The following is a 63,204-nucleotide window of genomic DNA, read 5'->3' as shown; positions in this document are numbered from 1 at the left end:
TACTGAACTTTCTTGGACTAAGCGGTTATTGAGTCTCTCCGCAGAAAGCTCAAATAGCCTAACAGAAGGTGACTTATCTAGGATATGAAATCACAGCTGGTGAATGGACCATGGGAAAAGCAAGGAAAGAAGCCATCTGCCAGACTCACAAGCCACAAACGGTTAAGGAACTTAGAACCTTCTTGGGAATGACAGGTTGGTGTCATTTGTGGATCTACAGCTGTTGCAGATTATTTTAAGATTTTACTGAATCTTTCTATATTTTGTGTTTATGCAACAGTTAGTTATAAGAGCCTTTTGATTTTAAGGAGTTAACCTCCATGTTAGACTTATGTTAGCACTTATTAACCAATGACGTATGAATCACTGTGCTGCTTGTTATTCGAGACTGTTACTTGAAGTCCCTATGCTATAGATCATCATACCCTTATAAGGTCCTTATTCTCTAGACCATAACCAGAGCACCCTGGTTCTATTGTGTATAGGATGAGTTATTGGACAGCTTGGCAAGGCCGATATCCAGCCGTCCAACTTGGCAACAAAACTTACTTTTAAGGTGTCCTGAAGTGAACTACCTTCATTATAATACTAAAAATCACGCCCACAGGTCAAGAAGACCCTTGCCCAGGTGAAGACCCTTCCCCTGCACAAGCGTAGTAACAGAAAAGGATGACACAGCAAATATTACAATTATATGCAAATTGCTAACCAATTATTTTAACTGGGAGTGTACGACCTTGTAATTTTGTGTATAAATGTAACAGTAAAATCTACACAGGTGTGCTTGATTTGTGGAGATGTCACCGAGCACCCAGCGCTGCAATAAAGGAGTGCCTGCTGCTTAACACTGCATTGGTGTTAAGAGGTTTGATTCCCGATTTCGGTGACACAACTACAGACTCTTGATAAGACCGCTTTATGAACTTATTAAAACAAACTCAAGGGATCTCACTTGGAATGGAGAAGCCGAGCAGGCTTTCCACAATTTAAAACGAGAACTCATGCAGGCACCTGCCTTAGGGTTACCAGACCCTACAAAACCCTTTTGGCTGTTCTCCCATGAAAAGCAGGGCATTGCATTGGGAATTTTAACCCAGAACCTCGGGCCAGATCGAAGAGCAGTGGCATAATTCTCTAAACAATTGGATGAAGTAAGCAAAGGCTGGCCTAGCTGCCTAAGAGCAGTAGCTGTAGTAGTGACCAACATCCAAGAGGCCCATAAATTCACCATGGGCCAGAAGATGACTGTACTAGTGTCACATACTGTTTCTGCCGTATTAGAGGCAAAAGGGGACATTGGCTATCCCCACAAAGATTCCTCAAATACCAAGCCATTATGGTGGAACAAGATGACATTCAAATAATGGTTGCTAATATCGTTAATCCAGCATTTTTCCTCAGTGGAGCAATAGGGGAGTCTGTGACCCATGATTGCCTGGAGACCATCGAAGCAGTGTATTCCAGTTGGCCAGATCTAAAAGAGCAAGCGTTGGAGGATGCCGAAGATACGTAGTATACAGATGGCAGTAGCTTTGTCCACCAAGGTCAACGTAAGGCCAGGTATGCTGTAACCACTACTGACCAGGTAATAGAAGCCAAGGCTCTCCCTCCTAACACTTCAGCTCAAAAGGCAGAAGTCATAGCTCTAACTTGAGCTTTGCAGTTAGCAAAAGGGAAGATCAACATTTGGACTGATTCTAAGTATGCATTTGGGGTGGTCCATGTTCATGGAGCGGTATGGAAGGAAAGAGGACTTTCATCCACCCAAGGAAAACATATAAAACATGCTGAAGAGATCCTTAAATTGTTAGATGCAATCCAACTACTGGAAAAGGTAGTAATTTCACACTGCAGGGCTCATCAGAAGGGGACTACAGATCAGGAAGTAGGTAATTCCATGGCAGACCGCGAAGCCAGAAAAGTGGCTGAAGAAGGCCTAGTGGAATTGCAGTCTTTAATCCCAGATGGTAAAATTCAAACTGATCAAACCCCTAAATATTCAAAAGAAGATCAAAAACTGATTAGAGACTTAAGGGGAATAGCAGAGAAAAATGGTTGGGTTAAAACACCACAAGGGAAAGTAATAGTGCCTAGCACATTACTCTGGGCTATAATAATGGCTGAGCATAGAAAGACTCACTGGGGAGCTGAAGCCTTGTATAAACACCTGAGAAAATACATTGTTGCCCATAATGTGTATACAACAATCAGACAAGTGACACAACAGTGTGACATTTGTTTGCAAAATAACCCTCAAATAACCCAAAAGGTTGAAGTAGGGCAAATAGGGAAAGGTAATCTCCCTGGGCAGTGGTGGCAGATTGATTTTTTGGAACTCCCAAGGAAAAGGGGATTTTGATATCTGTTGGTATGAACTGATACCTTTTCAGGACAGCCAGAAGCATTCCTTGCTGAACAAACAAAGCCAGGGAAGTGACTAAGACCTTATTACATGAAATTATACCAAGATTTGGGATTCCAGCAATAATATCCTCAGACAGAGGCCCTCATTTTGTAGCCAAAGTCACACAAGTTAGTAGACTTCTGGGAATAGATTGGCAATTACACACTCCTTTTAGGCCACAGGCGAGCAGTCAAGTGGAAAAAATGAACCACCTTCTTAAATTACAAATTTTAAAATTGGGTCAGGAAGCTGGATTAACCTGGCCTCAGTCACTATCCCTAGCCTTGTGGCGAGTCAGGACAAAACTAAGAACTAAAGAGGAATTGAGCCCCTTTGAAATGCTATGTGGAAGACCTTATATTAGGTGTCCTCAAACTATGGCCCGCGGGCCGGATACGGCCCCCCAGGGTCCTCAATCCGGCCCCCCATATTTACAGAACCCCCCCGCCCCCCCCCCCCACCGGGGGTTGGGGGGGGAAACCAAGCAGCCGCAGATGACTGCCTTCCACTTAATCCACGCACCGGCCCCCTGTTTAAAAATTTGAGGACCCCTGCCTTATATGGTCCAAGCAGGAATATCAACACAAGTAGGTACTGAAGTATTAACTGATTATGTGCTAAGTTTACAGAAACAACCTAGGAAAATAGAGAAACTGGTCTTGGGAACTTGTGCTCGGGGTCTGGATAGACCAATACATTACATAAAGCCACGTGATTATGTATATGTTAGATCTCTTTCAGACTCACCTTTGGAACCAAAATGGAATGGACCATTCCAGGTCTTACTGACAACACACACAGCTGTTAAAATACAGGAACAGCCGTCATGGATACATTGTTCCAGGGTGAAGAAAGCCTCTAAACAACTGGGAGCTAATGGAAACTGGACCTTTAAAACTCCGACTGAGACAAAGACATTCTTGATCAAGACAGGTTTTACATAACAAGAACCGACAACCGATGGGGTGTGGGGGGGCGGGGATGGGGTCAGGATGACAGGACATCTAGATTCTTAGAATGTTCAATAACAGGTTTGGACCGTTAGTGCTTTTTTGTATCCTCCCTCTTGCCTACAACCAAGAGCCTGATAACTGGCCTTGGAATCATGCTCAAAAAACCCACACTGGAATAATGGGAAGTATAGATCCAAAGACAAAACTAGCTATGGTAATTTTTTCTGGAAATGAGGTGTACCAAAGGAATCAGTGGGACCGGAATGATGAGGACAGAGTTGCCCGATTGTGGGGAAAATTAGGTGATAAAAGTAGGGTGTCAAATATATAATAAAAGGGATAACACCAAAATTTCAGGAGACACTCTGATTAATATCAGAAAGGTAGATAAAGAATTTACCCTTCTAAATACGGCCACATGCTTTAATTCACGGGAATGTTGGCATACTTTTACCTTCATGCTTTAATTCACGGGAATGTTGGCATACTTTTACCTTAACCGAGCCCGTCTTTATAGTATGCCTAGGACAGGAATCACCAAGAACGGCTCTGACTTATAAGATTAAAATAACAATCATGCCAACCACCGTTTCTCCCACCACCACAATTCCATCGACCCCATTAATGCTTAATCCTAAAAATTTTTGAAATTGGACCCTATGTGATCAGAAAAACAGGACAACAGATGTTCAACCCAGAATGGTCTCTCAGACATGTTGAATTGTTAATACAAACCAATGTCTCTGAAATTCAACCAGCTTGTTCTCCTTTCCTGAAAACATCCTTCGAGGGATGGACAACCTGGCTGAGAAAACAGGTGCCCTTTAAAAGGTGAACACAAAGAGACCCAACTGGTGTGTTAGGAACAGGATTAGGTATTTTAAATGGAATTGACTCAGAAATATTAATAAGATGGTTGCTGCAACTAATGATTTGGAAAAACTACAACAACCTTTACAGCCTTCTCTACTAGCTTTAGGAACCAGTCAATAGTTATCAGAAGTGTTACCCAAGTGGAAGAAGGTGAATGAACAGGATCATGAATTGATAATAGATGCACTTGGTAAAGTCCAAGATAACATTTCTTTAGCCCTTAGGTGCATATAGGCCCAATTATGGATGCAATCAGTGGCTGCCTCAATTATAAGAGAAGGTGAAGAAGGCACTTTTCCTACCAAAATTTGGAAAATTGTTTGGGATAGTGCCACTGACTTTGAAAAAGAACTCCAGTATTGGTGGACTCTAACGAATTTTACATATGGCCCCATCACTGATAGACACGACTTTTGTGCTGAGCATTCGTAACACTTCAATACAGGAAGTCCACCCCATCACTGCATTAGGATTGAACCTCAATGGAACTGTACTCTATCCTTTTGAACACAGAACACTGGCACGGATAGTAGATGAGAAATGGCAAACTGTAAATTTAGAATCCTGCATTATGAAAGAACAAAAGGGATTTATTTGTGAAAGTAGTACAATTGACACTCAAGACATTTGTCTCGATACTGAACAAAATATCTGTCATCTTGAAATCAATTCAGACGCTGATCAGAAAACAACACATATATACTGGCCAAGGTTATGTGTGTTTGAGAACTGCTTGTAGCTCTAACAATAGACAAGACAGTTGTGAATAATCACAACCATTCTTATTTCTGCATTTGTAATTTTGTTAAGATAGTTGGGTGTGACTTTTCTTATTTAGCACCAATCATATCTCACCAGTTGATACAGTCCAAATATACAATGTTTCACAGATTGACACCTGCACCTATTGGAATGAATCTTATATTGGTAAAACAATTAGTGAAACATCAAGACTTCAAAATTTTGAAGGAAGTCCAAGAAAATGGACAAAACCCCCTGATAACTGTCCACCATGACATAAAGGAAATTCACAGGATCCTGAAAAGTATAAAGAAAGATGCAGAACATAACTGGTGGGATGCACTTTTTGGATAGTCACCTACTACTACTGGTATCCCAAATAAGTTATGTCACCCCATTGTTGTTCTTTCGATATTAGTTCTAGTCGGTTTTGTTTTATCTACAATATTGTATGTTTGGAATTGGAAAATGTTAAAACGATTGACATATTTGACATCTATACTTGGTGCACGTGAGAACGCATTAAGAGGTAATCAGAGCGAGGGAGACTGCTAAGCCTTCATCCCCAACGACCCCCACAACCACCAGCAAGGAGATAGTGTGCAAGTGCAAATGGGAGGAAACTTATGTTAATGACTTCTCGGTAGACTAATTATCCTAACCCAACCTATTCTCGGGCATCTATTCAATATGTATGAATGTATACTTTAAATCACACATGCACAAAGAAGTCAGGGCAGCAGGTGCTTTTTGAATTATCCACCCTGATGCCCGCCAGTGAATTAAACATACCTGCTTTATAATTTATCCTGAGTTACAAAGTTTAATTCTGCACGTCACAACGACCATCTAGTCCAACTGCCTGACCATTTTAGGGCTGACCAAAAGTTAAAACATTAAGGGTACTGTCCAAATGCCTCTTAGATGCTGACAGGCTTGGTGCACCAAGAAAGCCTGTTCTAGTGTTTGAACGCCCTCTCAGCAAAGAAATGCTTCCTAACGCCCAGCCTAAACCTCCCCTGTCACAGCTTTGAACTATTCCCATGTAATGTAATGCTACATTTTACTTTTCTACTTCAGCACTTATTTCTTTGAGTGCATTACTGTCTGTGGATAAATGCAGTGGCTTCTTATTCCAATTCTCCTAGCTGTTCAAATGAAGACACACATGGATCTTGATCCTTAACAGTATCCAACAGCTTGTGCATCTTCTCCCGAATGTGTTTAGAACATCGCAAAGGGGTTACAATTTTCAGGTCTTTAGCACTGGAGTCATGTGCCTTATGGTGCATCTTCACCCTTAGTATATAAAAAAAATATATATATAAAAAAAATAATCACTAAACATAGGCACACCATCATACAAGTTACCTCTGTAGCATCTAGCAGAAACAGTAAGTCGTGATTCCCGTTCAACTCTCCCCCATCCTCATAGCCAAAGGAAACTGAAAACAGGTCCTTTCATACAGTTAAAACTAGATATACATTTCTTCTTGGACAAAATACTTCAATTTGAAGAATGTATTAAAAAGAGGAAGATTTCCCCCCATTCCACCTGGGGAGTGTTCTTCCTGCTATGAGGCATAGCAGACAGCTGCCAAGAGTCCAGCTTCATCAGATGCCAAAGCTAAGCACAACTTTAAATCTGCTATCTTAAAAGACACTTCGTGGCAAAAAAAGAATTTAAGTGTTATCTGTTTTGTCCCGAGATTACTAACCAGAATTTTGCCTCAGGAAACAATTAAGATAATCTTTACAGGACAGTTACATCTTGTTTGCTTCTGTGTTGTAGGACATACAACCACATCTACATTTGAAAAGGGGATGGCTGGAGACACCTACTTTGTCTAGCTCAGTGTAGCACTGCTACTGCCACATGGGCTGTGGGAAGGGATCCTAAATCTGGAATCTATGTCTCTGCCTCAAAGAGATTAGATTACTCTGGAGTAAGGCATTCAAAAAGCAAAACAGTTTGAGTAAATAGAGGACTTTATTTAAAAAGACTTCCTTCTGAAGGAACAGGAAGCAATACTAAAAAGTTAAGTTCTTGAGAGCTTTTAACAAGGTTTTCACAAATGCAGTGCCTCCTTGTTTCAACAGGACACAAACATTAGTGTTGCCCCTGACACTGCAAACTTTCCAGTTACCTGAAGTGATCTTACCTTCCCAAGCATGGTGTGGTAGATTGATTGTACCTCATGAAATAAGATGTGCCATTCTCTTTCTCAGGAGAATTAACTGATGGGGTAAAAGATGTAGCCCAATCTTCATTCTGCTCTTCTGTTCCACATTTTCCTTTCTTTTTTGTACTTTCTTTAGTCATCTGCTTTTTATTCTTTTTTGGCAAAATGTCTCCTCTTGGTTTCAAGTCTGAATCCATTTCTTTGTTTTTGATCACTTCACTGCTAGCCTCTGCCTTAGTGTCATCACTCTCTGCTTTTTGGTCATCAGAGCAGAGGATCCTTAGAGGCCTCCTGAACCTGCTCTGATGCTCCTGATGATATGGAGAAATAGTGTGAAATGGGGACAATGGACACCGACTGTGATTGTATATGTCTACTCAGGAATGTGGGTATGGTGACTAGTCATGGGTGCGGTGTCTGGTCACATAGGCACACAGCTCTGAGGAGACAACTACAGTTTTGAGGAGATGCCTGCCCCTCTTCCTCTAACAAAGGGGAGACGCCTGCCCTTCTTCCTCTAACAAAGGGGCTATTTAAAAGAGAATGAGAAAAGGATGAGAGACATTCAAATGCTATCTAGAGGGAGGGAGTGCTAAGTCTCCTTGCTGGAGAAGATTGGATGGTCACAAGGACATGAATCACCCACAAACCTGCAAGACCACCACATTCCAGGAAACGGACTGATAAGCTAATTAACATACGAAGCGGGGTTTAGGTAACGAATATGTATAGGCGTTAATTGAATATTCATTTGTTTTATTGTATAAATGTGAGATGGATCGTCACTTCGGGCATGCACACTTGTGGAGGAGCGATCCCCCGTGCATCTGCGTGCAATAAACATACCTACTTTATAACTTTTGAGTTATAGAGTCTAATTCCGCACGTCACTGAACCTAAACTTCCACTGACTTCCACTACCTCACGTAAACCAGATTCTACCACAGCTCCCCCTAAAATTGAAATATTAAAAAAAGTACAGCTGTGATTAGTTACAGCAAAATATAAATTAATGTTTGAGAGATCTGAAATCTTAAAACTTTACATGAGAAAGTTAAGCATGTACTGAGTCTGAGCCACAGCAATTTAAGTTACTAATAATTTTAGTGGCCTTCAAGAACCTGAAACCTGAGAACTCAGGGTAAGTACATCCCAAGAAGTCATTCTCTTCATTCCCATGCACAGCAGCTCTGAGCAAGTATTTCATTCAGTTGGGATTAAATACTTGGCAGATTATGTTATATTGAACAGGAGTGTATATGGCTACTTTGCTTCCAAAATTGGAAGATTTACCACCTTTAATTGACACTATGCCATAACACAACCATGCATCTTCTGGTAAAGGAGTTTATGTGTCAAAGAGGCAACTGATTTTTAGCTAGCAAGAATGCTTATTTACTCTTTGACTGTCAGGCTAAAATAGCTGGACAACATTGCTTTGATAGAGCTGAAGTAGAAAGTCCGAACACGCAAGCATCTCCAGTACTCATTTTAACATGCCCACAGTTGAAATAGATTGAAGACAACCTTGTAAACCAAAGACAACCGAGTAAAAAATGATCACAGAGAAGTTTCCATGAAACAGAATTTTACAGGCATAAATGGTTTAAACAGTCAGCTTGCATTGCCTGTCAAATCAGATATTTAGCTAGAATAGAGTATGCTTGGACTTACCATCCTCAGGCTCAAAGAGGCTTCCAGTAATTTTTATAATATTTATTAGTGTGTGTCGTAGTTCATCTTTAGGCTGGAAAAAAGGTTGCATTGTTTTAGAAAAACAATTCCAAAATTAATCATCATTTCAGCTTATTTGGTATAACATTTACAGGGAAAGTGGTACAGAACACATGATGCTTATTTAATGCTGTTCAGACACAAGTCAGGACACAAGTGAATCCTGTATTTGATGCGCTAAGGCTGTATTTATTTGATGTCCTGAAACCTTGCTGATATCAAAGTACAGGAATTAATTTTACATTTATTGATGAACTTAAGTTCTGTTTTGGGTTTCTAGTGACACTAGAATTCTCAGTCCTTAATTTCCTCTAGGCAGAGCATCATATGCTATTTTGATGATCCTAAATCTTTCTTCTTGAAAGTAGTTTCTACAGTGGTTACAGAGCAAACCAAATCCAACTTTTTAATGTTCACATAGGTTACATGGCTCTCCTACTATAAAAGTATTTATTAAAATCAGATATACCATACTTTCATGCCTTTATATTTATTAATCTTAAACTTCAAGACAAGCTGCTTACCACTGCCCCTGCCAAAATGGCCTCCTCATAGACAGCAATGACCTTTTCAAGAGGGCCCATCTGTTCAAGACGTATACAGCAGATCCAATATTTCACAAGCTTTTTAGCCCCAGGAGTGCTCTGTGCCATATCTTCCAACATGGCATGTACTTCATCACTTTGACATCCCTAAAGTCAACACAAGTGCAGAGATTTAAATGCAGTGAACAGTGAGGTGCTATATTTTAGCTGGTTTTGAACTAAAAAGCAAGTATTTTTTCTTTCTTTAGTAGAATTGTCATTCACCTATTCTTCCAAATGGAAATTATTTCTACAGTCTTGTAAGTAGAAGGGATAGTAGAATGCATAGACATCTTCAAAACTACTTAAACCAGACTTTGTCAGAACTCTAGGCAAGTTTCCGCAAATGCAAACTTATTTTAGATTAATTATTTCATACTACCCTCATTACATTAGAACTTTTCTACTTTATTATGTTACCATTATTGCCTAATCTTATTGGGTAGTTCAGTAAATTGGCGACTCTTCAGTGAGAACTAATTCCTTCAGGTGTCAGCAAAAAGCTACAATATTGCCTAACTTGGGGAGCAATTAGTGCCCTGCATCTGGTTCACAAGTCCAGCATGCCTATAGGACTTGCATGTTGTAGGGATCTATATCATTAGAACTTGCTAGGCAAGGGACTGAATACTTGTTCAGTTAATTTCAGACATTCTGCAAGAGTCCTGTTGACCTTTTCATTATGGAATACGTTCTCTAAAGATTCACCAGAAGAGAACCCTTGTTCTTTACTTTTAGACTTGGGTCCCAGCTGCATATGTATAGGAGGTCTCTTCAACACTTTTCCTCTAGATGCCCTCCATTCATCCAGACAAGCTCTGCATTTAAAAATATTAGCTGACATGACAGATATTTTTTACATTGACTGACACTAACTAGGGTAAGTCATACAAATACTTTCCAGATTGTCCTTGAGTCCTATCCCTTTAATTCTAAAAAGGATACAGCTGCCATTTAGACCTGCATGGATATTTCAGAACCATGCATATCACTTATGCTGTAGGTATCTATCAGGTCAGAATGCTTTCATAGAAACATAGAATCATTTAGGTTGGAAAAGACCTTTGAGATCATGCAGTCCAACCATTAACCCAGGACTGCCAAGTTCACCACTAAACCACGTCACCAAGCACCGCATCTATGTGGGTTTTTTTAAACACTTCTAGGGTTGGTGATTCTACCACCTCCCTGGGCAGCCTGTTCCAATGCTTGACCACCCTTTCACTTTAATCTCTCCCTTTTCAGCAGCACCAAGAGACTTCAGCTACAGACTTTTTTTTTTCCAAGAAGGGGTAGAAAATGCTTCTGATTTATTCATATGTACCACCTCTTCCCTAATCCCACTTCAAACCAGAAAACTAAAAGCTATCTCTAAAGACACAAAGCATGGAGAGCAGGCCAGAACCACCATATAATGTCATTGACAAGTGCTCTCCTTCAGTCCATAAACACGGTCAATTCTATATACATTCTGTATCAGTTTTGTTTTGTGGTGGGGTTTTTTTTGGTTTTTTTTTTTTTTTTTTTAGCAGTGGCATGCATGTGCAATTCACTTCAAGAATTATCTGTCATGCTTAAGGCTGTCACAACACTTAGCCTAATAATCAGAAAATATATATTGCTTGTGGTCCCTATTTATAACTGCACAGGACAAGCCGTAAACCTGAGGAGCTGCTGTAATTAATACTGAGAAATCATGATTCAGACTAAGTCTACAGTTTCAGTCTACTGCCCTTGGGCATCAAGTTAAAACACTCAGATGTCATTTTTCAGCACATCTACAGCAAGAAATAGATCAAAATAGACATTATTGGAAAAAAGGTCTAAATACCTCCCAAGATCAAGCTACAATAGTCAGTAATTCAGTTACCTTCTCTCTTCTCCTGAGATTTTTGGTAGAAGAGATATTCTATTGCCATTAGTTTTCAAATTCTGTCCTGACTTTGTACCAAGAACAACAGAAACTGGTTTTGCTGGAGCTTCTGGTCTTGCATCTTCACAAGAACTTGTGCATTTCTTCACTCTTAGTATCCTGTGGTCAGAATTGTTAGAAGCAGCCTTCAGTGGCTGTGCAACCCTTCCACGAATCATATTTTCTGTTACTTTCTTGGGTGCTACAACAGATGTCAGTTGCCATTCCTTCAGAGTGGACTGGGAGTTAATAGCAGCTTTGTTAGATGGTTTGCTCTGAAATGGGAGGACATAACCTGCTTTTACAGAATTAGGGTTGTTTGTGACTTCGATGGTCTTCAAGACTACGTTACGGCTGCTGATCAGCAAAGATGTTGCTGCTGGTTTGGTGGCAGGAGGAAGAAACTTCTTGTCTGGCAAAGAGCTCTTTTCCCCCTCACTTTTTGGTGTTTTTTGGAAGGAGTTTACCTTGGATTGGATAACTTTGCCATGATACACACCAAGCACTGGTTTCTTTGGTAGGCCGATACCTGAATTTGGGTTTTCTTCAACTGACTGCTTCTCTTTTATGCTTTTCATTTGCAAGACAGGCTTGTTAAGTGACACGTGCTGAGATTTTATTTCAGTAACTTCATCCTTAGAAGCATGATCTTCATTATAGTTTGCTCCCGAGATGGAATTTGTCAGTGTGGTTGTGGAAGAGTTTAAAATAACACTTTTTTCACTCAGACCACTTGATTGGTCCCATGACAGTTTATTAGCATTCCCTTTGCTTTCCTGAAGTCAAAAGCATATCCACAAACATATTAGAAGGACATTCATGCTGCATGTTACTTTTTCCACAAAGAAGGTTTCACTTATTTACAGGACTGAAGTGATTAACAGTAAATGGCACTTAAAGGTAACTACAAAACACAAAAGGGGTGTGTGTGTGTGTGTATACACAGAGTATTTGTCAGCTCTCATTAAACAATCCTTACTTGATTTTTTTGATGTGAATTCTGTAAACTGTACCTTGGAAGTGAGGCAGCCTAACCCGAGGCCTACACTCTTCTTATAGAAAGAAAACTCTCAAAGTAATTGCTGACTTTTAACTGCCAAAATCAATTTCTAAGAAGAGTCATAAGGTAGAAACTTGCTTTAGGCTATATATAGACAAAAGCAGTATCTCAGTTTGTATACCCCATCACTTAATGGCAACACCATTCCTCTGCTTAGTTTGGATACCCTGCTAATGCAAGGTAGTGAGTAAATCCTTTAATTAGGGCATTAGGACATGGTACCAGAAGGAGAATTTTCTTACTAATGAGCTCTAGAATGCTGTAGTTAAGAATAGACACATGGGTTTTAGGTAGCCTTACTACTCCCTGAAAACTCTCAGCCATATGTTCTCAGCATAACCCTAGCCTAGAGGCTACAAGGAGCGAGCCCTAGTCTTTTCCTCCAAAGAAGATACTCTACAGCAACTAAGGCAGCATTTTCCAAGCAGCAGCTCATGGAATAGTGAAAGATCCAAACGCAGGAAAAAGACATGCAAATGACACATGAAAGTCTGCAGAAATTGACACTTCTCCTTCAAGAAAGATACCCTTGAACAGTAAGAAAATTATACCACATCTCATTTCCTGGTTTGTCATTCAGGCTTAGAAGTTAAGATTTGACCAAGCCAATAACTAGAGCTTGAGTACAAGGGCTGTTATTTCAGGAAGCTATGTAGTTTAACTTTAAAAATCACATGAGATATTAACACAGACCAAAATATCTCCTTTCAGGAAATTTCTAAATAAAGTTTGTTCTCCCTTTTGGAATTTTCCCCCTCCACTACTGTTTTCCAAGTAACAGAGCACAATACAAGAATTCTCTACTCTGACAGAAGACCTTGCTCAGATTATAAATAAATTCCCCAAAGACTGAAAATATATCCAAAAAGTTCTGAGAGTCTCAAGAAAAGTTGTTAAAAATTAATCATTGTTTCAGCAATAACGGTATCCTCTTTAATGCCCTCTCCAGTCAGGTACAAACTTAATATCAATATGGTCCATTACACATAGTAATGTGACAGCTCTCCAAAAAGCATATAATAAGCAGTCACTGAACAGTTTGTTAAAACTGCACCTCTGCACTTGCAAACTTCTCATGCTTTGGAAGTTGTAGAACTTAAATACGCTTTAAGTGAGTGGAATGTTGTAGCCACAGAAACAGAGTGCCATCAGTATGTGATTATCAGTCAAAAACTTACCATTTCCGGCTTTGGAGAACTTTAGAGCTGTATTTTGTCTTGCAGTTTATTGCTAGTTGCGCTCCTAGTTCTGCTACTGCTAAAAAAAAAACAACAAACAAACCACAACATCTTAAGTCATCCTACAATGTAACAAATGAATTATTTTTAGAATAAGTTCACATGGTCCAGGTGGTAGTCTGCAGGCTAAACTCATGCTGAAGCACTTCATCTCAGTTTGTACTCTTCCTCCAGAAAAAATAAATGGCTAAGCAACCACTGAGCAGGGCTCAGGCTGCAAAACATCCCTTCTTACACCATAATGAGCTGTCTAACAGAGGGAGAAAAGAGAATAGACCTTATATACTGCAGGTACCATTCTCATGTTTAAGGATGAGCACCAGCCTGTCTGGCCTGATGCATCTGCCACAAGGTCAAGTTTCTAAATGCTGCAGTTGAGGGAGAAGGGGGAGCAGCACAACAAGCTGAAGCTCGGCTACTGCAATCATCAGGGGCCAGGCTGTTTGAGGCAAGTCTGAACAAGGATACGTAGCTCCTAGCACACTGACAGGTTCCAAAACCTGCAGTCAGGCACCACAGCTGGCATCAGACTACCCAACGAGTAACAAAACCACCAAGACCAGTATTGTCTCCTAGAAGCTAGGAAAATATGTTGACAGCTAAGAAGAAAAATATCCTCAGCTTGAAGTTACAAATCCAAATCCTTCCTCAGGCGCTTTACAATGCATAATATGAAACATGTGGCACTACTGCATGTGACTGAAAATTAACGTTTCAGTTAGCAACTGATAACTTTCCATCAGATGACATTCTGGAAGCCAGCCAAGCTGAAAATGAGGGTACATGAATGAAAATAAAGAAAAAGATAATTAGTGACTTTGAAGTGCTGCAGAACGCATGCATCTTGCTGTCACTTCTGCGCCACCCGATAGAGAACACACGTTAAGGGAACTGATCAGAAGTTATAGAATCACAGAATAATTTTGGTTGTAACAGACCTTTAATACAGAGTTCAACTATAAACCCAACACTAAACCATGTTCCTAAGCATCATATCTACATGTCTTTTAAATACCTCCAGGGATGGTCACTCAACTACTTCCCCATGCAGCCTGTTCCAATGCTTGACCACTCTTTCAGTGAAGAAAATTTTTCTAATACACAATCTAAACCTCCCCTGGCGGAACTTGAGGCTGTTTCCTATCATCTTATCGCTTGTTACTTAGGAAAAGAGACTGACACCCAGCTTGCTACAGCCCCCTTTCAGGTAGTCAGTGTGGAACAGTAATGGCTTCATAAAAGTAAAAGCTTCACAAAAAGCTATTACAACAGTAACAGCTTCACAATATCTGCAAAATAAAAGTATTAGTCATACCCACATACATGATGTCTCTAAATAATGAGTTAACTGAAGACTATGAAAAGTCCTGGAATATAATTGCCAGAGAAGAAACTGAAAGCAAGGAAAATAAAGTAAAACAAATGCTAAATTAAGAGTATTGCTGTAATGAAAATAGTTGGCATTGATTTTTCTAACACAAGATAGCTTTCTAAAACATGAAAGCACTTGCCTTTTCCTACTACAGAGTAAGTCTTTTGGCAGATTATATTCATCCTTTTAATTTATGTGTATTTTATATTCAAAGGTCATTGTTCAGTTAGATTTGTGCTACCAAGTAGTTTTGTGCTACTGAACATGGGACCATGCCACCTCAAGTATACAGAATAGCAAACAAGACTTCCTATTTAGATTGGAATAAATTTCAGACTGAAATTTACAATTTGCAAAGACATTGCTACACCATGAACTAACGGTAGAGCTAGAACCTTCTGTGCTCCTTTACACCACTGTCTTCTCTAGAGATATTTCTGCTGCTTATTAGAAGGTCTTACAGTATATGTCCAGACTTTAGACAACAGCAGGAAGATTTAAATACAATAAAAAGAAGCACCAGCCGATGATAGGTGCCCACCTTCTGTTTACAGAACATCATGCCGACGTGCTGGCCACCACACAGGTTGTGTTTTATTAGTTTGCTTTTAGCACAAAATAGTGAATTACTAACTATGAAAGCACAATGAAGCTAGATCAAGTGGATTGTGAACAAACACATGCAGCATAGCCCGAGTAGAAAGAGGGGGAAAACATATTTGTGGAAAGAAGGTCATAGAGGCAAACAGCAGAGTGTCATCTCAAACAAGAGCTCTGTCATGAAGGTATTATGTTCCGTCTCAGTCTCTAGAGGAGCAGATAATATACTTCATTAATTGCATCTATTATGCATGTGGTTAACAAAAGCTTTTAGTATTTGTTGACAATAAAAGGGCTTCAGGAAATCTGTGTGGTCACTAGCCTCACTGTGTGGTATCACCTTTTGGATGGTGTTTTCGACCAGAACTGCTATTGTCTTTCCCACCAGCCACCCAACCACAGACAAAGCTTTCTAAAGAATGTAAGCCATAGCAGAAATACTACCTGATTGATGCCTGCTTTTTTCGAATGGGCACACCAGAAAAGGTCTTTTTTTCTTGATAAAAAGTTGAAGAATACCTATAGTCTTTGTTCTGGTGGGTTTAATAAAAAAAAAATAATATTACATTTTCAGCTAAAATAATCATGCCAAACTTTGTTTCTTAGAAAAAAGTAAATGACATTAGAAAAGCATCAGGACATCATGAAACATAGACATTGTGGGTTAAAAAAATCTTTAATTTTCACATCTTATGTCGTCTTACACATTCTCTTATTTCTTGAGAAAGACTAGATTCAAGGGGCAGTTGAATGTAAACTCACAGCTGTACAAGATAGCCGTTTTGCTGCGTTAAGCTAGAAGAAACATGATTTTGCAACGGGAAGAAGTCAGGCTCACCCCTCTACCTTCTGAATGCCTGTCCACCATTTCACATACTTGCTGTTGGTTCAGCAAGCACAGTTTTCACTTATAACGGTAGCAAGGTAAGGTTAGCACACATGGAAAATGCCATGCACGCGAACCCAGCTGACCATCTGCTAAATCATTTGCTTCTCTTCTGCTGTCATCTGGGCATTTGCATAAACGCTGAATCAATGGGAGTGTTAATAACAGCACAAAGTGATCATGGAAAGGTCTTAAGCCAGCTGTCACTTCTTAATATAGAAAGTAATTGCAGAACAGGATACTAGTTTGCATGTTTTCGCTGACCGACTGCACACCAGAGGCTTATATCCTTCATAAGGCAGCATTGTTGATCTTTTCAGAGACCTTTCTTTATTCCTGTTGGGAGGCAGTGATCTTGGATTGCTGGAAGCAGCTGGGTAAGATGGTCCTGCCACCCAAAGCAAGTTCAAGCATCCACGCAGCCAGTCTAGACAGTTAAGACTCCAAGTCTTAAACTGTTTAACATGCAGTGGGGATATGGCAGCATAAAGTTAAAGCCTTATCTTCGACTCAGAACAACAATTCCTTTATCATATTCAGGAACTCATGGCATTGCACCATCCTCCATCACAGACAAGCTCATTCAGCTGTGGAAGCCTTCAATGAACTCGCATAAAACCTGACTTTGGCCTCCTCCTAAGCAGGCTTGAGTCCCCTTTTTAATTTCTTTGCATGTGCTCTTTATCTTTCATATTTTGTCTTGCCCCTTGTTCTTTATTCACACTTCAGAAATCCCCACAAGGCTCATCAACATGGTCCCTCAACACTGAGGTATTTCTATATTACTGAAGTTCACACTGTACAAATTGCTAAAACATGATTGCTTTTGAGGACCTGAACATTAATCCTGAAAGAATTAAGCACTTGATTGCACACTCTATGTGGTAAAAAGTTGTCAACCCACAAAACGGGGTAATTGTCCTCAGAACCTCCTCCTAGCATGGGAGAGCTGAAAAAGGCAAGTTCTTCCTCAACACTGACACGCCAAAGCCTGAAACAGCCAGCCAGCAGAATGGATCGAGACTTAGGCTTGCTGCAGCGCTGTTTCGTTCAGGATATAGTGCTTTTTTAGCACAGCTGTCCAAATCCCACGCCGAAGGAAGCTCAAGAGGCAGTGTGTGTCACCTGCTCTGCAGAGGCATGCACCAGCTGGCCCACCCGCGAGTGTACTTGCAAAGAGGTGCTGCGTCCTGGAGCCCCCCAAGCACCCTCTGCTCTAGAAACTCAGGTCTTGCCAGCTCCAAACGGCAAAGCCCCATCAAAGCAATTCAGTTCGTTTAGCTTGCACGAACCAAACCGGTCAGAAAGTAACAAACAGAAGAGTCCAGATCTAGATCAAAGCATTTCCTTGTTTCAATAGGATGCTCTTAAGCAACTCGTTATCACGAAGGGCGCCCTTCCCGCCAGAAGCCCTGCCCAGGGGCGGGGGGAGAGCCCCAGCCCTGCCAAGGGAAGGTGGAGTCTCATAGGCCCGCTCGCACCGGTCAAGCCCACGACAGCGGGCGCCGCTACCGAGACCTGCTCAGCCTCCCACCCCACCGGAGGCGCTTGCCCTCGCCTCCCGCTTCCCGACGGGCGCGGCCAGCTCACCTCGTCCACCGGCCCCTCCCTCACCCGCCGCGGCCTTGCTCGGGACTACGCGGGGCGGCTAACGACAGACAGCTCCGGCAGCCAGCGCCTCGCTTCCACGGCCCCTCGGGGCTCCGTGCGCCGGTGCCCGTCCCGCCGCCTTACCTCGGAAGGCCAGCTCAGACCTGCGACTGGCTGAGAGCTAGGGAGCGGAGCTCGCCGCCATAGGAGAGGCTGCGAGGGCCCCTTGAATCACCCGCCGCGCAGCGCCTCCCTGATTGGGCCGGGCGCGGGACTTGAACTGGCCAATGGCGGGCGGGAGGACGGGGCCGACCGCGCCCGGTGCGGCGGCGGGGCCGGAAGGGGGTGCATGCTGGGGCGTGCGCCCCCGGCCGTGGCGGGAAGATGGCGGCCGTTCCTCCGCCCGCCGCTAGAGGGTGATGCGCGGTGTGGGCGGGGATGGTGTCTGCTCGCCCGGCGGCTGCGGGCTGGGAGTGGCGGCCGCGGCCTGGTCTGCCGGCGGCAGCTAGGGAGGGAGGGAGGGAGGGGAGGGAGCTGCGCGCCCGCCACGGACAGGTTCGTGTGGACCAGCGGGTTGCTGGAGCTGGGGGAGACGCTGGTGGTCCAGCAGCGCGGCGTGCGCCTCTGCGACGGGGAGGAGAAGGTGGCGGGCGCGGCCTGCGCGGGGCCTGGCGGCGCAGTGGGGCCCGGTGGGCCGGTGCAGGGCAGGGGGGGAAGAGGCGCGGCCGTGGGCCTCAGCCGAGGGGGACGGCGGGGGACGGGTGGTACCGGGCGAGGTGGGGCGACGCGGGTTGTGAAGGGGCCTGGGCTGCAGGCGGAGCATCGGTCACGGCAGAGGGGGGCGGAGTACGCTTCGCCCCGGGGTCGGGCAGGGTTTGGCCCAGTGAGAAGCTTGTTGGGGAGGAGATCCGGGCCTTGCGGGACCGAGGAAAGTCTGGGACGGTGTGTGCCACATGGTGGAAGGTTGGGCTGCCCGTAGGGCGCGTGTAGCCGGTGTCACTGTGGTGAAACCTGATGTCCATGGCCTGGGCTGTCCCTGCCCGTCCCGGAGGCTCAGCGCACCCCTGTCGCTCGGTGCCGCAAGCAGTGCTTCTCGCCTTGGGTGTCACACACAGGCCGTGTCATACAACTCACACCTGAGTCTTTCTGGTAGTTGTAAAATACTCTGGCTCTGGTCGTGAAGGCTGCCCCCTTGCCCTCTGCTCGGATCTGAGCCTGCACACTTACCGCTTCGCCTTGCTGCTGGGCTGACTCTTGAGCTCTTCATTTTTCCATGCCGCAGTAGTTGCATACCCTCATAAAAAGCTGTGAAAAAAACGTGCCTCAAGTTTTGCAAGTAGGAAGCAATTTGCTAACACAGGTTTTCCACATGCTGATTGCTGTCTGATAAGTGAAGAAGTTTTCAACAGTAAAATGGATAGAAGCAATGCTTCCGTGTGATAGGCCAGAAGATTTCAGACTGTGCACAGTATATTCTTATCAGGGTGCTTTGCTTTTTTTGCATAACTTTTACTTTCCTTGTCAGCAAATAGTGTTCCAAAGCCAATAGCCATGTTTAAAATAGGATATTAAGAATGTTTGTGTATCTTGCACAGCATATGGAGGGAGGATCCTTCAGGATTTCCTGGGGGAAAGTTTATACAGTTGAAAAAGGAACTTTGTGTATATCCATCTAATCCTTTTATACTAATTTTCTCCATTGTTTCCTAAACTTCATTTATTGTGTTTTTAGGGGGAGTGGGAGAAGTTTTCTTAAAATACTGGCTTGTTGAATTTGATTGCTATGTTGTGGTAACATGTAATGTGTCCAAGATCAGTATTTATGCAACTTACTGGTCAAATTTGTTGTTGATCTCTTTTATTTTTCCTGTCTAGGTTAAATTTGATAGTGGAGTATTACTGCTTAGCACGCACAGACTAATCCGGAGGGATCAGAAGAATCATGTAAGTCCCACTTTTGTATCTTTTATGTTGTTCAATTGTAAATTCCATAACGGGTAGCTTGCAATGAAAAGACTGCACATGGAGAGGAGATGGGTGTTTTCCTTTGTGTGTTTTGTTTTACAAATATAGTCCATTTTTTGCCTCATAGTGGAGAGAAAATAACGGACAGAAATGTTCTTTTACCTGTTTCTGCTTTAATAAAATAATTATGCAGAGATAAGCAGGGATGGGCATTAATCATATAAATTTTCCTTTTCTACAGCACAAACACAAAGGAGAAAAGAGTCTGGTATCATGCACTAAAAAACACTGGGTTTGAGACTGAAGTTGAATGTGTCAGGCAGATCAAAATGTGAACTTCTCACCCATGCTCCTTGTCTAGAAAGGCCTTTTCTTCTTCATTATTTTCAAGTCCAAGTTCCCCTGTCTTCTGCTCCCACCATATAGTTCCAGACCATGATTTGATAACAGAATGTGTTTGGTGGCAGTGTTATTTTGTACTGGTCTTACCCTCCCAACTGCCTATTCCTGTGCTCAACAATCTCTTCAATAAGCCAGAACATTTGTCTGTACTGCTATGGAGAATTGACTCAGAGGTTAAGTGGCAATGTCAGAACTACACTGTAGTGAGACTGCTGCTGAATGCTTTGTACCATTAAGCCACAGCCAGAGACTGCAGGCTAGAAGTGAGCGAGAAAGACTACAAACACATACGAAGCTCTAGGTATAGAGTGTGACAGCATGCACCAATGTACAGCTGCAACTGAAGAAGTCCTCCTCAGAACCAATTTGGATTAATGCTTGTTTTGGACACAGTCTTTTAGAAACTTACCCCTGGAAACCAAAGTTTAGACAGAGCATGTTCAGGTGACAACTTCTCAAAGGTGAATTATATTCCACTGGACTAATTTTGTGCAAGGATAGCTGAAGCACCTCTCGTACCGAAAGGCTGTTCCCTACCAAATACCACATCCTTGCTCCAAAGCAGGGAGCTACTAAGAGCCTTCTGAAGAAGGTAAGGTCACCAAGGATGTTCTTAGTTTGGAAAAGCAATGTATTTTTTCTTCAGGGATTGTTTGCAGGAACAGCAGAACTATTTTTAATACACATTTTTAAAAATGTTTTGAGAGCTGGTCCCCAGGGTGGGGTTACTGTTAAACAAGTCAGGGGTTGATTGTCCAGACCATGAACTATTCTGTATAAATTAGCTTTTTATGCGCACAGGCAGTGTGAGATAATTTAACTGCTAAACTGACAGTGTTAATCCTTTTTTCTTCATCAGCATCTCTTTTTGAGAGATGGGCATGTACTGCAACAGGCATTGCTTCTGATCTGACTTGGCCTTTTTGCTTGCTTGGAGTGACATTAAGCATTATGACTTCAGCAAGTCTTACAACTGTCCACATCCGTATTCTCTCCTTCCCAACAAAAGGATGACACATGTCTCTTTTCCTTGACTTCCCCCTGTGCTCCTGGGCCACATGGCTTTTTGTACTCTTCCAAGATCATTTGATTTGCTAAATCAGCAGAGGAGAACCTTGGAGAATAATAAAAATAGTTTTAGTTTAGCAAATTAATTGAACTCGGCAAAGATTCTGACAAGTTCCAGGCTTGATTAACAGAAGGGACAGGTACATGTGGCTAGGAAATTGGCAAAAATTAGCCAGTTCTGATTAGGGGGGATGTAAATATAAGTAACTTTGTTCGTGTGGTAAATAAAGCTGATTATTTTTCAAGCTCTGAGGACTGAAACATGGGGAGCACAGTGCCCTTTTATTTTCATGGTGAGTTGTTGACTAAGCTCAGCTGTGATATAACATCAGCCTTAGAAACCTTAGCTAGTTTACTAGAATAAACTTGTAGAGAAAATCCCCTTTATTGTGTCAGCAAACTTTAATAATAAATTGGGCAGTTATCGTTAGGTTAACATAGCAAACCTTTTTACAAAACCAGACAGCTGTATTTTATAGCTGCTGTTGTTACGTACCATCTGTAGTTGAACAGTTTAGAAAATACAGTGATTATCAAAGGAAAAAATATTGATTCTTTTAAGTTGGTTAGATAGCTAGATTTGTACATTTTAAATCACAAAATCGTGCATAATGTGAGCATGAGATGTTAGGAAAAAAGTATCCAAATAAACTCACAGCATTTTTAACACATCTGTCTTTTTGTATCCCTTCCTCTTGCTTCTCTCACCAGGAAGGAGTGATTCTAACTCCTTGTGCTTACAATAAGTCCATAACTTTCTAGCTGTGAACTAAATCAGTTAATCATCTTGGAAGTGTACATATTATATATAGTTGGACTCTTGTAATTTTCAAAAACATTTTTTAACAGAAGTATCATTTTGCCTGTCTTTAAAGCGTTCAGAGCTATGTGGGTGTTTTACAGTATGTAATGGCTGTAGAATCTGGAGCCACAGAAGAATCTAGATAGCTTGTATAAAGAGTTTTTAGAACAGGAAATGCAGTCCATGCTTTTTCCCAGTGAGAGGTTTACTGATCAGTCAAGAGTTCCTGCATGTATACTTTCCTAATCTCCAATTTAATGAGTATTTAATTATTCCATGCAAAGAGGAACAATTTTGGTAGTAGGGATTGAGAGGGCCCCCTAACAGTGTTCACTGTAACCTGGTGCTAGGCACACCCTCATGGCAGATGGAAGAGAGAGGTTCCAAGAGGGAATGTAACCTGTGTTTCCTGTATTCTGGGTGACTATGTCAATCACCAAGCTATTGTGCAAAAGACTTCACCGAAGGATATTCACCAAAACAAGACCAGCACCTAATTAGATACGTTGAATCACTCACTCCCTTGAGCAATTTATGTCTCAAATACATAGACTAAGAGTTTATCTTGGGTAGGTTAGTCTCCCACAGATGGCTATAGTCTTGTTTCTTGCTCCACTTTGTTTTGTCTAAAGCACAGTCCAATAAATGTGTGTTGAGATGCAGCCATCAACTTCTGGATTAAGTCCGTGGGTATGGGATAGATGGAGAAATTAATATTCCACTCAGGGATATTCTAATTTTGTAGATGTTCAACACTTAAAAGACTGATGCCTTTGGATATTGTTTTAGCTCCCAAAGTAACATCAATTCAAAAATGTTAAGAATCTATGAGTATTGTGCACCTACAGGGATACGCTGCAGTAGTGTGGAAATTTTAGTGACACATTTGTGGTTTTTTTTTTTATTAACTAGAGCTCAGTTGCAACTTTCTATTAGTTTTCTACTTACATTTCTCTTTAATAGATTGTTTTGATTGTTACTGTTGTATTTCATATGGAGTGCCTCAGGCAGCACCTGTAGAGATCCATACTGTTTGTGAAATAAGGAAAGAGAACACTTGGTTTTAGAGAATGAATAGTCAGTATATGGCTTCAATTTCACTTGTGCTTGCATTGATTATTCCAGGAGTGCTGCATTGCTATACCTCTGTCTCAGATCGTCTTTACTGAAGAGCAGGCAGCTGGGATAGGAAAAAGGTAAGGTGATAGTCTTTTTTCAGATGGATAGTTTGCACATGCATGTTATATGAGGTACCCAAGTTTATATATTAATTCATGGTAGATTCCATTTGTAATCTAAGATTGACAGCCACAAGGACCTGCTTTCCTCACTTGAGGTCAAGTGTGTAAGAGAGTCATGACAAAGCAGCGTTTGATATGATTTGTTAAATCTTGTAATCACTAAACAAGTATGCATTGTAACTTGCCATTTTAATTTCATTAGTCATAAATGACAACAGTGATTTTGCTGAATCTAAATTTGAAAGCTACTTTTAGTCTTTTGTGCCACAGAACTGGTTAGGGATAGAAACTCTGCCAAATCCTTTATTATATATATTTTTTATGACCAAATATGATTGATTTTGAGCATGGAAATGCTAGCAGTGATTAGAAGGAACTCAAGTGTTTCCCTCACTTGAATAACTAATTCAGTATGGTTTGTGTATGAAGAAGTGTATAAGCGTATAAAGCCATCAGTGTGTCCAGGTGGCCAAGAAGGCCAATGGCATCCTGGCTTGTATCAGAAACCATGTGGCCAGCAGGGCAAGGGCAGCGATTGTCTCCCTGTACTCGGCACTAGTGAGACCACATCTACTCAGTTTTGGGCCCCTCGCTACAAGAAAGACACTGAGGTGCTGGAGCTGGTGAAGGGTCTGGAGCACAAGTCTGGTGAGGAGCAGCTGAGGGAACTGGGGCTGTTCAACCTGGGGAAAAGGAGGCTCAGGGGAGACCTTATCACTCTCTAGAACTGCCTGAGAGGAGGTTGTAAGCAGGTGGAGGTCGGTCTCTTCTCCCAAGTAAGAAGTGAAAGGATGAGAGGAAATGGCCTCAAGTTGCACCAGGGGAGGTTTAGGTTGGATATTAGGAAAAATTTCTTCATTGAAAAGGTTTGTCAGGTATTTGAACAGGCGGCTCAGGGACGTGGTGGAATCACCATCCCTGGAGTTATTTAAAAGACATGTAGATGTGGCACATATGGACATAGTTTAGTGGTGGACTTGGAAGACCTGATGATCTTAAAGGTCTTTTCCAACCTAAATGAGCCTATGATTCTGTGATTCAAAGTTTCATAATAAGAAGAGAAAAATATTAACTGGAGAAATATATATATATATAGTTGACATCTGCTTGCAGCCTGTAGTCAGATGGGTAAGGTAATGTGCTGAGGTGTCCAGAATAAATCAGGTAAGTCACTAATGCTTGAGAAGTCACCTATATAAAGACCCATGAAAAAAGTATCAGTAAAGTGAAATTATAATGGTGGACTTGCAGTTATAATGTGATTGCAGTTTGTTATGTTCCTAAAATAATGCTATCTCAGAGTTTGCTTTGGTGGTAGGTGTCATTTTAGATTTTAATTTCCATGTGTGCTAACTTTGAATGTTGGTTTTGGACAAATTCACATACAGTGTTCACAAGTGACATATACAAGTGGGACAGATTAAACATAATACTGAGACCTTTTGTTTTCCTGTTACAAAGATAGTGTATTTTGGCAGTAGTTATTGCAAGTCAAAAGCCAAATCAAATGACTATTTGATGATTAATCTTAACTAAAAGATTTTTTTAGAAATTATTGCTTGAAATGTTAAAATTTGTTATGTTTATTTCTTAAGAATTGGCAGTGGGTACATTTTAAATTTGTGAGATGTTGGTGTTTTAGCGTTTCTAGTACTTTTTATGCAAGATCTACTATAATACTGAGTCAAAATACTTAAATATTTATATACAAACATAAAACATTATTTGATGTATTTAAGCTCTTATGTGAGATAAATTTAATAGAGGTTTTGATTAGATGATAAACTTTGTAGAAACAATTTTTTTTAGCTATTACAGAAAGCTACCTCTTTTCTATAACTTTTTCTTAGTGCCAAAATAGTAGTTCATCTTCATCCTGCTTCTTCAAACAAAGAGCCTGGTCCATTCCAAAGCAGCAAATATTCCTACATCAAACTTTCTTTCAAAGAACATGGGCAGATTGAGGTGAGTTTTGTACCATGCAAGCCCAGTACATCAGATCTTTGGACATGCTTTTCCCCTCTTGCTGCATTAGTGATAATTTTCCATGATCTTTCCATGTTACTTTTGAGGTGGAGCTTTTTCAATACATCCTTTTTGAAGACAAACACTGTGAGCCTTCAGGGTTCTGTACTTTGGTTAAATAATACAAATGGAGTTTCAAAAATCCAAGAGGCATTATTAAGCTTTGTCCTTATTTTAGTAGTTTTAATATAATCTTATACTTCCTTTTTTAGTATTTTAAATTGAACATAGGGTTTTCTGAAATCATATGTCTGAAATCTGTTAAATGCTTAACAGAGTAAAATATGTTTCTTTGTAGCTAGCCTTCTACTGAACCTGAATCAAGCAACTTACTCCTTCCTAATCATCTCTTTTAGTTTTATTGCTGACTTTTTGACGCCTTGGAGCTTTGTTTCATTTTATTTTTTGTAAATCTTTTTTTTTTTTTACCTACACCAAATCTCAAAGGCTTTGAACATTCTAAAAAACCATAATATATTTTTAAAAGAAGGCTTATCCTAAAAACCAAAGAAATTGCACTCTGTAAAGAAATTTCACAGTATAAGATTCTCATTTGAAGAAACTGAGAACTTTAACTTTGAACAATGAAAAAAGCTGTATCTGTTCACTGCAGAAAATCTGGTTTTCAACTTGACTTATTTATAACTGGCTTATAAATGCATTGCTTGATCAGACTCACTTTCATTTCTTTGTGAGCTGTTTCCAGCTTAGAACGAGTGTAGATTTATGCCTAGTTATAATTGTATAGCTGTTTTGCCTAATTATAACATTATTTATTTTAATGTTAACGTTAGTGTCTGAAAATCAAACTTACTATATTTACTGTTTACCTAGCATATCAATTACACTCCAGATTTTTTTCTTTATGACTTCAGAATGCCTTCCTGCAAACTCTGCGCTCTAACAATGGAATAGGTTTTCTTTCTGGATTTTGGTCAGTGGGATACACTTAGTGTTAACTACTGTTAACTAATTAACTAATGCAAGCTTCTGGTATTAGCAATAAACAAATAAGTGTAATTGATCTGTGTGGTCATCTTTATATTGTTCAATTAACAGTTCAATAGTAATTGGATTGTTCAACTTTCCCTCCTTTAAAAGCAAACCTTGACATTTTTAACTTTAGCATGTTTTGGAACCTTTTGAATATCTGAAAAAAATATTTTACAATAAAAGTAATCATGCAGGTTTAATTAGTAACTACATGGCTCCTTCTCTAATGTATATATTTTTGAAAATTGGACATTAAGAAATTCAGGTAATGTTGTACTGTGGATGTGTAGGTGTTCCTGTGCTTTGTCCTTACATTGAAGCTTCTTTCGTCTACCACCAAGATGCTAAAAATACCCAGAGGTACTCTGCACGGTTTATGAAACCTCTCTTGTCACTCTTTAATGTTTGCAGTTCTATAGATGGCTATCAGAAGAAATCACACATAGGAGAGATGGGAGAACATGCCCACTGGTCAGACCATTCAGGTTAACAAGGATCCACAGGTACGTGCAGAGCTTCTGAGCGGAATCTGTATGTAATAATCTCTTGTTTCCATTTCTTGCTGTTCCAATCTACTGCATCTGGCATGCCTCTCTAACCAACACCATGGGCACATGTGGGAATTCAGCTTTACTTTGCCTATTTCTTCACTGGCATAAATTAGTTTCTCCTTTACAGTTTTCACCTGATACAGAACACTATGGCCTCTCTTTCTTGAGTGTGTTTAGACTGGAATAGTTGATAATTAGCTCCGTTTTTTTTATATAGTCAGACACACACACATGCGCACATACACAATTATGCAAATATTAATTCAGCATGAGAGATCTAATGAAGCTGAAAGATTTTTGGTCTGAATTGTGCTTTCTTTCCTGTTTTACTTTTGTGGCTGGAAGTCAAATATATAACATGTAATTTATATAACTCTTTGGAACCTTTATATGTTTGATTTAAATGTGTATGCTAAATGGACAGCTGTTATGGAGAATCTCTTTGTCATATGTTAGATTACCTTCTTTATCTGTCTGCATACTTCTGGGTTATAAACTGATAACACTGTCTCCCATAACATCCTTATAGTTAAGCTCAGGCAGTGTGGGTTAGGTGAGCGGACAGTGAGGTGGGCTGAGGTCTGGCTGAATGCAGAGCTCGGGGTTGTGATCGTCGGTGCAGAGTCCAGCAGGAGGCCTGTAGCCAGCGGTGCTCCCCAGGGGTCAGTGCTGGGTCCAGTCCTGTTTGACTTATCCACCAATGACCTGGATGAAGGGACAGAGTGTACCATCAGCAAGTTGCTGATGATACAAAACTGGATGGAGTGGCTGATGCACCAGAAGTCTGTGCTGCCATTCAGCAAGACCTGGACAGGCTGAAGAGCTGGGCAGAGAGGAACCTCATGAAGTTCAACAAAGGCAAGTGTAAGGTCCTGCACCTGGGGAGGAACAACCCCGTGCACCAGTACAGGCTGAGGCTGACCTGCTGGAAGGCAGCTCTGCGGAGAAGGACCTGGGAGTGCTCGTGGACAGCGAGTTGCCTGTGAGCCAGCAGCGTGCCCTGGTGGTCAGGAAGGCCAGTGGGACCCTGGGGTGCATTAGGAGAAGCGTGGCCAGCAGGTGGAGGGAGGTTCTCCTGCCCCTCTGCTTCTGCCCTGGTGAGGCCGCATCTGGAGTGCTGTGTCCAGTGCTGGGCTCCCCAGTTCAAGCAAGACAGGGAAATACTGGAGAGGGTCCAGCAAAGGGCTACAAAGGTGATTCGGGGGATGGAGCATCTCTCTGATGAGGAAAGTCTGAGAAAGCTGGACCTGTTTAGCCTAGAGAAGACTGAGAGGGGACCTTATCAATGTCTACAAACATCTTAAGGGCAGGTGTCAGGAGGATGGGGCCAGGCTCTTTTTAGTGGTGCCCAGCAACAGGACAAGGGGGCAACAGGCACAAACTGCAACATAAGAAGTTCCATCTGAATATGAGGAAAAAAATACTTTGAGGGTGACAGAGCACTGGAAGAGGTTGCCCAAGAGTGGTTGTGGAGTCTCCATCTCTGGAGACATTCAAAGCCCACCTGGATGTGATTCTGTGCAACTTGCACTAGTGAACCTGCTTTAGCAAGGAGTTGGACTAGATGATCTCCAGAGGTCTGTTCCAACCCAGACCATTCTGTGATAAATATGTAGATATTGTTTCTGCATATGAATGTGTTGAATATATGAATATATTGAACATATAGTACTATATGAATGAAATAGGATGATTTAAAGATTGTTCCGTGTCAGATCACATGTCTTCCTTTGTAAATGTAGTACCTATAAACATTGCTGCATTTGGATTAATGGCAAAGCCTGTACCCTGCATCAAGAATCAATGAAAATGTCTTACCTCCTGTTCTTAATTCTGAGTCATAGCAAATTGTTAACACCAGTGCTAAGCTTTGCAGTCAGAGATTTGAGGGCTGGCACCACTGCCGCTTAGGTACCAGTCTTTTGAAAACACATTTGGTATCAAATGAAAGGTTCACCATCACCTCCCTTCTGATACTTCTCAGCAAGGTAAATTAGACTGCACTTCGCATTGTGTTTCTGTGGCTATGTTTCTTCAGGGTAGATTTCTTGAGGTAATCCTGTTCAGATACACTCACGCATTTGCACAGCTCTAGTATAGATGTTCACATGGACTCAGAGGCTCTAATTGAGATGAGCTGGCATGCACAGTCTGGATCAGGCTATTAAGCATCTTCATAATTAATAGCTTCAATATAGTAATCTTATCTGTCTACTACAGCAAATTCATACGTGCTTCATGCTTACTTTTTATTTTATTACACTGGTTTAAAAAATACTTTCAAGAAATACATGAAATATTGTATGTGTGATTCCAGCTCTTTGGGGGAATGTTTCCTGTCATCTAATGTAAAGTTTTTCACAGTGAGGCGGATGAGAAAATTTAGCATTTCCTATTTTGATTCCTTTCATTATTTTCTTTTGCAGGCAGGAAGAATAAGGGCTGTAGGAATTGTAGGGATCGAAAGGAAATTAGAGGAAAAAAGAAAAGAGACTGACAAAAACATTTCCGAGGTAAATACTACTGATGTTTCAAGGTCAACCACCTGAGCCATTTACATTCATTCACACGTTCTTTTAGGGGCAGCTGAGACTATTTATTGTTTTTGTTGTGAAGTCTGAATTCATTTACGAGTGTATAATTTACGGTTATTTACTGTGTTTAACTGGCTTTTCAATATATGTAAAGGTACTTAATTTAAACAGTTCCTTTCAAGAAGACTGTTCTTTGAAACTAACGGTGTGTATTTATGAAATTAACTTTAGTAGAATTAGAAATTAGAGTTCAGTGACTTCTGATCAGGGGAAGCAGAACACAAAGGCATCTGTAGAAGTAGACTATTACAATTTTGGGCGTGGGGGGAGGTCCTTCATTTTTTTACAGCTAATTTTAATTTCAGTTGAAAATGTAATATATATTAAGGATAATATGCTGATCTAAGTGTCTGCATGTAACTGGTAAAGTTAGATTTTAATCTTACTCAGTTTTTAAATGTTAAGATTTAGGCTTATAATTACAGTAGAATGTTCTGCAGTCCAAGCATCAGCAAGATTTTACAAGTATCTTTGCAAAATACCTGGGCTAGATGGAGACCATCCTTTTCCCCAGAAACAGCACAATAGTTGAATTTCAGATCTCAATACTGATGGACAACAGAGGCAATTAATTTCTTCATATATACCTGGGAACAGTAGCCTCAAAAATAGTTTGGTTCTGTCTTGGTAGTAGAGATTAATACAGAAGTACTTATAAACTACATGCAACAGATTTCATTTTTGTGACAAAGCTCTGTGGAATTCAGTGTGGCACAATAAAAAAAGACATTCACTGCTCTAGTACCTAAGAAAATTATAGTACCTTTGCAGGCTGCCTACTGTTTCAGATACTGGTAGCATTAAAATTTTTCCTTTCTATTTATAAGGAATGTAATGAATGAAGTTCTGTGTGTAGTTCAAAAGGTATTGTGGTTACATGCTTGTGTATATAGTTCAAAAGGTATTGTCTGGTTATTTTTTCCTTCAGCAGCTTTGTCAGAGAGTAAAATGAATCTGTTTATACGTGTTGTATGAACAAAGGAAACCCATGGCTTGTAAAATCCTGCCTTCCTCTAGCTGTAAATGTTATAAATGACTTAATTTAAAAAATGGTGCCCTGGCTTCCAGGAAAAGGCTTCCTGCATCTGCTGTTCACTGCTGATAAGAATCCAGTTCTTTAGCCTTTTGTTTATCTGAGGAAGTTCCTGTTAGGTGTGTGCACATTCCCCTTTGTTTCCAGGCCTGCCCTTGGTGAGTCAGGCAGAGGAGTTAGACACAGCATGCTGTTTATTTAGCTAAATCAAGGGTTCTTTTGATGAATGATGTTTTCATGCAGGCTATAGAGATTAGAAATAAGCTGGGAAAAGCCTTGTTAGAAAACTTTTTGTTGATATCATACAAATACAGTAGGAGGTCTTTGATTTACACTATAGATTAGGAAATCTATTTTAAATTATTGAATTTGGCAGAATAAGAAGTAAGAAGAAATATTCCAAAGAGAAGCTTTTGTTCTGATAGCGGTAGATTATTGTTATACACTAGTATATTATCTTTTCTCACCTTGGACCTAGCTTTGTCCCACTTAATTTTGGATACCTAACCTAGGTACCAAGTGTTAAGAAGCTAGACTTCTCCAGTCAGTGGACAAACACTGGCACCATTAGGAAGGGTTCTGATGAAAAGCAAACCCTGTCCCTTCCTGGAGGCATCTCTGTCTCTGCACATTGAATCTCAGACCAATAAGCTTCTAAGTAAGGCACCTAAGTGTAGGTGGGAACAGTTAGGTCTTCCTATGCAAATTCTTTTAAGGTGTCTTTCTAGTGGGGGATTAGGCAGGACAAGCTAGGAAGCAGACAGAAGCAATGGCTAGAAGCCTAGGCGAGACATATCTAGAGGGTCATTTGACATACTCTTAACTGAACAACCTTCTTTATTTGTGGCTGGAGGGGTTGGGTGCTGCTGTCAGACAAGCTTTAGCTGCAAAGTTTCAGGAATTTTTCTCACACCAGTTGTTCAAAAAAGGTTGTTTGAAAAGGTTGACCACCTGGGCATGTTGTCATGTATTTGAGAGATGTGGGCGAGAAGGCTGAATATGTGTTGCTGAGGGTGGGAGAAATGGTAGTTGCTTTTTAATATAGTTGTGTTAATATGGTTGCTAACTTTTTTTGTACATGATTTTTTTTAATGCTAGTTGGTTATCGTTACTAAAACTTTTGCATTTCAGTATATGCTCAGCATTTTTTGAAGTATGTTTTATTTAAGCCTAAAAATGCCCTTTGTAAGTTGTTGTAGAGTTGTTGTATTTGAGACTTTAGCAGTTTACTGAGCTTAATAGGCTTGATATAATTATGGTCCTGTGGTGGATGCCCAGTATATTACTTCTTTGGGTTTTTTTGAAACAAAATTAACAGTTTCTTAGACAAGAAAATAAATGTTTTGTAAAAATAATTTTTTCCCTTTATCTAGTATTTATTTTGGGTTTTAGGTCCAACAACTAGAGTTTTCAGAGGATGCTTTCTGTCTAGTTTTTATCTTAACTTATTGAAATCTGATCACTTATCTTGTGGATCTTATTTCATTCGTTTTCTTAACTGGTTTTTGTTTATTATGCTAGCACCACTGGTCCTATGTATGCAATACTTAAATGAAGAGAAATTGCCACACATTTTCAGAGGTTTTGTCTTGTCAGTTAAACATACATGTGAAAAACATACTTTCTTCCTTGCTTATTTGAAATGGCTGTTGCTTAGAACTTCATAACATCTACTGATTAAAGTAAAATTGTCTTGTCAGGAGGAGTACTTCTGTAGGTTTAAAGTAGTCTTGCTGCTGGCCAGATACAATAGATCTCCTTGAGTGAGGGTTAACTGTTGGAAAAAAACTACCATCACCACCAAGAAACCTTTCCCCAGCTTTTAGGAGAGCATAATAAACTAGGACAGTTTAATCTTTTGTGGGCCTTGGTGTCTTGTTGTTCCTTCCTATTGTATGGACTTCATATTGAACTAGTGTTCACATACTAGTAAAGTGTGCGATTGATTGATTCTTTTCTTCATTCTTGTTTATGGATTGCGTAATTTTGATTTTTAAGACCTGGTATAAAACAGATATATCAACCAATTATATATAATGTGTGACATTGTAACATACTGATCTAAAGGGATAGCAGCTCTTAGAAAAGCTTGGGTAGGTGGACAAAGGCAGCTCACTGTACCCATGAAGCTTGATGCTGTAATTGTACCGATCTGCGGTGTCTTTTTGTTTCAGGCTTTTGAGGATCTTAGCAAACTAATGGAGAAGGTATGGCATGTGTCACTTATCCAAGTTGACTTACACTTGTATTCTCAGTTTTAAGCATGCTTTTCTCTGTGGAGCTGAAAGTTGACTTATCTGTGTGTCTTTCTTGATAGGCTAAGGAAATGGTGGAGTTATCCAAGTCAATAGCCAATAAGATTAAAGAAAAACAAGGTGACATCACTGAGGATGAGGTAAATGAATTTTGTTTTTAAAGTCAACAGAAATGTTCCTATGCAAAGCAAAAAGCTATCCATTTAATACATGTAATTTAATAAGGAACACTTCATGGTTGGGTGTTTTTGTGTTTTAGTGCCTACATAAAGTAAAAGTGACTTACTTGTTTAGCATTAGCTTTTCTTTTGACCCTTTCTTAAAAGCAGATTTTACTGCCTTCGTGTGAATTTTTGTATTTTTGACCTCTGCTAGTCAAAATTGAATTGTATTAAGTCTTGCCTTCTCTTTGATAGTAATTGACTTTTATCGGTAGTAAACTGAATGGATTTATTCACCAAAACTGTCGCATAGTAATAAAATAAAAGTTTTTTCAAAACCAGAATCATTCACTAGCTGATGTACTTCTAAATTTATTTGTTTAGACTATTAGGTTCAAGTCCTGTCTGCTGAGTATGGGTATAGCTAATCCAGTTACCAGGGAAACACATGGATCTGGTACACATTACCACATGCAGCTGGCGAAGCAACTAGCTGGAATACTCCAGACACCATTAGAGGTAAAGCACCTAATTTTGCACCAAGATTTTCCATGCGTTGCTGAATTTTGACGTAAATGTGTTTGGCTGTAGCACTGTGCCTGTTTTTAAAGTCTCAGATTTGGCAGCATAGCTTCACATTCAGTGTTTATGGAAAGAAAATATATATATATATATATATATATTCTTCCTGAATTAAGAAAGTTTAAAAGAAGTAAGAATTTTTCTTTGGAGTAATAGCATCTCAACTTCTAATCCGCAAAATATCAGCGATACTTAGAAAATCATACGAGCAGTCTTCCTTCCATTTGAACAGCCCTGTATTCATCCCTTGCTGCAGAATATTATTTTTTTAAAGAAAGAGTGAAACAACACATGACTTTAAAAATATAAGTAGTCTTTAAACTGCCTTAAAATTATGCATTTTGCAAATACAACACAGAGTTATTACACAGACTATCCCTCCTTGGTAATATATTCTAGTGTGTCTGAAGCTGTTAGAGAATTCAAGATTCTCACCAAAAAGATTTCATGTTGCAACTTATAAGGGCTATGTGTCTACTAAAACAAGTTGATGTGGTAGATTTAATATATTGAAATTTCTTGTTCCTGTGACTTATTCTCTGCTTTAAAATCAAAGTAATTCAGTCTTTGGATGTAGTATCAGTGGTTTGCATTTTAAAATGATTGGTGAAAGATGTTACAACTTGCCTCTCGTGCTAGAAATATATGGTATTGCCTGGGTAGTTTCTTTCATTAAGGCCCATCATTTAGCTCCTCTGTTTTACCTGTTTAATCACTCAAATGCAAGTAAAGATACCGTGTTTACTAGATAAATGCTATTTCTCTTACCAGTCTTGTGCTTAACACAGGAGCGAGGAGGGATCATGTCACTTACAGAAGTATACTGTCTGGTAAATCGTGTATGAGGATTAGAGGTGAGAAATTGGTTTAATTAAATATTTTATAAAGTGTACTTCAGTGATAAGGTAATTAAAGAAAAAGTGTAAAAAGTTCCCTCCCAATTGCTCACTCTACTTGTCTTAACAGCATGAACTGATCAGCCCTTTATTAAAATGTGGGGCTTACCTATATTCTTTCTCCTTCTTCCATGCAATGTTTATGTATGCTCTACAAGTTGTTTTAATGTATGCTTCTTTTTGTAATACCATATAAAAGGGAAAATTCATCCTTATCTGGAAAGAAAACTGAAAGGACAGAGAATACTAAAGAATGGTGAATTTGGGTTTTTTTAAACAAATTACATCAATTTTTTCTGTAAACAGGGCAAGAAGGGTTATTACAGAACACATAGTAAGGAAACAGAAAGGAGCATAGAAGCCAATGAAAGTAGGCTGCAAAATAGAAAGAAATTAACAATATTGTATAGCCTGGTGTGTTTTATAGCTGTAGTTATTAAAACTGTTTGTTTTGGTGTTATGTTGTATACTTAAAATGCAAGCTGTGAAATAAATCTATTTTACTATTTTAGTAGTTGCTGTCACCGGAAGATTTAGTAAATGCTTGTAAGATGCTGGAGTCACTGAAATTACCAATAAGGTAAGAGTTTTACAGATGTATTTATTAAACCTGGCACTCGCAAGTCAGACCATGGTGTTTGGAAGACTTAATATTTTTACCTGCAGTAGATTTTCTCGCTTTTTAAGCAAAGTCATCCTTTGCTTAAAGGATGCTGCTGTAAGCACCAATATCCACTCTACATTAAAATATGAATTTTTAACAATGGTTCACTTTGCTAGGAAGACAGCATTGTTTTCACTTCCAATACAGGTTGGTTTTTTTTCATACTGGGAAAAGTTTAACTAAACTCAGACATATGCCCCATTCTTTTCAGTCTTCAGATTTTGAAGATGCTTTTAATATTCATTTTACAGAGCTTTTGTTTGGGGTTTGTTTTTTTTTCCTTTTGTAATGTGGTTTTAGGTGTGAATGCATCAGAAATGTGACCATAGGTGACGTGTACAGAGTTTTCAGTTACTTAGACTCTCTTTTGATTGTAGGCTTCGGATATTTGACAGTGGTGTGATGGTGATTGAACTCCAGTCTCATAATGAAGAGGAAATGGTAGCTTCTGCTTTGGAGACAGTAAGTGTACTTCATTTCCTTCAGTGTTCTGACCATGCTAGGGGAATTTAAACACATTAGGTATAAAAACTTGAGGTACAGGATTTCCTTTTGAGGTTTTGAAATACAAAATACTCCACTTCCAGTCTTCTAACAGTAATACTTAAATAGCACTTTTCATCTTCAAAGTGCTACGCAGGCACATCTTAGTCATTGCATTCTCCTTAAGGAATAAATCACTTCCTCTCTTTTCAAACTTCATTAACCTTCAACCTTCCTCCAAATCTTTTGCTCTGCAGAATGAAATTCATGGCATGTATTAAGCACTTAATTTAACAGAAGTGGACTTCAGACACTGTACACAACGTGCTTGAAGGCGGTGAAAGTAGCTCTGAAATATTGATATAGGCAGTTGTTTAGTTTGGGTTTATTTCATAAAATAGCACATTGTATGTGTAACATCTACTGAGTTTGCCACTGTAAAGAGCATTCAGTTGGAGACTAGTGCACATAGGCTAGCTTCATCAGGGAAAAAAATAGTATAAATTGCTCAGTGTGGTAAACCTTCATGGTCTTACTACCTCTGGGTCTTTAAAGTCCTGCTATCCTATTGCTTGATGCATATTCCTGTGTCTCTTTCAGCGGGATGTGATTTTTTTGTTGTTCATAAAGTTGAATAAAGGCTGATTCAGTGTACCCAAAGTTAAACATCAAAGAGGACTGTGACTTGGGCAGTCAGGAAGAAGTAGAGCTATCACAGGCACCTTCTCCCTTGATAAATGAGGTAGGCTCTTCAGTGCGTTTTGCGTGATTGTTACCGTATAGCTTTCTCTCATCAAAAAGATTTTTAGATAAGAGAAATGTATGTAGCCATCTAAAAGATTCCATCCTAAATCATCAAAACTAAAATGCTTAAATTTTTCAATATATGTTAATCCTTTCAGTTTATTTTCTCATATTTACAGAAAAATACCTAGTTTGTTTTAGGGGTTTTTTTCTGATTATTTTTGGTTTCTAATTAATTTGTTGCCTTCAGTAAAGGGCTTATCTCTTTGAAAGGAAAGGAAAAACATTTTCTTGATAACAAATGAGGTCAACTGCAAAAAGCAACAGATGGTGGATTTATTATTGAAACGCCTTTTTTTTTTATTATTATTATTTTCATAATATGAGACACTGACTCCATAGAAATACGTAAAGGAAAGGCTTTGAATGATGAAGGCTAACCTGTACGGGAGAGGGAAGATGAGATCAGAATTGTGGCCAAAAGCACCCTGTACTTAATGTGTAATGTACGGTAACATGAAACCTCTGAGAAGTGGTGAAAGGAAGTCACCAGTCTTTCAAACAGGAGAGAGATGTTTTGAAAGGCTGGTGAAGACAGGAAATGAGATGGAAGTCAAAGCATCCCAAAGTCACCCCTGATGAGAGTAGTGGTTTGGGAAGGAAAGATAATTAATCACCCATATGCATATTAGATTCTATAGCTGACTTCCATTACTCAGATTTGATCACTTAGCTTTATAGAATCTCAAGTTAGGACTAGCTTAATCTGAGTTTCCATAAAAATACTACAGCTGAGAATGATGCAGAATAGACCCCTCCCTACCCAGTTACGTGGGAAGCAGGAAATGGGAACCATGTCTGGATTTACAAGTTTGCTTGAATCTGAAGCAATGGAGAAATGGAAGAATTAATAATTTTTAGGGCAATAAAACATGTTTATCTGGGAAATTCAAGGCAATAATAAGTCTAGACTGCATATCTAATATTTTAAGCATCCGCATGTCCAGCCTGTGAGGTTTCATTTTAGCATGTATTAACTAGCGTGGGTGAGACAATGGGGCCAAAGTTTTGAGTCCCAAGACTGAACCTATCTTTTGTGTCAGCTGAATGTGATGGTGGCTTTTACTGATCCCTCTAGTATGCCATAATATAGGGTAGAGTACTAAGGTGTGGGGATTTTTCTATAGACAGTGGGGATATTTTAAATCTCATTAAACTCAAATTCTCTACTTCCATCTGAGACAACTTAAATCTCTAAATCGATGACCTGCCCTTAACAGGTCTTTTATTTCCTCATTTAGGCTTCACTTGAATCACTTGAAGTTTGCCGAATCACTTAGTATAGCTGAGCTGTGTAAATACTGATTGTGACAGTATACTGTACCTGAGCTATTCTGATTTTTCTGTTCTCTTTGTCCCAAGGCATCTTTTAAAAAAAATCCAAAGGAGAGGGTACCATGTGATTATTTTTTTTGCAATTTGAGTCTTTTCTACATTCCTTTTTTATATTTGGCAGTTTTCCCAGGACAGAGAAGAGGTATTTTTAAGGGCAAATACCCATAATTATTTGTACTTTTTAAAAATGCAAACAAACTAGTTGTTTTCACAAGGGATTTGCTACCAATTTATCACTTCACAAGGCTAACCCTGATTCACTAGCTAAGAGAATGTCATTTTTCTTTTAATGCTGTAGTTTGTTTATTTGTGTATTTGTTTTTTGATAGGTGTCTGAAAAGGGTTCCCTCACAGCTGACGAGTTTGCTAAGCTGGTGGGGGATGTCTGTTCTCTTAGCCAAAGAAAGGTAAGTAATAATTGTTGTGTTTAGTACCTCTGTTACCATGTTGTCCTCAAGTAATACAGCACGTCTTCTTTTGCTTTCTCTAGGCTGCTTCTTGCTGAAAAGATGGGCCATCTTTGCAGAGATGATTCAGTGGAGGGCTTGAGATTCTACCCAAATTTATTTCTGACGCAAAGCTAATGTCATTTGTGTACAATTTACTATGTAACAGTTGAACAAGGGAGCAGAACCCTTCCAACAAATGACTTTAAAATTTTAATTTTGTTAGTCAACTGCAACAGTGATGAACATCGCAATGCTTTACAGTTCTCGGGTATTTCAAGTGCTGAACCCTCTTACATGGAACTGAATGGAAGTAGGAATCACTAAGAAGTTTGCTAATTGTCTCAAGCTGGCTAGCTCATGTTTCAGGTTTTATTTGGCGTGTTCTGTCATTTTTAATTTCAAGAGAAGTCAGATGAAGATTCCACACAAGTGAAAGTGGAGAGACTATCTCTGTAGTCTGCCATGGGGGTCAGCACCCAGAAGACAGATTACTGCATACTCCAATTTCAATTTGCTTATGTCTAGAGCAACAAAGCAGACAGATGTATCCATAGTGATAAGAAAAGTGACTTTGGTGTGTACTGAAGTATAAGGAACAAACCCAGGGTAGAGTAACCCCTTCTCCCTGAAGCAAGGAGCAGTTTCCTAAGAGAGAATCTTGGAGTTCTTGTACTTTGAGACAGAAAGAACCTGCTGCAGAAGAGAAAAATGTATGTCATGTGAATCTAGAAATCACAGTGTTTGTTTTGTTATGTCTTATGCTAATATCTCAGATAGAAGCATTGTTAGCGCAGACTTCCTCTCTTCTCTTTCCTTGCCATCTTCCTTCCTGTCTCATTATGTTGTACTTCAGGTGCCCTTTCTCTGTCCTCTCTTCATGTAGCAGAGTGGAATACCCTCTTATCACTCTACCAAACTCTGTGCTTTAATGTGCTTGTGTTTTATCCTGTACTTCTAATGAAAGATCATTTGTTTGTAACAGCCTGTTACCTGTTTTGGAGAGACTGTTTGTTAGCTTATATCTCGTGTGTGAAAATTAATCTGCTTTCAGTATTGAAGGGAAGAAGACTATCACCCTGTGTTTAATAGTCACAAGGTATCATATTGTTTGGTATTCCTCACCCTGTGTTCACACTGAATACAATTTGATAGTCTCAGTTTTCATAACTCCAGTGGAGTAGTTACGTTACTTGAAGATCTGTTGTCATGGTAATAACAGTAAGTGGATGTTTATGATCCACATCACTTAAAATTTTTGGCGTTTTGAAGTCACCAGTTTTAATAAATAACAAAATTCAGTCAAGATATGGACAAGGATAACACATAGATTATGGCATTGTGGTTGTAATGGCCAAATCGACACTACAAAAAAGGAGAAAAAGCTTTTAAGAGCTTGAAAATACTTTCAGAACTGTTTAGGTGTTACCATAGCTTAGACAAATTTAATAAGGAGTTCAGTGCAGAGAACCCTACAGTGATGATGCTTATGGTTTGTAAGATGCTCGTTTAGGTCCAAGGAATTGTGTCCTCTTATCCTTGTCAAGAGCGGTGCTTTCTTTAGGGCAGCTTTCCTCTGTTTCATGAAGGTGCTAAGCCTAATGTATTTGGCACAGCTGAAGGAACTGGTTCACACTATTCTTACTGTGTTAACCATCTAGTGTCATCTCGTCAGGAGTCATATGGCTTGCAGCTTTTCTTCATCCTTCCCACAACCCACAGAAGAGATCTATGCGAGGTATGCTAAGCATCACACATCTAAGGAGGGACTGAAAAGTGAGAAATTCAGAAGCAAAAAGCTGGTTTGTGACAACTCTTTCTTCTACCTGATGTCAAGGGAGACCAGTGGTTTATGGGCCAGAACCTCTCTCCACAAGGGGGCATGTCTTCTGCAGAAAGAATAAAATGAGAAAGGAAATGCCAAGTGTCAATTCCCAACCTCGGTTGCTCCAACCCTGAGCTTTTCATTTTAAGAAATAATGATACAACCTGTTTAGAATGATGGTACCTTCTTGAGCTTTTCTTTTCCAAGATTTTTGTTTGACTTTTTTTTTTTTTTCTACAGGGAAGAAATCTATAGGGTAAATTGTATAGCTGGTTTAGAATTTAAACATAACATGGGAAAATGACTACTAGAAAGTAATAAAAATTAAAAGATTTTCTTAAATAGGCTGTTCTCTGGTTTTTTTCTTCCTAAATGTTTTGGCCGGCTTTAAAATCTTTACACATCAAAATCTTGTGGTTCTGTGGGGCAGGTTTTTAAAGTGCATCATATTTTTGCTTTCTCCTTTTGTAGCTAAAAGGGTGCCAAGGTAGTTTTGATTAAAGGGAAAAATTAAATGTAATTAGAATGCCGTGGTTCCGTTGAGTAGCCTGTGACCCACCCCAGCCAGAATCGCAGAACTGTAGATACCTACACAAGCACCAGTTTGATGAGGAAACTAGTTCGAGTCTGAGCCAAGCACATACCCTGTGCTAGCGCTGGCAAGGTCTTTGACACGTTGAAATGTATTTTCCAACCTGAAAGACAACAGAAGTCATGTATCTGGTGCCACACTTGGAGCCAGCTGTTGGGCGAACAGAGGGAGTGACATGTTTACAGGTCTGTGGTGTCATGGTAGTACATCACACTGTCCTAAAGTGCCATTGCCCAGCCCCGTTTCCATTGATACTACCCGAAAAAAAATCTATTGAAGCAGGATTCTAGGAGAGGAAAACCTCACAGATCATTCTAGTTTAATACAGTAGATGCCTATACGAACCTTTCATGTTTTGATTGTTCCTAGAATATTTGTATCATGATACAAAAAAATCACTATCTCATTTTGCCAGGGCTGCCCAATTGTACAGTCCTTCAAACAGAAGTTTGTATCAGAGGTCAGTTCAAAAAATGCTTGGGTTTTTTTATGGAGTGGTCTTAAATAATGATTCTGTTTTTCATTTGAAAACACAGGCTTTTTTATACCTCTGACAGGAAAAGAGTGCTGCTCAGGAATCTGTACCTCTTGTCCATTTCTCCTTTGCCTTTGTTTTCAGGAAAATTCTATTCAGCCTATGGAAATATGGATCTAATATGAACCACATTTCTGAAGTGCAAACTTTTTTTTTCCCTCGGACAGTTATTTATGTATGTATGTGTATTTGGAAGTCTTCAGAAGTGTATCTTTAATAATCACTATTGGCTGTGTATTGATAAGCTAAACTCTTCAATGCTCAGTTCTTCTAACAGGACTTTTACAGTTTGTCCAAAGGACCTGACTGTCCTGCTTGTAAAATTAGTGGAAGTATTTTTACCGAATGCGTGAGGGCAGTAGTGGGAGACAGCAGGAGCCTGCTGCCAAGAGGAGAAGTTCTTGCTTCCTCAAGCCCAGGAGGCTCTTGTTTGCAACTGGACAGTTCTCTAAAATACACACTGAAAAGGCAGGAATGGCTGATTCAAAATTATTTGTGAATTTGATGTGAAATCATTGTTTTCTTTGGGAGGAACCCCCTCTCCGATGCTTTTTTTTTCCTGAGCTAGATTCATGAATCTGACACATTGCTTCTCCTATTCTAGCAGTTCCCATTTCATCCTAATTCACAGTGCTCCAGGCATCCACGTGAAATGCCAGACCTTGTAGTTACAGGTCATCTGCTGGGAAGACTTCATTTGTCATTTTATTCTCCCAAGAATGAGCAGCAAGTACTCATGCTAAGAGGATATTCTGGGCATGTATGTTGGCAACATTTGTCTTTATTTTAAGGAAATACTTAAATACCTTTTAGAGCAGAGGCCCAAGTGTCATACCTCCCAGGTAGTTGTCTAGGCCAGCAGGTAAAGAGGTAAAGTTACTTTCCAAAGTAAATCTCATCCATCTATTCAGTCTGCTGTAGCCCTTAGGTTTCAAAGGACAGATGTTGCCGGCCAGCTAACTCTTGAATTACTGAGTCGATATCAGAAGGAGCTGAGAAATCCCAGCATTTTGTGAGATATGACCCCAAATGTTGATGAAAATAGGCTTTACCATCTAATTATTGGGGTTTTTTTCTTGCACACAGAGAGTCTGGTGCTGTCAGTTTCAGCCCAGTGAATTTAGATGCATAATTTTAATAAAGCCATTATCTGATAACAGTGTAAAATTGTCTGATGTATAAATAAGAATGAAAGATACCTTTGAGGATGTCAGCTCTAGCCCCCTGCTGTGGCAGACATCATACCTATACTTTCTTTGCTAAACTCTGTGTCTTCTGAGAAGTGGTGTATTTTTGGCCCCGACCACTCAGACTGGTCAGCAGTGTTTAGATTTTGATAAAATGTGATGCACACCTAAGGTGCTCCCTCTTTAATGTCGAAGGAGGAGGATTATATGGGAAGTTCTGAAATTCCCAGCAGGTGGTAACACTTCAATAGCTGCCTAATCCCATTGCAATAAGCAAATACTGGTTGAAAATAATTAATCTCTTTCCTGCCATACAGATAAAATACCTTAAATTTGTTGAAATGTTGCAGATACGTGTTTCTTTTTTCTTTTTGCTGTTTGTGCTGCTTGGTGTCCCTCAAGTGGAATGTAGGGAGGGTTTGGGGGCTTTCAGGCTTTTCCGTCTCTAGCCTATTTTACTGTCAGCCTCTCATGCATAACGAGAATTGTGCAAATTTCAGTTTGCAAATACAACTGAAAAATGTTTACTAATGGGCAGCTATTAAGGAAACTGGTTTTCATCTGGGATTTTTTTTCCCCTTTACATTCTGGCAACATTTTGCTTGCTTTAAATTCCAATAAATAACTTTATTTTCCAGACAGCATCACTCCAGACCTCAGCTACTTGCTGGATCCATCGGGGTAGCTGGGGTAGGGTGCTGCTGCTTGGGGCAGTGCTTGGGGTGGGGGGGGAAGGCTGCTTCTGAGAAGGGCAGTCCTCAGCCTGACCCCCAGCTTACTCCTTTTCCAAGCCCTTCTCCTGCCTTGAGCTCATGTGTGCCCCAAGTCATGGGGGACCTGTGCCACAGCTGGATCCACCTTCACCTGGAGCTGGGGGGCCTGGGGGGAGAGGAGGGAGCAGGGCTGCGCTCAGAGGAGAGGTGAGCAAGGACAGGCCTCTTCCCGATTCCTGAAGGAGGCTGGAGCAGGGGAGGGGGATTTGCAAAGGGACTGAGGGTACCCGTGGCTGGGGTGAAATACAGGATCCATGCATGGCACTCTTCATGAGAATGAGGCTCCAGAGTGCAGAGGTTTCAAGTGCTGTGAGTCTGCGTTCTCATTAAGCTCAGTGCTTGGTCATGGAATAGCTGATTAATTCCTGATGGCCCTTTCTTAACTGCAGGGATCATTTGCCTCTCATCCTCCTACATGAAGGGGGAGTAGCTGCTGAGCGCTATACTGTTGCAGCTGATGAAGCTGGTAACTGGTTAGCTGTGCTAAATTAGCAAGTGACAGCACTCGGAAGAGATGGCTGGTTTGTGAAATGTTTGTTCTGTGACCCTGGATATTGCCGCAAAAAGTAATGGGAGTTGTAAATCCAGTTGGCTTGTGGTTTGTTGTTGTTTTGGGGTTTTTGTCGTTGTTGTTTGTAAAACCAAAATGATCACAAAATACTTTATGATTTTAATGATGTAGAGAAATAGGGACATCATATGAATAGGTTAACGTATGTGACTCTAGTAGTCAGTATATATAACCTGTTCTTTTATTCTTTATTTGCAAAAAAACCCTATTGTAAATAAAATTGTAAATTTTATGTTTGGTTCTTACATGGGTCCTGACACTGTGGTGCCTGTAAGTCTTGAAGTTCATGGTAGATTTATTCTTGTAATTCCTGTACCAGATAGTGAGGTACTATTTCCAGTGGAGAGCTGTGGCACAGGAAAACTAAGTGATGTGACCAAGATCACACAGGAGATCTGTTGCAGAGCAGGGACTTGAAGTGTTCCAGTATCATTTGTGTTACACACAAACCTATTGGTTTTCATCTCCGAGGTGCTTTATGGCTTATCCCCTCCTCAACCGTCATTTCTAATTCCCTTTGGAGAGGAAGTCTTCCACTTCCAGTCGGCCCATTACGCTGTCTCTTGGAAGAAGAAATCATCTTTTTATGTTGCTGTGCTTCTGCGGCATGTCACACAATAGAGCCTTAGTCCATGCTTGTCCACGAGAGCAATAAATTAAAAAAGCAAATTATTCAAAGTCTGATAGCCTTCTCTGTTCGATCATTTTTCATCTCATTAAGTTGATGAACTTGAGGTAGAAGATCTAAATAGTGTTGAAACCACTTAAGATGTACTGTCTGCCTTGAAAAGTATTAATTTTATGTAAGTATGAAAAGTTGAAAAAATAATAGAGTGGGGGCAGGGGGAAAAGATGTGAAGAGTTTTGAAGAAGACCTAAAAATGAGAAGAAATCTAGACAGAAGTTGGCTTAGGGAAGGCTGAGAGGAGAGGGGAGAAGTCTGAACCAAGCGTAGAGGTCAGCGTAAGGGCTGTCCAAAACTGGGGCGAGGCAAACGGATGGAAAACGGAAGGAAAGGGGAGGAAGAAACCCGTGGGGAAGGAGGAGAAGGAGAGGGGCAACACCACACCAGAACGGGATCAGCAGTTCTCTCATTCAAAGCTGCTATTAGAATTGAGCTAGCAAAGGTGCAAACACTCCGGGAGGCTTCATGGAGGCCCTTTAACAGGAGCTCCAACAGAGGCTTGTGGAGGGTGAAGTAGCCGCAGGCTAGGCTTCCAGAGGTACCTGATCTCACCGGCTGGAAGTTAGTTTTGGTCCCGTTTCAAGTACTCCAGTTCCATCCAGCCTGGGTGTTGCCTGCGCTGCACGCCCGAGCCTTTTCCCAAGCGAGCCAAGATAACGCGGAGGGACGGGTGAGAGGGCAGGAGGGTTTGGTCTGACAAACGATCGGTGTTACTGAAACAGCCGAGGGCTCTGGTGCTGCGCTCCGTCCGCAGGCTGGGTTAGAAGGAGTCCCTGTCCTGACAAATCTGTGCTATAAATACAGAGCAGGAGAGATGGAATGGGGAAGAGGGGAGCAGATTAATGCTGCGGTTTGATATCGCGTGTCTGGTGATGGCAGGGATAGGGACAGAAATTCCGTCTCCTCTACCTCCTGCCAGTGCCCTGTCTCATGAACCATGTCGCTTTTCCCTCAGTCGGGCTGATGTGCAAATGAAGATGTAAGGCCACCGTCTCAAAAGTACTCTCCCACACAGGCTTTTTTTTTTTCTTTCTTCTCGAGGATTTATTCTCCCTTCCATACCTTTGTTTCCTTTCTGCAGTGTGTCACTCATTAGACTGAGATTAGGATTATTTGAATTTCACCTGTTAGTGTGTGACTGTCTCTCTGAAAGAAGTATTTGTAAAAGCCATTTGAAAAATACACAGCTAGGAAAGCTCGAAATGGAAAGGAACTGTTAGATCATCCAGCACAGTCATGGCTGTGCCTCACAGAGCATTTTCCCCCTCCTTTTTGGAGCAGTTTACAGCAACACCGTGTAACTTCTGCTTTATTCCTTGAGCAGTTAACGCTAGAGGCCAAGGCATCTATCACAATTTTTTTTATTTTTTTTTGTAACCAAAACCTGCTTTTTCTTCTTTGGACCACTTTGATTCTTTGTTTCGATTAACTGATTCATGATCAGTAACAGCACAGGGAAGAAGCGACGTCCCTGGCGCGATGCTGCTGTGTCGCTGCCGGTAGGCGGGGCAGTTACAGAGCGCCCCCCAGGGGGCAGGCTGGGCTCTGCACCGCCCTCTCTCAGCAGCCCGCCCTGTCTTGAGCTGTAAGGTTTGTCTTGCTGTAATTTACGGCATATCAAGTGAAATCATGAGGGGTGGTGGTATCACTGTCCCTGTCTAATTCTGTCTGGAGCCTTGTCAAGTTTGTGGGCCAGGTGGTGATTATTCCTGTCAGACGTGTACAGCTATCGGTGTAATGGGCTTTTACTGAGCAAAGCCGTGCTGTTAGTCTTTTCTTAGAAATCATTCTCTCCAGCCACTTGGCACAGAGACCAGTTTAAAAAGCTTTCAAATAACATGTCTGCTGTATCTTCGTTCAACAAGCCTAGCAATATAATTGTTGAAATACCTCATTTGTGATTCCTAAAGACGTACCTGATCTTTGCCGTACCTGGTCCCTGTGTTTCACCTTTGTGCTCTGCAGTTCTGTTTGCTTCTAACTTCTGCCTGCTCCAGTGCCAGATTTCTCACGTAAAATTAGGTTGTAAACTTTATGGAACAAGAAGTTTCTTGCATGTTTGTGTGATGGTGAGCACAGTAAGACTGACTTGCTGGCACTCCATGCAATACGAAAGAGCACTCCTTATATTTTGAGAATGGTTCCCTTGAGCTAGATTGTATCTTTTTAGAGATTCTCCCCTATTTCTGTGTCTGAAGCAAACTTGGTTTTGCTGCTATCGTTGTGCTTCCAACCTGTTTTATGTGATTGTTACAAGCCTCATAAAGACTAGTTTAAAACACATGGACATAAAATTGTGAAAGTTGCCAAAAGGAGCTCTATTTTTTGTTGGCTTAACTGAGGCTGCAGAGTACGTAAACTTAAAAAATGATGGAGAAAGTGCTAACTTCCACTTTTTCCTTGATCTGAGCAGTTGGAATGACAAAAAAGGCAGTTATAGATCTTTTATAAATCTAGTAAGGTAACTGAATATATTACTAGACCTGAATAACAGGGCAGTTTGAGAACCAAAATGGTAGTTTTCTGCTGAGTCAGTTTCATGCTTGAAAGTAGTTGACAGTAAGTGATGTGAATTTTGCAGCAGCAATACATCTCCACTATCAGTATGTGCTGGATCAGAGTTACATTTTGTATAAAATACTTGTTATTTTGCTATCACGAGTCTTTATCTTAATATAAGATGTGCACAGCAGCAGTTGCTGTGGTGCAAAGGTAAATTGTTGTGGCCTGTCTTCTTTGTTCTGGTTCAGGAGCTGACATTTCAGGAGGGAAAATTTATTGTCCAGTGAATTGTAGTTGTGCTTATTCAGGTCCATTGATACAGTATTAGTAATTTTTAAATAAAGTGGAGAAAAGTGTTGATTAATAGTGTTTGGGGTGGGATTTTTTTTACTTATTAGTGAGATGTCTTCCTTCTCATATTTTATGAAGCAAAGTCAACACAGCTGTAACTTTTTAATTTTCAGGCATTCTTGGGAAAACGTGCCTGCACTTTGGAGCTGAAGAAGGACGTGAGGAGTAAAAGAACCTGGGATCTCACTGGTCAGAATGAAACAGATGTTGAAAGTTTTTTCAAATCTATTGCTGGTAGTGCTCTGTGACTACGGTGAGTATTAGAGCTATCAAGGGAAAACTGTGAAATGTGTATTCACAAGGCGATTTTGGATGGTGCCGTTTCCAGGTGATCTGTTGAAATCAGGTGCCGCAGAAGACACCACTGATAAACACAGAAGACAGTTCAGATCTTGTGCAATATTTAGGTGGAAAATACAGTTTGCATAAACTGTCCCTTTAGATCAGAGTGCCAGGATCCTTTCCAGTTGTGTTTGAAGCAGTGACTGGAACTCTGCTGTCTTGTAAGACTCGTATTTCATAATATTTAATGAGCATCTTGGAAGACAGTCCTGTTTTAGGTATCTGTACCAGGATGTATGTGCCGTACAACTACCTGTTTCTTTCCGTTAACTATAAAAGGAACCTATGATGGTTGGCTGTGATGTAAGCATCTACAGTACAGGCAACCTCCTCTCCTCTGACTGAGTGAGCCCCCATCTGATAGACCTAAGCTGCCACTTAGAGAACCTTTAAGAACAGAGGTGTTCTTTTCTCTGAATGTATAAGAAGCCAAAGGATGGTATTCATACTCATTCAATTTTAGTAATGTAAAATTAGGCATCTAGTCAATCAGTCTTGTTTGAGTAGTTCACACACAGATCAGCACATACTGAAAGCAGCTCTAACCCATCTGAAGTCTGAGATGGGTGGAGTGAAAAAGCGCCGCCTTCTCACCATCAGCTGCCAAGGAGGGAGGTTAGACATCTTAAGTTCAAGTGAGACAACTGTAAGATGTTTACAAGCTGAGGGGCATCCTATGCATGTTGTCTTCTCTCTTCCAAGAATGTACTAAGTAGGAAGCAGGTTCACAAAGAGTATTAATTCCTTATTGCACAGTGAATTAGAAATTTTGAAAATGGGACTCCTAATTCCTAAATTGTTTTTGAAAATTACATTCCTAATATAAAAGTAGGTGGTGTTCTGACAGCTGCAGTATATTGTCAAACCACGCTAAAGGATTAAGCCCCACACTGCTGAAATGTCTACAGCATGGAAAAAATGGAAAAAGGATTGTTTAGTCCCCCTTTACAGAATGAGCTGTGGTAGCACGTAGTTCACACACCAAACAGCTGAAGATGTCTTACAAAGGAGAGAAGTGGACCAAAAGTGTATGCAGTTTTCTCTCCTTGTGTAAGTGAGAACAATCTGATCATGGGTAATGACTGAATACTTAAGGACGCTACTCATGCCTCTGTCTCCGCTCTAGAACAAGGGATCACTAGAATGTGTAAAGAACCTAGAATTGCCATCTTTTAGATTAATTTAATTCCAGTAGGGGTAGCAATACTTGGCTATGGCTTTTAGTACTGTTTCTTCTTTTAATAAGACAAAGTTAATTAGCCAAGTTAGGAACACTGCACTGAGTGGAGAACACAGTGAAGGTAAGTATTAAATTTGCTTAACCCACGAAGTGAGGTGAATGATTGCATTGTCCACTGGTTCTTGGTGAGCTAGTCCTGCAGGCATTCACAACTAGTTGACTCAGAGGTAAAAGCTATTATTCCTGAACTTTATAGAGTGTGGCACAATAATTACAAGGTACAGTTAAAGAGCTAAATCCCTACTGCAAACTTTAGGTGCATCATCTTTTGCCTTATTTCTAGTTAAAAGGCAGACCGTAATTCAGAAGATTACTTCCAAGCAATTCTGCGTATACACATCTTTGAGTATCCTATGTGTACCTAGTTTTTAGATGATTATTTTACTCATATACTTCTCTGTTTCAGACCAAGACTAATTTTTTTAATCATCCAGTATGATCTGGAAAATTATTGTAATGCTAAAAAAATGCCCTAACATACAACAAAACATTATTCTTGTTTCTTATTAGTTTTTTCTGATGTGTTTGTTTTTCTTAGCTCTGTGTTACTGGTGGCTGACAAGCCAACAACACAACCCAAGTTGGCTTAAACACAGTAAGAAACAAATAAATATCAGAACAGCAGCCTCAAATAATTCTTCTCACTCTTCATTGAAAACAAGGATTTTTCTTTTGATCTTTCTAAGAGTGAGTTCTTGCAAAGACTCCTCTGGCAGGTTGTTGGTGCCACAGCCAGGCTCCTTTCAATGGGAGACCATTGTAACGGCAACCAAAAATATACGAATGCATTGAAAGCTGCCCTGACTGGCTGTCCAAACAACTTGGGACCAAGTTTTGGTGTATGGACACAGTCATGCACACACAATAGGCTGGAGGGCAGCTGAAGGAGCTTGTGGCAGAAGCTGGCCACTTCTGACTGGAGCATTTTGGAGCATCGTAAAAAGCTGCTGTGTGGGCTGTCCATGAGTGCAAAGTTCTTGTGTTATTAACCAAAGATGGGGGAAAGGATGCTGTGAACTGGGGTGTACCAGCCAGAGCTCTGCAGTGCTATAACAGCATCCTCCAGTAATTCCCACTTTCCTCACTTCCCAAATGATCTGCATTAAGGTTGATGGGAGCTAGATGTCAGTCCCCTGGCCTCTCTCCAGTCCTCCCACACACATACACAGTGGTACTTCTTGTCTGAGCCATTCCAAATAAAAAATAGTGCAAGAGTCAAGACAGAGCAAAGATAGTAGAACAGTAGGTACAAACATCAATGTTTTTCATTACTGTCACTTTAATGTTTTTGCTGTAAGTTCAAAGCTTGAAGCTGAAATTTTTCGTGCTGGACTTTTGCTGTGGTCTGATTCCTTTTTCCCTTATAATGTTTCAGCTAAGTTGAATCTAGCCAATTCCTTTGTAGAGAAATACATCATTTTGCCCATGTTCAAAGAAACAAAAGCTCAGCAACTTGCAACCATTTCCCTGGGAAACTCTTCACACAGCTGTGGGAACTTCATGTTAGAGTGCTCGCGGTGGCCTGGGACATGCTTTCTGCTGTCGTGAAGAATTGCCCAGACTTGGTCCAGATCTAAGTCCTTGCAGATGACGGTAATGAAGTTCTCTGAAGGGTTAAGCATGCCCCAGCTCCTGCTGGTTCTTCTTGCCAGCCCCACGCAATATTGTGCATGCTTCAGCCCAGGGCAGCAGAGTTCCCCCATGTTCCACGTTTGTAATACTGGGCACTAGAGTTCTTGTCCTGTGCTCTCTGCTGTCATGCTAGCAGTGAGTGAGAAAAGTAGGAACTTGCTGGAGTTCATTGCAGGCCCAAGGAGCAGGAGAAGGTACAAGAGCTATAAGGCAAAGAGACAAAGGCAGGAATTTGGAGAACAATGGTAATGGAGTTAGGATAGTACCCAAGAGATATTGGCAGTAGGACTGGAAAATATGGGCAGGCACAGATGACAGAACCAAAACATGAAGAGCAAGGAGAACGTGTTGCTGGACAGTTCATGGAGAGCCATTTTTAACAGGCATGCAGGATCTGTTTCCTGCTCTCTGAGTGTCCGAGTTGAGATCAGGTTTCCTGGAGTGCCATGTGCTCACCACAGCTGGGATCAATGGGATCCTGCTTTGGATGTCTGAAGGACCATTGTATTTAAAATCAGGTCTTGGGTTTCTTAGGGGCACCCGCAGCTAGTTGATACTTGACACTTTTCACCTCTGTGCTTGTGCTTTGTTCCTAAGACAGTAAACACAAATAGTCATCCTCTCATCTTCCAGGGATATTGGGAGGATAAACTTACTAATATTTCTAATGTGCTAATATACTGCGGTAAGAGCACAACAGAAGAGTACATGCGGGAAATGAATATATCTGTGTTATCAGGGTGGATTTTGGATGGTGTGCAGTCAATAATGCATGGGACCACCCATAGAAGAATGAGAGGAAAAGAGCCCTCTGGTAATGAGCACCATCCATCTGCCAAATAAAGCAGTGTCTTATGGAAATGCAAATGAAAGTTATAGTACGTATATGTAAGAGTATATGCATGATTTGTATGTGTAAGGCTGTGCGTGCCACCTTCATTCGGACTGCATGGATGTGGTTGGAGCCGGTTTTTTTGAGGATGTGTTATAGCTGGTGGAGGGTAATAGGCTCTTCTAGTGCACACTGCACCGCACTGATGTAAATGTCTGTAGCTGGTCAGATGAATTTCTTCCTGAAAATTTTCCCTGCTGACAAGAAAGTGAATCCAAGGCGACTAACTCAAATAGAAGCTGAGAGTGGTAGGCGTCTAATATTATGTGAGATGAGTCCTGCTACTCCTGACTGCTGAGTGCTTGCCTTGGCAGTTGCAGTGTTTTTCCAGCAAAGCATTCTTTGAGGTAATCTTAAGACATATGTAACAGATTTAACAAGTCAAAGTATTGTTAGTTGATACTACTTATGAAAGGATTGCTTTAACTGAAGTTTTATGCTTCTGTAGCATCATCCAAGACTCAGAAGCCTTTTCCCAGACAATTAATTACATAAAGACGTCTCACAGTGCATTCTGTATCTGGAATAGATGTATGTAGCTCCCATTTTTTAGATAACCTTTCTATGTTTTAAATTCTTAAGTTTCAAGCAATGCAGAAAAGCTAGCTGAGCTGAGAACGGAAATGTGATCTTCCCAATCCATTGCTTTAGATATCATCTATCCCCGCTAGTTATAACACGTCTCAGGATAATTTGGCAACTTGCACAAACATGGTCATGCAAGAAGTACATTTAAAAAGACTGGGCCATTTGTAATGAAATTATGTCATTTAGACATGTTGCACCACATCTGAGACAAGAAAAGTGCTGCAGTCACCATCACTGTTATTTTCAGCTCTTTCACTCAAGTGTCTCTGTGATGCAAACGAGCAAAATGAAAGATTCATAAGACAGAGCAAGAGAAGAGGCTTCAAAAAGCATCATGCAGACTTCCTATTTTATTTAATTTGGGGGACATTTTTCATGTTTCTCTATTAAGAAACTACTGTGCTTTTTTTACTCAATTATAGCTAAAGTAAGTGGAACATCAGCTGGCCACTGTGAAGTGGATTTAAAGAAACTGTAAGTGAAAGAAGTTGAGAAGTTTGAGATTTTCTGTGAATGTTTTGGGTCATTTGTGTGGGGTTTTTTTTAAACCTTGTTTTTAACCTTCCTGAACATGTTACTGCAGTGGGCTTTTTGCTGCTGCAAACCATGTCCCTGTGCAAAGGGGAGGTTGTGAGCTTTAATTGCTATAGCTAGGACCTATTTTTTGTGAACTGATTCACTTTAAAAAGCTTGAGATCCACTTCTTAAATATCCACTTTATAAATCCTTGGTTTCTTCCATAAGGTAGATAAACAATCAGTTGTCTCTTTGGCTCTTAATACTGTTGTGAAACTGTTTTCCTTGCAGTTCTCGGCGAAGTGGAGTATCTCATGTTGGATCGCCCAGGTCATGTAGCCTTCAGCAATGACACAGTATCTGTGGAATATCAGTACTATAGTGGTGGTAATGTGACAGCAGAGCATCTGTCCGTCCTGTTGCTGGATGCCAGCACCAACGAGATAATTGCAAGAAAACAACTTCCAGCAAATCAGTCCCACGGAAGGGTAGAATTTGAGTGTTTCCATTTTAAGAGTGCCAGGGACTTCTTGTTCAGAATGGTCTCTCCCAGCAACAACAGCAGTGCTGCCCAGTGGAGCAGAAGAAGCATGTCTGCCCTCCATGTGGAATGGCCTGTATTTCACATTGATTTGAACAGGAGTTCAGAGGTGCTTGGGAGCTCCATTCAGGTTGGAATTTTTACAAATGAGCAGTTGTGTGCCATGAACGAGACAGTGGTTTCACTGGATGTGATATTTACTAGCACACTTTATGAATTCAGAAGAGTAAGCTCTGACGACACTCTGGGCATTAGAACTAGCAAAAGAATCCTGCTCTCCAGGTCCCAGTGGATAGAGTTTGATTGCCCGCCTGTTGGTCAAGAAACATATATCACGGTGTTACTGAAATCGTTAGAAACACATTCCATCATTTCCTCCATAGGACCCATAGATCTCCTCCACAAATTTGGATACAGACTGGTTGTGGCACCAGAAACAACATGCAAGACTTTGGTTCAGGTCTTCATAGTCTCTCCACCGTGCACTTCTATCAGTGGAAAAATTGTCGTCTATAAAGAGGCTGTCAAGCATCCCAGCCAACGAACAACTTGGCTGTATGAAAATGCCCTTCACCCAGGAGACAACAGGACAGAATTTAACTGCACTTTGTTTGATGTGGGGAAGAACAAGTACTGCTTTGTCCTCTTTAATTTCTCAAACCAAAGCCATTTCCCAACAAGAGTTACGGAGTGTATGATGATCCAAAGGAATATGGGTTTGTACAGACGTTTGTCCTCTTTCAGCACTCTTTCCAGCCAATGTGGGTAATGATAAATAGGTTTGATTGTGGTGTCCCCTATTGAATAGCTACTTTTTGGGTCTCCTACACCAGACAAAATAGTTGTGATGTCATATGCAGTTGGGAACAAGGTGGAGTAGACTGTTACATAGAGGCATACACAAGGACATTTGGTAACAAATGCCACTTGGTGGCTTAAAACTGCACTAAGTTAACATGAAGTACCAATCAAAACCATCTGGGGCTTTCTGACTGATGTACCTATCTAGTCTGGGTAAAACTGAAACTTGGCCTGCTCAGTGAGGTAAGAAGATACTGCAGTAGATCTGGCCCATTGGAGACACTAAAGGTAGCATTAGTCTTACCTGCATCTAGGTGTCTAAAAGCCAAAAGTCCAACATTAAGTAGTTGTCTGGCTTTTTAGTCAAGAGAGATGGGGATCTTACAAGGGTGATTCATGGGTATAGAAGATATATGGGCTGAATCCTCACTTGCGTGTCTTTTTCTCTAGCCCATTTGCTGTTTAGAGTCCTACCTATTAGATACACAAAATTTTGGTGAGATGAATCAGGGTTTGGCCATACCAAAAGACACCGTGTCACTTGGACAGCTTGCTGTTTTTTTCAGCCAGCCTTTCAAGACATGTCTCTGCTGCCTAAAATAGGCCAGCATGCATTTTCTGACCCATGAGACCACCTGGCAGATCATGGGTCACATTCATATAGCTAAACTTTTCCTTCCAGGAAAGATTAGAATCATACAAACTACCAGTCCATGGTCCATATAGTCTGGGAGAGTGCTAGTTAGCAGAAGCCAAAACCATGTCCAGGAGTATGAATGATCATGGTTAAGGAGTGGTCACAGTTAAGTACGATAACAAGACAGAGCTTGAGCCCATTCCTCAGCCCTGCTTAAGGAGTATTTATACATTCCATTAATATCTATACATCTTATGCAGCTGTAGCTCCAGAGGTGGCAGTCCTTGGTTTGGCAGAGTCTACAAATCACAGTAGCATGGCAGAAGAAGCAGATGAGCCAAATGTCCTCATCCCTCATTTGTGGAAGGCAACCACAGTGCGGGATGGGCAGTATGTGCACGAGGGGATTGGGGTTGGGTTGGGTTAGCCTGTGTTGCCTACACCCTGGAATGGAAAAGTAAATTCTGTCATTTGGAGCAGGCTTGTGTCTATAGGTCATGAATTAGTCTTTCCCATCTGCACACTTCAAAGAGCTTGGGTTGAAAGGTTTGAGATGTGCACTGTTTTCAACACCTCCCCGCCCTGGTCTCCCTGAAAAGGAAGTGCAGGAACTCAAGCTAAAAAACGGTCATTGCGCTTCACGGGCAGCTAAGTGGGATCATCAGGAGACCAGAACTGTAGGACATGCTCCATAGCACACAGTCCAGACACAGCCTACCTTAATTAGGTTCCTAGCTTGGTCTAGCTTTGCACTATTTCATAAATTCTAAAACTGTTAGCTGTTTAATTAATACTCTGTACTAAAAATGACCTTTATTTTCACCACATACCAACCTGGGCACATAGTTCTTCTCTTCATCTTAACTTCCCGTCTGCGTTCTCTGTTGGCACTCTCTTTCTTCCTTTGGCATAAGAAAGTCTATCTAAAAATGAAAGCATATTGTTTTTGTAACGGAGATAATTCTCAAGGAAAAAGGAAGATAGAATTCTAACTCTTTCTCTGTGCTTGGGTGGTATGTTACACTGATATGATCTAGATAATTACCCTGACAGATGAATACCTAGGATATGACATAGATGTTTCAGTGCCCAATGTTTAACTGTTTTAATTGATGAGATCCACCTTAAACGATGAATCCCTGCAATCTGCTTTGTTTCCTTGGGCTCCCCAGTTGCACCACCCTTACAACCACAGTCAAAAGAATCAGGCTATGCCTGCGAAGAACAGAGTTAAGTCAATAGCTGCCAAGTTAGAAGTGTCAAATCTACAAAGCCGATGAAAGCGAAACCACACCGCGTAGCCGTAAATAAAATGTCAGCCTGAAATTAATTAGACTGCAGCACATCTGACTTTGTGCCTGTATCTGCGAGACTTCAAAGCCTGCAGGTAGCGTTTGAAAGGAGCAGGGCGTGCTGGGAGGGGCACATCAGCCTGAAGCCATGACAGGCAGAGAGAGCTGAACCACCTGTGATGGCCATCTGCCTCCTGGCTGCTTGGGAAAGTTCTCCTGAGCCCTCTCACCCTGCTGCAGGGCACTGAGAGATGGCCTGCGTGGACCCAGACCCCGATAGCTGTTAGTGCAAAATGCGCAGCCGCTGCACAACAGACACCTCTCCTCAAGTCACTGATTTTCTGCTTTGGGCTTCCTGAACTCACTCAGTTTAAGGGAAGGAGAGCTGATAAGCCTCTAGCCTGGGCTCCTGTGCAGCATGGGCCATCACTTGTCATCCAGTTACCCTGGTGCTGAGCCCCACAGCTAGTCTTTGCATTTTTCTGCTGCTTATCCTCCAGAGAGTTATCTAGTCTTCTGTTGAAGGCAGCACAAAACAGAGACCTTTCCGATAATTTCTTTTAATACTGCATTCTGACTTATTTTTTTTTAAAAAAGGAAACTGTGTGTTTCATAACTAAAGCTCATCTAGCTTCATCCTCTAGTGACTGGCTCTTACTCTGCTGCTCTCTGCTAGAGGAGACAGCTGTTTCCTATCCAGTCTCCCACCCCCCTCGAAGGCATTTGCACACCCAGATCATCTCAGTCCTTCCAGATTATCTCAGTGTTCTTCCTAATAAACTGAAAAGATTGAGTCTTTAATTGGAAGGCATTTTCTTCAGGATTTGATTAATTTTCTGTCTCTCTTTGGCTCCATTTCCATTATTTTAAACAATCCTTTTTATTTAACAGGAGTACCAGCTTTGGGTGCTGTGTTCAGATGTCCTCCTCACTGATGCTGCTTGAGCAGTAGCACTCTCCTTATCCCTACCTCTGCTTTCATTCCACCGATTGCATTAGCTAATTTTGCCGTAAATTTTACCCTGTAAACTCATCTTGAGCTGTTTTTGTGTATGACCTTTCAGTATGTAATCTACCCTCCTGCAGGTACAATTAGTATTCCTTCTTCTTACATTTTGCATTTTGCCGATTTATGATCTACTTTGCTTGAGTTATTCTAACTTAGCACGTACCCCACATTGCTCCATACAACTGCACTGTCTATTTTTGTCATCACAAGAGTGACATATTTTCTCAGTAATGGTTTTATATTTATTTTGATGTCAACTAGGCGAGCACTGTACAGCACTGAGCCTTATACTAATCCCTTTGGAATGTCTCCAAATGCATTCCCACTCAGTGATGGTTTTCTGTCGACAATTGCGTATCAAATCTGTCACTCAGCCAGTTCTTACTTCATTTAGCGTATGCTCTATTGTTATGAAGCAGAGATATTGTCTTGTAAAAGATCAAAGCTCCTAAATCATTAAAATTATCTTTATCCAAACCACAGAGGATGAGATAAAATATGATTATTTTGTCACACCCATTTTCCATAGGTCAGGCATCAGTTGTATTCCTGACCTTTTGTCAGTCGTGCCCTTTACTCCTCATCCCAGCCAGGTTTAGTACAGCCTGTGGAACAGGAATCTGGCTTGTGTCTAGGGTAGGAAGAAGGCTCCCAGTGGCCTTGAGCAGGCCAGGGCAGCAGCTTTTCCAGCCCAGGGCAGCAGCTTCAAAATGAGTTGCAACAACCTTGTACTACCTAAGACTGTGACTATGTCTCTTAAAGGTGGGGAATACATCTGTGAGCTAGCACTTGTGCAGCTTTCTTTAGACTCCAATTGGAGAACCTGTGAAAAAATAACAGTGAGATGTGAATCATTTCATTCGTCTCGGTGGGATATTGTTTCACACAGGTGACTTAGAGATTCATGTAGCTAATTTTTTCCCTGTTTCACTGGATTATTTGAATGTCTGAGGTAGGAAACTCTGTTAGATCATCTTACCCAGCAACAGACGCATTGCAGGCTCATTCTTTTCAATGCTTTATCCTGTGCTTTGTTCATCTGGAATTTAAGTGTCCCCAGCAGTGAGACTTATGCACTCCTTAGAAGGATGTCCCATGTCCTAGCCTGTATCCCACGTGAAACATTAGGGATGAGACTGATAAAATGAATCAGTAATATGCCCATAGAAATTTTTATTCATATTTCCAGTGTTAATTAACTTTCTTTTACAGTTCTTAGTTACACTCCTGAGACCAGTTTCAACTTCTGTGTGACTCCCAGTAGTTTCTTGCACTTGCCGACAGCAGAGATTAATTTTTTTCATCTGTCTTTTGCTAACTGTCAAAAAAAGCTATTGAGGGGTCAGCAAGATGTAAGAAGTGCAGCTGTTGCCAGCAAAGAGGAAGGCAGGAGAAGACCTTCTGAAGGGAAAAGTGGTCAGTAAGGGAGGAGGAGAGTAAGCGGAGTATCTAGGGGTCAGGCAGAGATACACAGCTTCCATCAAATTCTCACTCCCTGAATAAGATTGTATGAATCAGACCTGCCTATCTGTAGGAAACTCTGGGAACTAATTAGCTCTGTTGCCTGAATCTGTATCTGGTTTGCATTTATTTAGAAACAGGCAGATGCAGGGGATGCGGGTATGCTAGGGCTGGTTTGTACCCCATCAGCTTCTCCTGTGTCAGTGAATACTTCATCTCCACACCCTCAGCGTTTTAGGAATAAATCGAGTGTTATGGACTCACTGGGATAGCTCTTGGCTTCTGAAAAAAATTTTTAGGCTGTGCCGCCATGATTCTTAAAGATGTCTGTAATTTGCCCAGGTGGAATCCAGGTTTTTGTCTTTTAAAGAGATCCTCGTCCTTTCGTTGTCCAAATTAGTAACCTGTGGGAGCATGCCACCGTTTCAGTGCACCCAGGCTTCATTTCCATGGGAAGAGAGAAACACGGAATAGCTGAGAAGAGTGTTTGCCCAGGCCTTATCCAAAGACCAATACAATGTGTGTGCGCCCAGGCTCAGGACCTAAAAACTATCTCAGCTTCCACAAATATCCTGCAATCCCCCAGGCTAGTGTAGGCATTTACATGAGCCTGTAAATAATTAGTGATTTTGTCCTGTATCACTGGTCTTGTTGAAGTGCTTAGGACTATCATGTGCTGTAAGGATGATGCTCTCAGCAACCCTTGCTGGCTGTGCCGTTGGATAGCACTACATGCTCAAAGTCTTATGAACACAGAAATTTGAGGGGAGATATTTATGCAGAGCAACAATTAACACAGTTAATCGCATTTATCTTTCATGCTGGCAGATCTGCCAACTGTCAGCTATTTCAGACTAACTCATCAGTTAGATGTCTTCACGTTGATAATTGAATCCTCAATTGTATGTGAAAAAAATCACACTTATTAGGGCTAGTTTGCAGTGTGTACCTTCTGGGTTTTCCCCTAGCGCTTTGGATCTGTTTTGTCTTAAATGAAGGTTAATCATTTCATTTCCTTGGGGGAGAATAAACTATGCTTCATTTTCTTTTACATTCTGGTAATTGCAGGAGGTTGCAGAACAAGTTGCAGGAGTTTAAATCTCCCGTCGTTCGTGGGAGCTGGAGCATTTCCTGCTCTCCTGCTGCCTAAGGTGCATATTCTTAGCCCCAAAGCTATGGATGCCAAGTGTTTTTGCTAAGGAACTCTGTGCCCTCAGCTGAAGCTGAAGTCAGTGAAAAGTGCCCTGGAGCAATGGGCACATCATACGTTTGACGTCAAAGTTAGAAAATTACTCATCCTAAATGTTCTTGTACGTTGAAGCCCACAGGCATCAATGCAGAGGCTGCTGAGCACCCTTCACTATCACCAGTGTTAATACCGGAGGCAACTGGAACCTTTCAGGATCTGGGTCTATATCTCACTATAGTTAACAGAATTTTAAATGAACAGGGAGTGTGGAGAGAAGGAAACGAGCTAGCTCACACACTGAAAATATGGTAGAGACTCATCAAGCTGCTCACATAAAGTAGTCTGTGAGGAGGTAGGTGCTTCTCCAGCTGGGCTACCTCCTTCTGCCAGTGATGAGGAACACTGCTGGAGTCTTTCATGATACTGATATGAAGAAAAGTGTTGTGAGATCCCCAAATACTGTGATAACCGTGAAGTCATTTTGGAGTAATTTTGGAGGATGGATCAGTGAGTCCTTGACTAAATTATGGCCTTTTTTCCTTCCTGCCCTTGCTAATAGCTCTGCTTGCTAGCTGATGTGATGTTGCAACTGTCCAGGGTCATACCTTTGAGAGATCCTTACCCCAACAAGCTTCCCTTGGCATCCTCTGACTCCTTTTCCTCCTGAGACCACGCACCATCCAATCTTGCTCCATTTTGCGCTTTACTGGGAACTGACACAGCTGCAAACTGGAGGAGGATTGCAAAAGCTCAGCCTGCCTCTGGGCTCCTCACCCCAGCTGTAGCAGCTCTCCAGCTCCAGAAACAGAGGGGCGAAAGCAGAGAGGTGCACGAAGAGCACAAAGTGAAAGACAGCCTGGGATCATGGATGTCACAGTATTGTGGAGTCAGTGGCAAATAGCCGGAGAGGTCACTTGGTGTTGTGTGGGCTTTACAACCACAGCACCACCAGGGCATCTTGCCATGCCCATTTCTACTCTGCATTAGGCAAGGCAGACATACTCAAACGTGCATGCACACAGATGTGCGTGAGTATGTGCCCACACACGCTTTACAGCCTTGGCTGACAGCACAAGTGTAAGCTCAAACCCTCTGGGCCCCATCCTGCAATGCAGTTGAGTACCTGCACGCAGGAGACCAACCCCGCTGGTTCTGTTACGCTGCTTGTGGTAACGTTATTCCTACCGGCGTGCGCACAAAAATTCATAGGACAGGGCCCAAACCAGTTAAAATTTCATGTTCATTGAAACACAGATGTATTTAATTTTTGTTAGACAAAAATTAAAAATTATTTTTTAAAATAGTAACAATGAACAAGAACATAACAGCAAAGATAACATAAATCAATGCACACTGTCTAGTCCTTTGATATGGTAACTTGGTCACTGCCCAGGAGCTCAGGGGCGTGCTAGCAACAAAGCAACTGTATCATAAAATTAAAGATCATGACCTGTGTTGGCAGTGGCAGCACCATAAATTATTTAAAAGAGCAAACTTTAACAAACCTAATCTACTTCTCTTTTTTTTTTTTTTTTTAATTAGTTGTTTTTCCACTTTAGCTGTGAGTGGTGAAATTGAGTTAAGTGGTCTATTGTTTTTCTTCCTGGCACATTTCAAAACCAGGCCACCAAGTCAACTGACCCATAGGAGAGTCCCCAGGGTTTTGTCCTTTAAGATTACACCTGGACTCATGCATTAGTTTGGAATTTAAATTTGTGGTCCTGCTTCAGTGGACCAGATATGGGCAGGAATGGTCCCTTTATCCCTCTTGGGTTTTTGCTGCTGTAAAGTTTGAGTGTTGAACACCGGATGAGGATGTTGTCTAAGCAAAAGGGGGATTTCATTAAACATTAAAAAATGATAATGTTTGAGGTAGTATTAGAACTTGAGTCTGCCTCCACTTAAAATAAATAAATGAACCTGCAAAATTTTATCTTGAGTTAATCGTCTAACCATAAGCAATAGGGGCCTGTAAGCTGTCAAATGAGTGATTCAATAACATGTTTGTGTGGCTGAGAAGATAATAAAGAAAAAAACCAGTATTGCCGTTTCATTAGACCTTGTAGGCTCATCCTCCTTTCACAATCATATAAATCAGGAGTAACTACACTTTAGTCAATGAAGTTATCCTGCTGTAAAAGCACTATTTGTCAGGCAGGAATTAGATGAATATATAAATTACTAACCCATTCCAAAGATCTGTGGATTAATTTCCATTTGCTGTTCCAGGCAGAACCTGCCTGCCAGTTGACCGACTGCTGTGTTGCTGGTTGGCACTGGAGTGAAAAAAGGAAAACAGTGGAAGCTTTGCCCCAGACTCTTGATGGGAACAGGAGCAGGTCCCTGGATGCTGCTTGCTCTTTTGGGGTTGCTGTTTGGATTGTTAGGTTATTTATTGCTGGTTTTCTCAAATAAGAGAAGGCAAATGGCTGTGTCTTTAAAGGTAAGGAGGCAGATGCATTCCTTATTGCTGTGAGCTTATGTATTTGCAGAAACGTGGAGCCCATGGCAGCCCTGGAGCCCCTGCAGTGTCACCTGTGGGGACGGTGTCCAGGAGCGCTCCAGAGAGTGCCTCACCTCCTCGCCGGCAAAACCAGGCTGTGCTGGATCACCGAGGGAGACTTCCTTGTGTTCACTGGAGGAGTGTTTGTGTACGTAGCTCTGCTGTCCTCTTCCCTGTGGTTGCATGTCTCCCCTGGAAAAAGCAAAGGGCCTGTTACCAGAAGGGCTTTGTAAAATGGAAGTATCTGATTTCTCCTTCAGTCATATTGATTTTGGGGGGGTGTCACATTCCTGTAGTTGATGGAGTAGGGTGGGAGCCTACATGTGTTTGTAGGACAGCTGGAGATAGGGCTCCAAGGTGTAAGAAGATTTCTGAATCCTGTGGGTGCTATGGAAGGGGTTTAAAATCTCCAGCATGGCCAGGGAGCAGAGAAGGGCTGAAGGAGAGATCCTGGGGCTAGCAGAACATGTTCAGTACTGAAAGCCAAAGACCCCAGGCAGTGGAAACCTATTAAAAGAGGGCTGGTTCCAGCTGAGACCCACAGTGAGGTTCCCATTCTGGGAGTTTTGAGGTGGCAGTGCCAGGTCTCCCCCTGCTCCAGCCTGCCACTACTGTGGGCCAGTGACAGGGCAGACTGGCCAGTGCCGGTGGGTGGCCAGTGGGTACAGATACAAGAGACTTGAGCATCCTGTAAGGCGAGAGGGGGTTACAGTAGCCACATGGCCGTGGTGAGGCTGGATGAGGCTGTGCCAGCCCCATAGCTGAGTGATTGCAGCCATCATAAGGGGCAGAAGTGGCCCCTTTTAACAGGGTGCTGGTACTTAGTCCATGCTAAACTTTCACTTCTTGCAAACTCCCTGCTGGAAAGGAGGGTGCCGTCTCTGGAACTGGAGAGCTGCTACAGCAGGGCCAAGGGGCCCCAGAGGTCCATCTGCTCAGAAACTGGCTCATCTACAAGCTCCAATCAATGCCTTCTGTCCCACAGGTGCCACAGGGGACAGGGATGGGGAAGGGAAGGTGCCCAGTGACTGTGCAAGCTCCTAAGCTCTCAGGATGTAATTTAACAGATATTTTAAGCTATTGCAAAGTGAGCAATGCCTCACCCCTTGT

General features: G+C 41.0%; 3 protein-coding genes across 3 annotated transcripts in view; 2 read left to right on the top strand and 1 right to left on the bottom strand.

The window, feature by feature from the left end:
- Nucleotides 1-6,018: 6,018 nt before the first annotated feature.
- On the bottom strand, nucleotides 6,019-18,350 carry CKAP2 (cytoskeleton associated protein 2). The gene is given in 14 exon segments (XM_037372480.1): nucleotides 6,019-6,074; nucleotides 6,076-6,270; nucleotides 7,134-7,432; nucleotides 7,434-7,469; nucleotides 8,049-8,107; nucleotides 8,829-8,901; nucleotides 9,413-9,580; nucleotides 10,104-10,290; nucleotides 11,343-12,160; nucleotides 13,623-13,701; nucleotides 16,099-16,150; nucleotides 17,149-17,173; nucleotides 17,749-17,756; nucleotides 18,275-18,350. Coding segments are annotated over 14 exon segments (2,100 nt in total). The 5' UTR covers nucleotides 18,336-18,350; the 3' UTR covers nucleotides 6,019-6,034.
- VPS36 (vacuolar protein sorting 36 homolog) lies at nucleotides 18,325-40,600 on the top strand. The gene is given in 16 exon segments (XM_037372470.1): nucleotides 18,325-18,773; nucleotides 20,006-20,074; nucleotides 23,493-23,563; nucleotides 25,459-25,573; nucleotides 27,038-27,073; nucleotides 27,076-27,129; nucleotides 29,604-29,690; nucleotides 32,979-33,011; nucleotides 33,122-33,199; nucleotides 33,605-33,739; nucleotides 34,591-34,656; nucleotides 35,214-35,278; nucleotides 35,740-35,824; nucleotides 38,314-38,361; nucleotides 38,363-38,391; nucleotides 38,475-40,600. Coding segments are annotated over 16 exon segments (1,359 nt in total). The 5' UTR covers nucleotides 18,325-18,479; the 3' UTR covers nucleotides 38,569-40,600.
- A 6,968-nt stretch (nucleotides 40,601-47,568) lies between these two features.
- LOC119140843 (thrombospondin type-1 domain-containing protein 1-like) overlaps nucleotides 47,569-63,204 on the top strand; it is a 20,399-nt gene continuing 4,763 nt past the window's right edge. Inside the window, 3 exon segments of the mRNA XM_037372479.1 lie at nucleotides 47,569-47,704; nucleotides 52,953-53,918; nucleotides 62,084-62,242. Of these exon segments, the coding sequence (XP_037228376.1) occupies nucleotides 47,647-47,704; nucleotides 52,953-53,918; nucleotides 62,084-62,242 (1,183 nt within the window). The 5' untranslated portion in view covers nucleotides 47,569-47,646.

Source organism: Falco rusticolus, chromosome W, assembly GCF_015220075.1.
Source record: "Falco rusticolus isolate bFalRus1 chromosome W, bFalRus1.pri, whole genome shotgun sequence".
NCBI lineage: Eukaryota > Metazoa > Chordata > Aves > Falconiformes > Falconidae > Falco > Falco rusticolus.
Note: the sequence above shows the minus strand (reverse complement) of the source record. Positions and strands in the feature narration are given on the sequence as shown.